Source organism: Watersipora subatra, chromosome 8, assembly GCF_963576615.1.
Source record: "Watersipora subatra chromosome 8, tzWatSuba1.1, whole genome shotgun sequence".
Taxonomy (NCBI): Eukaryota; Metazoa; Bryozoa; class Gymnolaemata; order Cheilostomatida; family Watersiporidae; genus Watersipora; species Watersipora subatra.
In genome coordinates, this window is record NC_088715.1 from 19,738,871 (window position 1) to 19,802,802 (window position 63,932).

General features: G+C 33.9%; 1 protein-coding gene across 1 annotated transcript; it reads left to right on the forward strand.

The window, feature by feature from the left end:
* Positions 1-1,673: 1,673 nt before the first annotated feature.
* Positions 1,674-55,747, forward strand: LOC137401493 (uncharacterized). Its single transcript, XM_068087870.1, has 25 exons — positions 1,674-1,799; positions 8,410-8,613; positions 10,572-10,772; positions 14,348-14,452; positions 18,931-18,963; positions 22,903-22,968; positions 23,425-23,457; positions 24,513-24,584; positions 26,005-26,100; positions 26,192-26,236; positions 27,253-27,285; positions 29,785-29,835; positions 30,334-30,435; positions 32,116-32,256; positions 33,701-33,814; positions 41,062-41,083; positions 41,234-41,258; positions 41,792-41,832; positions 42,422-42,460; positions 42,977-43,015; positions 44,068-44,102; positions 49,057-49,122; positions 49,344-49,445; positions 50,866-50,965; positions 53,747-55,747. The coding sequence occupies exons 4-25, from the start codon at positions 14,420-14,422 to the stop codon at positions 53,890-53,892; spliced, it is 1,434 nt and encodes a 477-aa protein (XP_067943971.1). The 5' UTR covers positions 1,674-1,799; positions 8,410-8,613; positions 10,572-10,772; positions 14,348-14,419; the 3' UTR covers positions 53,893-55,747.
* The last annotated feature ends 8,185 nt before the right edge of the window (positions 55,748-63,932 follow it).

The window sequence follows — 63,932 nt, forward strand, 5'->3', positions numbered from 1 at the left end:
CTCCATCTTGTCATGCTTATAGAGCTTGTGTAATAAAGAACTATACTCATTCACAAGTCACCTTGCTTGTAACAATTAGAGTTATGCATGAGAGCTATTACTCATTCAGTGTAAGACAACTTGTATGCAGAAGCCACTTTCAAGTGGCTAGTCATCGCTGTCTTTCACAACAATATACTATCATTCAATATAACGAATATGAGATTATTAATATAACGATATAACGCTGGTATAAAGTTACCAGTCAACTTTCTGGTTAATCTTGCGTATTATATTTTTTCATGTTACTTTACAAGCATTTTATTTGTTCAATTCGTCAAGTCAGCATGTGTGAATATGACTATTGACAATTTCTAATAGATTGTAAAGTGTTATTGGCTAGTTTTAATACATTTTGGACCAATTTTGACCCTCACACATTACCCTTGACCTCTCGTGACCCTTCACATATTTTTCTAGTTTGCTGTGGTTTTCTCAAACTAGAAAAATGTGTGAAGGGTCATGAGGGGTCAAGGGTAATGTGTGAGGGTCAAAATTGGTCCAAAATGTATTAAGCCTTGCTAAAATTCTCTGGAGTCATATTCACACCCCAGGGTTGATTACCCCCAAAAAGGCCCATTAGGCTCGACCCAAAATCCCGTTTTAGGGCGTTTTAAGACCATGGGGCACTGTCAGTAAATTTGCTACTTTAGGGGGTTTCCACAGCTAAGCCAGTGAAAGGGCCCATGCTTCTCATCGCTTTCTTCATACTGTTCAATAGTGATTTTTAGGTCAGAAACAAGCTAAATTCACCAGCAGGCTGATTTATGTGGATATGTCATCAACAGATAATTATAAGCATATTATAGATGGCTGTTATGACTGTTATGAACCCCAAATAAATTTTACTAAGTTTTACTGAACAATTTCACACATTGATTGGCCTGATTAGGCGTTCCCCTAGATACATAGGGGATACATACGCTATAAGCCTAGTGAAAATTATTTTTATAGCTTATGAATCATATTGGACGTTTAGCGGAGAGTGAAATCTGGCGCTCCTTAGGGAACTCTCATTGTTTAAGGGGTGTATTTCAAATTGACCAACCAGGTGATTGGAGGTACAATATCCAAGTCTGGGCCTAGCCAGGTGGGTGTTTCTTGCAGAGTATCCACACCGGGATTCACACCTGCTTGAAAAAAAAACTTCTACCATTTATTAGCTTGAAAATAATTTGAACTTGGAGAGAAAATCACTGGCTTGATGAGATATCCTACTTAAAATGCATTTGGTAAGTCATTGGGAGCAGACCTGCCAACCCAAGAGTGGGGCAATGCTCGAGATTTGGTTTTGGGACAATTGACGTATCAAGGATAGTGTATATGAAATTGTGGAAATTGGGGCAAAAATTTCCCGCATTTTCATTTTTTCTTTGGGGTGATTGCGTGAGTCTCACGCCCATTGCGTGAGAGTTGGCAGGTTTGATTGGGAGCAATTTTATGACGATCTGGCATGATTTGAGCCATCACGCAGCGTCACGCAATTTTACATGTGTCACGCGTTTTACTAAACTTGTGCTTAGGCGCGAAGGATTTTGTAAAATGGCGAAATGTGGCAAACGAGTGGTTTAGGCGACACGTGTTTGTCAAATTCCACCCGATGTCGATGACCGAAATATTGAAATACGTAAAAATGAAGTTTCATCATTACTAAGTTTCTCGACATTCTGGGAAAAATGTAGCGTTTGCTGCAAAGTATTAAAAGTGCTTAAATATTACTTTTGTCCAAATCTTTTACATTGAGACTCAGAAATAAACAGGTAATTTTTACTGTCTGTACATGCATTAGAGTTAATAATCAGTTTTTCGTACATAAAGAGGGATGCAGACGCATTTAGACTAAAATAGTTTGCATTGTGCCGAACTATAAATGAGATATGCTATCTCGTACATGTAATAATCGATAAACAATCTTTGCTTTTGAAACGATTCTCTGGAGCGTGGAGCAGAGGGCAGCTTACTTTTGAGCCCACTCTTTCACCACATAACTATGTTTTGCTCAAGCCAACGGTGTGCGTCAATCCAACGCGTTTTGTGATACAGCCTACTGCAACCAACAGAATGGAGTGGATACTAACTCATGATATTTTGTTGGAACCAACAGAATGCGCTGTATTCAATGCTCACTATACAATCATCTGCTAAACGAAACCGGAAGAGTCATACCTGCAAACTCTCACGCATTGGGCGTGAGACTCACGCACTCACCCCAAAAAGCAAATGGAAATGCGTTAGATATTTGCCCCAATTTCCACAAATTTATGTATACTATCATTGATGCATCAATTGCCCCAAAACTAAATCTCACGCATTGCCCCACTCTTGGGTTGGCAGGCCTGGGAAGAGTTAAAGACAACTTTCTGTTCATGAAGTGTATTTTGGGTAGCATGTTAAAGCACATAAATTTAATAATTTTTTATCATATATTTCAATACATCAGAGTCTTGGCTTTCGAATGAGCCATTGTTTGACATGGTGAGACAGACATTGTTGGTGTTTATAGGATTTCCCCAGAGCTCTACCGCAGAAATCTTCAATGGTATAGGCTAGGAAATTGTGACGTCACATTTTCATATTCGGCATTGTGTGCAGCTCTTACCACTTATATTTATTGCTTAGCGCTTATATTTATCAACTACGATAATTACGCTTGTGGCAGGCGAAGGTAGGGCAACTCCAGAGAACCAATGAAGATGGCAAAGGATTCAGTGTCATTAGCTTTCCATGTACAGATTATTTCTATGATAAATAGCTCAGATTTCAAGCACCATACTATGTTTTCCCGATGATATTATGCACTAACATTGTCTTTTTATTGTGATGTTGAGGGCACGACTGAGACTAATTAATTTCAAGCATTGCGTGATCTCCCGAAAATGCGATTGACATATAGTCCTAGGGCTACGCAACTGCAGGTCACAATTTAATCGATGTGATTTCATCCCACAACCAAATGAGCGGGAGCAAAGTTTGAGAGTTTTTATGATAAATGCATGTGCACACAACTTAGGAAAATTATTCATCAACAACGTCTCAAACACTCGTCTCGAAATCTCATCAACAAATTTAACCATCGTTTTGTAGAGTCATTAAAGTATAATAACGATACAAAACATATATAAGCCTATTTAAATATGTTACCAAGTCTTTGTAAATTGTCGACAGTCTCTTAAAACTTACCCATCTGAACGGATTATACACAAATAGACAGATTTATTTGGCCGAAAATCATTATTAAAACTTGCTAAGCCTCACTTTTATCAAAGTGAGGCTTTGAAAAGTGAGACTGAAAATTGAAACGCCGAGCGACGAAGAATAGAACGATTAAGTCATGCACATTTCACGAAAAAATAATGTGCACATTTCACCAGTCTATAGCATTGTCGAATTTCCGAAGGTAATTAACATAGGAGTACTAAAATCGTTTCATTTTTGCCGATTTCAAAGTAACTGACATTTTAGACACTTATGAGTACTTTGGTATTCTAACTGATGTCCAGCGCAGTGTAAGTAAAGGAAATGACGATGATATTTTTTTCTAACGATTCTTATGAGGTTATTACAATATTTAATTATAAGTTTGGATGACTACAGATCAATGACTACGCAGTACAGATTTTCTAAAAATCTATAATCTATATAAATATCACAACTTCTTGATATTGCTAGCTATGACGTTTTGAAATGTAAACAAAATTGTGCATTGGGTTTATATTATTACTATATTAATAATATTGGTTATTCTAATAATAATATCAGTGCATTTTACTTCTAATATTGGCCAATATTGCATTTCTCTTATTGCAGGGGAGAGATATGAACATACAATCGTTTCCTTTCATTATTGCTATTTGTTGTATATAATAACACCCACACCCAGTACATTACAGCTACCATTGCAGTTATCCTATTGCACTGCAGTGCCATTTGACTGCTAATATTGCATTTTTCAATCATCTGTACCCTTTTTTTCCAATATCACTTTGGTCGTGGGCTGTATGACAGTGGAATTTCTAGTTACCTTTATCAACGACAGTATATTTATTGAAGCATAATTAATTAACCCAGAACATGTGTTTGTATTGGTCGATCCCCGGGTATTGTTGATTATCAAGAATCCTAGTTTACTGTTAGCGCTCTCTGGGTTTAACGGCACCGGTTGTCACGGAAAAGCGCAGCCTCAATGGCAGCAAAAGGATCGACTACCTAAGGCTAAATAATAATTATGACATCACATGTGGAAACCGCAACCAAGGGTTTTTTATTGCAGAACATACCTTTGACACCGTTTTTCATAGTTCTTTCATTCTTTGTGTATTGAATATAGGCTCATTCGAAAGCCAAGACTCTGATATTTTGAACTATGTAATAAAAATGATGTAATTTATGTTCTTTAAGAGAGATGTGCCGCTTCTTCAACTTCTGTTCAAAGGAGACGTAACTCCAAACTTATTGCTGGTTTTAAAGAAAAAATACCACTTGTTTTTGGTCTTCACAAGTGGAAATGGCCAGAGGGACACAACTGTTTTGCTGCTGCAAGGTGGCAATCCAAACCTTTGGAGAGAACAAGCCAAGATGGTGTAGTCTAGAAGATTGTCAACTTTGTCACTTATTAAAGATGATGCATGCTGGTGCAATGAATGCTGGTTCACTGCAGACAATTGCTAGCTAGTCATAATAATATCCATAGAAGGTTGTAGTTTGTATTGTACTGAATTTTACACAAGAATGAGCTTAATCATATGTACAGAAGTCTTTGTACCTTAGCAGGCAGGTTTCGGCAAAATCAAAACGGTAAAGGAGATGTGTCAACTATCTCCAGTTGCTAGTTATATAAGGGTTACGATGATTTGTAGTTAGTAGAAAACAGGTCGACCCTCAACACATGATTATTCAAGAGGTAGTTTTATTATACACATCTAATGGTGGACACACGCACACACACAAAACAGAATAAATCTATATATATAAATCTCAAAGTTTTGTGTGTGTGTGTGTACTTCGGTTTGTCCAGCTATAACTATTAAACTATTAGAATGAAAGATCCGTATTGCGGAAGATTTGATCTCGGAGCTTCCCATTTAATAGGCAAATATCTTACCAATTAAGCTACGCATATTGATAGATTCATTGGGGATATATGTCGCCATCTGGGTGTAAATACGCTACCGTTCTCCGTTATGAGAATGATCCGTTCTCCGTTATGAGCATAATTTTATGCTTGCTCTCACGGCTCTTATTAGTAAGCTTACTCCAGTTAGCCATTGGTAATGTGCCAGGCTAATGACAAGTGGCAGGCAACTACATTACCTCTCATTGTATATAAGCTGATTTTCAATACCTGTGCGACGCCGAGCATTCTGCTAGTAAGGACATATTTTATTGTTTATATTAATCCATATCATTCTCTGCTAAAACCAGCAGAGTGTACTATAGTCAACACTTTCTGTAATGAAGCGGAGCACCAACCAGAAATGTGCATTTGAATGGAAATCTTCTATGAATTTTGATATAACATGCGGCTTGTTGTAGGTTGTATGGCATGAATTTGACTTAGCACCCTGCTAGCATGACACTGGGGTAAACATAAATAGGTAAACTGAACAACGAAGTCACGAAATGTCTTAATCTGTACATGAGCGTTAGCTAAGCTACATAAAAATATACCTAAACCTCTAATTGAACGCCTTGACGCTCTATTTTTCAACCCTTTTTATAGTGGCGGTCAACTAGAGGTGGTATTCAAATAAAGGCTATCATTGTATTTTTCAAATGGCTCATCAGAACATTGGGAAGATAAGATTTGCCCTTTTACAGGCAAAACGAATGTCGACTATATTTTGCCCTCTCTGTCCGGTAGAGCGATATTAACCTTTTTGGATGTAATAAATGTACTAATTTACCCCCAACTTGTCCAAGATCTCCTAATAATTATGCATTGAGGCGCCGAGAATTATCTCTTCCAGTTGATATCTATTGCTTGCAATTAATCTGCGATGGTATTATAGTCTGTGTCCTGATTTGTAATTTAGTGAAGCTTTCAATTTTTACTTTATTCTAAATTTGAAGAGATATTTTTAGTTTATATCAATATTTACCAATGTTGCATAAAAGCTGATTGCACTCATTGATATGTTTGCTACAGTTTGCAGCCAAAAGTAGTTTTTTATGCGCAATAGAAGAGTTACGAGCGTCGATCCATTTTTAGATCAGATTTCCGCAAAGGATGCTATAAAACAATGTAATATAAATTTGCAAATTTGTAAGTTATGTGATAATAATTGATCGAATGCTACATAAATGTATTCATGAACAAGTGACATAAACAAGGCATACTTTTAATACATGCAGAAACAAAAATTAACATTTTCAGATCAAAGATATTTGTATCGTTTGCTTGTCCAACTGCAATCGGATCGTTGTTTTTCATAGAACGAACATTCTCTGGCTGTCCACCCTCCACAGCGTCATTTGATCTCAACTCTTTTTCTGCACTGCATAACTTGTCGATACTAGAGTCGAAACAATTTTTTAGCAGAGTACTGCTTTTACACGCTGCGGCTTCTAAGCAAGTGGCACAAACATTCACTTGTTTGCTAAGGCTCTGCTGCTAACTTGGCCATTGTCGCCTTCTTTGGAGATGAACCAGCGGGCTGAAAAGAGCTTAGTCAGCCCTCTCTCTCTCTCAGCTACCATATGATGACAAGAAGGTTTTGTTCACATTTGTTTCACTACAAAATAATTCCTGCTGCTGAAGACAGTCACATTTTAGTCAGTATTCATGTATTAATCTTAAAAAAACTTATTTTTATTTATTTATTTTTTGTAATCACAATGTTATTATCACTAACACTTCATTTATAAATTAGGTTTCAACTGTTAGTAAGCATTACCATTAAGCCCGTCATTAAGGACCAATCAGAAAGCTAGCAGCACTTGTATAGATTTTAAGGCAAGTTGCTCCACGCCTTCATGAAAGTATAAATTCATTAATGGCAATTGGCATTAATGGATGACAAAGCCCATTTTTGAGTTTCTAATCGGATGGCTGTTTAGGAAGCTGATTCTCAGAAACCAGAGGGAACCTTGAAGACAAATCTTTTTGGCAATCTGACGGAAAGCACAGTTCATATGTATGCAAAGTCTGGATGAAATTGGCCAAAAATGTACAAACTTGGAACGTTTACAGTGACTAACCATCACGCATGCACAATGACAATGTGGGATTCATTTATGAACATACATGGTACATTAGAATTTTCATGGCAGCAAATGCAGTCTCTGGCGTCAGCAAGTTGAAAGAGTCATCCAATGATTGAGCTGCTTGTTGAAAATCTTTTAACTTCTCGTCTAACATGATTTATGTTTAGGGACCTCATTTCTGACCGGTAGCAAACCTGTGTGACATTGAATGCATGTGAAAAGTTGCTTCTTTACCAACCTTCGCGCAGTATCTGTCATCATTTGTTTAAAGGGTTCAAGTTTCTGTCAGGCTTCTTGTAGCCGATATTCAATGCAAACGTGAAGTTATTGTATGTAACAACTTCACTCACCAAAATTTGGTTTCAAGCTAAGCAGTTTACAAACAAACATTCACTTTTTATTTAGCAACCATTACTGACATTGATTAAAAGTATTACATTGGGCACGTAATATAATTAACGTAATTAAAATGTTGCTAACATTGGCTGTAACTACAAGCATATCAGATTTCATGTGTAAATGGTTGCTCTCTCCAGATACACCTTACAACTTTTTTTGGTACTCATCTCACGTGCTGATCATCAAAATATTATACAGCGAAATATTACGAAACAGCTATTGTCCTTGTTTTATGTTCTTATAGTGTTTCCCATAGTTTCTTATAGTGTTTCCTATAGTTTCTTATAGTGTCTCCTATAGTTTCTTATAGCGTTTGCCAATTCTTATAGTGCTTTTGCTTTGTTTTCACAGATTGTGCTATCTTTGTTCATGATCATTGCATGTAATATCACACATATCAGTTTTTACTGAACATTCACTGAACATGTCTTAGCACAGGCATTTACTTGGCGCTTTTTATAGTTTCATTTAAATTTTTAAGTAACAAAGCTAGAAAGCAAAACTTTATATGAAGCAGCATCAGTATTTGCGATACAATTACATTTATTGAAATGTTCCCTCGCTGTTGAGCCTTATTGGCATATGACTTACCGGATCATGCTGGACTTTCTTTCTGGAGCACTCCTGGAAAGCTTGGCTGCTCGACGTGCTTCTGCTTGCCATCAGCATCCTGCTTGCCTTCAATAATATATTATCTAGATGTTTATTCCATTTAAGGTGACTAGCAAGCTCTGTGCCCAAATATGGACAATGGTTTACATTTTTTAGTTTACTATTAAGAAAGAACTCCCATACAGAAGCCGTTTAACCAACTGGTAGGACAGAGCACTTGGAAGGGTAGAATGATAGCTGCCAGGTAAAGGCCAAAACTGAAGTTTGTCCAGATCTTCTTGCAAGATATGAGCATTTTTATTGTATGATGCAACGAAGCGGCATCAGCAAGCAAGGAACATTCTGAAGTGACATTTGAAGGTAAGTCATTCCCATTGATCCGGAAAAGTAACAGACCGAAAACTTAACATTTCTGAGGAAATCTGATATGCTGGAAAAGTCTGACACCAGGCTATCAACAAACTCTAGTCATACCTCGACAAATGTGCTTATTGTGTTTTACGACTGAGCTCGTATGTCAAAATTCTCTTTTCTCAAAGCACTGTTTCCCCTATAAAATAACTGAATATAAATAAATCCATTCCAATACGATGAAAAAATTGCCTAACACAGGATTTTGTTATGGAAAACATGTTTTTAATTGTTGTAATTCACTGCCTACATAAATTAATAAATACCTATTTAGTGGTTTTGATCTGTCATAAAATGTAGCATTACTATGTACAGTACTGTAAGAAGTTTGTGCCTTTTAGACTAATGGCTGTGTGAGAGGGACTTGATCGCAATGTATGAGGTATACTAGATTTTTGGGATGCTACATAACATAAACTTTGAATTTAATTAAATAAATTTATCCTACTAAACATGCACCTAAAGTTAAGTTCCAATCTTTCAGTAAACTCAACTCTAATTTTCTCTTCATTATAATTTTCTATGGTCTTTTCCGGCTTGGTGCTTTTTGCTTCACTTCCACTGTAGCTTTGAGCAAGCATATTTAAAAAAGTTTTCTCCAAACTGATTTGACGAGAAAGACAGAGGGGTGTTGCTATTCAAAGATGGTCTCTCAGATACTTGACCATTTAGTGGCTATCAAAAAATGGCTCATATCTCAAAGTTTTAATGTGTTTCAAAGTGGAAACTTGCTCAAAATTTCACTTGTGTCTCAATTTTTTCCTAGGTTGAGGCACTCATATGTCAAGGTATGACTGTATTTGTTTTTGGTTTAACAAAATGCTTTTAACTCAGAGTACAATCTGAGATTAATGCCAAGCCTGTCTAGTTCGAATAAAAGTTTTTTATGCTTAATAGAATCAAAAACTTAAAAAAAGTAAAAGATAATGTCAATTACTAAATCTATTTCTCTATTTACCACCAAATCGATGAAAGTATACAGTAGTTGAGTTTTGCAAGATCTTCACTCATGAAACTATGTTGAGAATCTGTTTAAATATTTTGCTGGTTGAGGAAGGAGTTAATGCGTCTGGCAGTTTTGTGTTCTAAAAGTTTGCATGGAATATGTGTTAAAGACACAGGCCTATCATTATTAGGTTGGCATCGATCACCTTATAGATTTGTTTTACTCTGGCCAACTTCAAGAATTGGGTCACCAATATATACAGCGTTTTGGAAAATCTCTGTTAAACTTCCAAAAATACATTTAGAAATGTCTTTAAAAGAATTCTAGATTTTTCATATGTTCCGAATGATCACATGATTCAGCAAGTTATTTTAAAGGAGTCATTCTTCAACAATTAAAGGTAAATAAAGCGTTTATGGAAGAATAAATCTTTGTGGTTTTACAGGCTTCCATGTGTGGTAAGGTGTAGCAAAAGACATATTCTCAAAGCATGATTAGCACTGATTCAATTAACATTGTCTCATATCATATTTACTCAAAATGTATTAAACCATTTCACATTTTTCTGTACCATATGTGCTCATCGTGCATTGTGTTACGCATTGTGTTCTATCATATTGACTTATCTCACTATTGTCTCTGATATGATGATAACTAACACACCGTTTTTGTCATCCAGTTTTGGCTATCTCTCCTGTTTCTGTATCCTATTGACCTATCCTACATCATTACTGATTACATTTATTCACACCCCCATCTTTTCGTTCTGCGCTGGCTCATCTCATATGGTCTCGGTGCTACCTTGACACATCTGAATTTGTCCTGCATCTTCTGCTCATTTGTCATTTTACCATCTTACGTATTGATTCAATTAATTTCATTTTTTAACTCGCTGAAGGGTGAGTTCGTTGTAGAGTAATCGCTTTTACATTTTTAATTTCATTTATGTCTCTGTTGATAGGTTATTCAGCGCATTGTTCTAGCGCTAGAACCTGAAGGAAATCCTCTTATTTTGGGAAACAAATCAAGTCACTGCATATGCTGCGGAGATTCTCCGCATATACAGACATTTGCAGAAAATTTTGACGGACTACTCAAGTTTTTTAGCTGATTGGATCTAGAGATTGGACTGAAGGATTCTTCTTGCAGCATAAGGCATCAGGTGATTCTTGTATATCATAATGATAAGCTAGAAATACTGTCTCAGATCATTCCTCTGAGTTGTTTGTGGAGAAGTGTTGGCCTTACGTACGTAGATAACATGCCACACTGAATAATTTCTCAGATATTAATAAATCTGGCAGGACCTGTAGTAAATGTTGTTTGTATCGGTTTTGGTAGAAGATGTTTCGCCATGGTAAAGTTTAAACAGTGGAGTGTTATGATCATTGACTAAAATATACTAATTGAGAGTGCGTTAACTTACATTCATCTGTCTTTCGCTTTTGTGTTTCCTGTCCTATTTTAGCTGATTATTGTATTAGTACTAGATGAATGCTGGCCTGATGGGCAGACAATACATATTTACAAACATGTATAATTATGATAGATTTGAATGATTTACCTGGTAAGCTATTAGTCTAAACCTTTACTGAAACAGTCGTGTTGAAACCAGCTTAATAATAGGTATGTTATGTAGTGATCAACCGTGCTAGTTAATAACCTCAATGCTTCACGATTGAGCATTTTGACCGATGTACTAAATGTCGTCACAATCATTCATCGTTACGGTATATTGGAAATTGTAGTGTAGTCGATTAGTTTCTGGTCTGCAGACCTGGAGGTACTGAGATTAAACCGTCTGCAAAGCAGATTTTTTGTTCATAAAACTTTACCGCTATAACTGGACACATGGAAAACAGACCAACAAACTTCGATCTACACATATACATGGTCAGTCTGCTATAGTTTGAAGCCGCCTCACATAATTTTGTAGTAATTACTCAGCAGGCAAAGACATGTTGCGGTGTCACCAATGTCTCACCTCGCTTATCCAGATATGCCTACAGCAGGCTCTTCTGCAAATACAAATGTTTATCTGCAAATGTTTATCTACCTATTATCTGCAAATATTCAACGTATTATCAGCAAATTTATATAATTATCTGCAAATGTTTATCTAGGTATGCAAATGCACGAGTAAAACCATCTTAACCACTCCTTTGTCTGAGCAGGCAACTCCTTATATCAACAAAAAACTTGTTCAAATGAAGAAAACGAAATGTTTCTAGAAATTAATTTGAAACTGGCATTAATGCTCAGTTAGCACAAAAAAATTATTCTTGCCAGGTTTTGTTCCCATGTAGCAGAGATAATAATTTCTCGTCATATGCATAACTAGTAGTTTAAAATAAATCCTATGTGTACTGTACAGTAGACGCTCCCACATCGTAAATAATAATTATGTTCCGAGAACGTTTACGTTATAGGGATTTTACATTATATGAACTGTCTAATAGAGGCGAATTGCATAATACATTCCAAGACCATCCCGAACTCAACATTTGGTCCTTCCAATGGGAAAAAGCTAAACATAATTTTAATGACTGCACAGTAATTGCGACGTTATTGGTTTGCATTGAAAACTTGTGTCTTATCGCTTTCACTTGGTTTATTGTTCATGATTCCGGTAATTTCACGTCAAGTTAAGATGAGCATACACCTTCAATGGTAACTTAAATTGATCTTTTTTCACTTTTTCTAGACAGCAATACCCATGATGGCAAGAAAAGGAAATTAAAAATATTATTTACGTCTAAAATAATGTAAAACAAAAAATATTCAATTTTCTCTGAGTGGTCTCTGTCTGTCCGTTTTTTCCGAAGCCATGATTAGAAGTTAGGATAAAAGATTGATTTCAATGAGACCCCAATCCGTGACATTCAGATTAACAGACACATACTCTAACACCTGCACCGATCAGCCACCTTTAAGTATTACAGAATAATTGTGTAACTACTCATTCTCTGTGCTTTATCGGCACTCATGACAATCTCTCACGGTACGCTATACTGTAAGGGTACTAGTATATGTAATAGAAATAGCCGTATACTTCGTTCTATGTTTCAAATGCGGCTAAAGAGAGAATGTTATTTTTGAGGCTAACTACAAGATTTCCGTTATTCAAATCAAATTTGAGAGCTTGCACCGACTTGACACTATAATTTTTTAGAATTTCTTACGCGTTATGAAGCAAGAACGTTACGTAAATTGTTTGCAGTATGTGGAATTTATGTAAAAGGCTGCTTATGCTATAGGAGCATCTACCATATGTATGCTGTTTTGACATCATTTTATGCAACATCAATATCAGTAAACAACTGCTGTTTTGACATCATTTTATGCAACATCAATATCAGTAAACAACACAAAAACTTTGATATGTATATTTGCTTTAACGTGTAACTCGTAATAGTTGTTAGCTTGCAGTTAAAACTTACATTCGTAACATTCTGTTCATACCTCATCGTACAGCAAATCATGTACGTCTATAATATTGTTTTCTTTGATTTCTTGCATCTTACATTTGAATATTCATTTCATCAAGTAGTGCTTACACTTGTACATTGTATGTGTTTTTGTATTGCCTTAATAACCTGTGACAGACTTCAATGTTGTGGAATAGTTTCAAGTCTGGGGACCAATAGATTATACGATATCAGTAGTAAACACTTGGTACAGTTTACAGACAATTTACGATTAGTAAATGATTAAGAATTGTAAATAGAAATTTAAATTGTTAAAAATTGTAAGTAGGTTTAAATATTTAAATTTTTTAATAAAACTGTTTTAATACTCATTTTTACACAAATAATGATGGGTTTCTGAATTTGTTATACTGTGCTTGTGTGTTTGCCGGGTTTCTTTTCATGTTATTTAAATATAATTTTATCTTCTCACTTGTGCCTACAAATTTATATCCAATACATTCTGTTAAAATTTTTCTACATGTAAATGAATGTAGCAACCTTTTTACACATTATATCAATATTCCATACCGTTAAAATTATTACGTTCTACATAGGAAAATATCAGGAGCTCTATTCTGTATGCAATCTAAATGGTTCCATGCACAATTCAGGGTATTCATTGCCGCTGTTGAAATCTGATGGCTGTTTTGGAATAAGATTGTTTTGTTTACATAACGTAATATAGTATAACATATTATCATATAGCTCATAATATAGTAATATTTAATTATATTGTGCTAATTGCAATATAGCTTAAGCTCAATCAGTACAATGTTTTGCAAGTCAGTAAATTGGATGTTTCTGCTTATTTTGCAACTAACTCATTCAAGTGTTTCACTAAGCAAAATCTTGAGGTTTTTGTGTTCAGTTCATCTAAAAGTAAGAAAATAACCAAATCTTTCAAAGTGTAGTATTATGTGAACAAAAAGCTGTAAAATCAACAACTTTGTTGCATGAATGCGACTGACTGGCTAAACGGAGGCAAATCTAACATTGCTTCAATCGTTAACCAACAGAGGAAATCATTGCGGAAAAATGTTGTCAAATTTCCTTGTTTAGTACTTCCGAAAACTATCAGGGGATTTAATAAGTACAAGGTTGATTCATATCTTTAAATGATAGTTGTCTGCCCATGAAGTTCCTATATTCGAACCAATTGTTGAATTTAAACATTTTTACCAACTGTAAGCTCATCTACAAAAATGATGATTTCTCTTTTTCACACATTGCATTTCTTATTTTATGTATGTCAATATCTTCCACACAGGTCTCTATCTCTGAGTGATAGCATTTTACTCATTCGAGCTTTAAGTCCTGAAAAACAGCTGTCAAATAGAACATGGACAGGTCTGAGGACAGTGACAGCTCTCAGGTATGTAGAGTTTTGTTTAGGACCACTTTTTATGAATACGCAACAACAATAAAGAAAATAGCAGTCATGTCTATGTTTATTCATCGATGTAAGATAATCAGATACCAGTCTCTAAAAGATGGGCTCTATTATTCTTACTAAGGAATGCTTGAACTATTTACAGCCGAGAATTTGTAAGGACGTTTATTATTATCAGTATGTATACAGTGATAATAAACAAATAATATAATTTAGTACCGCCCGTACACCTGAATAGGTTTGATAGCCCCCACATATTTATCAGCAATTAAGTTTCACTAGAATATATTATGACATCGGGATATAGCTAATATAGCTATATCCCGATGTTAGCTAATATATTTATGACATCAGGCCATGTTTTATAGAAACATCAGCTAGTGATACAGCTGTTAGCTGGGGTACATTTTTATCAGTTTGTTGAATAATATTCTATGCCGTAATTTTCAGAGTATTACATGTTACTGTTGTACCCCTATTAGAAAAAATCATTTATTTTTATACTAGCTGAATGCCCGGCGTTGCACAGATTTTAAAACAGCTTATAAACAGCGGTAGGTAATGTAGTTGCCTTCCACTTGCCTTTAGCCTGGCATATTACCAATAACTAATTTGAGTAAGTTAGTATCCATATTGCTAAACTTACTAGAAAGAGCTGTGAGAGTGAGCTTTAATGACATTGCGCCGTAACGCAGAGTCGCTATGCATATTTTAGTCCTGATAACGACTCGTATCACCAAATGAATTCATTGCACCTCGCGCAGCCCAATGGGTTAGGTAATTGCCTGGTGAACAGGAAGTTCCGAAATCAAATCTTCTGCAATACAGCTTTGTTGTTGCTAGATCCTAGTCGCTATAGATGGACAGGCCCAACGACAGACAAAAAACATTAATATTTATATATATATATACCCATGTGTCAGAATTTCCTCTTTCGGGAACAATCTTTACACAAATGGGTACATGTTTTTATATTTTCGGTGCATTAAACTTGAGTATAGTTTTCAAAAGATTTCACACGCTCGTAGAAATGTTTATTATTAATATTTGTGCTACCTGTCAATAGAGCAATGAAATGTTTGCTATAATTACTGGAGCTTTAGAGTGAATATTAAACGCTATTGATGAAATGGACAGTTTTGAGGGACTAAAAATATTTTGTCATACTAACTCTGGCAATTGAACATAGTTCGGAGAGTGTAAATGTGTGATGTTCTTGTAGCAAACTTATAAATAGTTCCAATAAAGTTGTTTTGGTGACAGTTGGGGTCATCATCAATGTAATGAGAGTTGAATCCTATTGATTTTTGAAATTGAAAATTTGAAAAAGATTGAAATTGATTTTTTTATCTCATGAAATCAAGTAGATAGGGTACTAGTGTTTAATCAGTGCTGCTTCTCTTTTCATATTGTTTTCCTTAACCTATTTATCATTTTGTTATTTTGTAAGCACATTTGGAACAGTAGAAAATGAAGAATAGCCAAACAATGGTTTATAATTTGTCTTGTGTCTCCCGGAAGGCTCGACAAGCTTATGCTTGTATGATATGAATAAGGAAGGGCGATCATTTTTAATTAGGCCTCGAATTATTCTGTAAATTCACTTAAATAATTGATGCTACTGTCCAACTGGAAAGCCTGGTATAGGGTATTCTATTCACTGTAATTATTATCCTAAAAATTTTGGTTTGGGGAAATCAGTTTCACTGTTTCACTCCACACACCTTAACACCCCTGAGTGGTTTGCTAGTGATCTATTTCAGTATCTTGACAAACTGTTCACTCCAAACAATTATATATTAAGGGACACAAATGTACAAAATGTTTGGTTTTTTTCTTGCTTTTGTATCGTTTTAATAATTTTTCCTTTCTTGCCGTAGATGTTAACATATCAAATATCAATTACTATATGTCCTTTCCTATTGCTAATTAAAAGACCAGTGATTGCTGGTTATTTTATTACTAGGTAATCAGGAACACCTTTTATACTTGGTTCGATCTTTTACTACTGTGGAGCCTCTACTTACGAAAGTAATTGTCCGTTCAGTAAAGTCGTTCATTTCATCAGTAGAAAACTTTTTAAATGGTGATGCCTATTCTACATAAATGCACTAATTCGTTCTGCACAAAACTCAGATAGTAAGTTTGTATAAATTATAAATACTGGTAATAGTTATAATCTAGTACAAATACATGTTACATTTTTATTATTATTACATAATAAAAAGAAAAAAAACACATGGCGAGACAAACAGAAAAATAATGAACAAAAACTAAAAACAGTGTGTTTGCTTACTTTTGGCATCTAGATTGGGCTAAGGGAAGACTGTGCTGAGTGGTAGGACGACGGTCAGAAGAGGTTGGTGTTGTATTGCTCTCTTGGTTTTGTTTCGCTCAGATAAGGTTCTTTATAAATCAAAATGGATATTATCGACATTATCGCAAACTGAAAAAAGCCATGTCATCATACAACAAACACAGAATTTTAATTTTTAGAAATTAAAGTTGTCTGACCCGTTAAATGGCATATGATAACTCCAAATTACACAGTGCATGTAAACAACCCTTATCATTTACTGAATTTCACTAGCAAATGAAACTGAGTCAGACGTACCGTCATTGTACCCACATGTAGCAAACTGGCCGAAATATAAAACAAACTAACAAATCAAAGTTTGACACAAAAAGCTAGATCATATTCATATCTAGAAAAATCGTTCATAAGTTGAGGCAACTTTGTTACCAAAATACGTTTCATAATTTCTAAATTTTTGTATGTAGAATTTTTTGTAAGTAGAGGTTCCACTGTATTTGTAAAAGTACTTGGGAACATCTATAAAACATTTTAATACTTTATAAAAAGGCTTTATAACTGACTTCAGCTTTTTCAAACAATATACATTAGATATTAGTAATTACGCAACGCTGTGACTGATGGAAGAACGAAATATTGCAGAAACAAAACCTAAGAAAATTTATATAACATAACACGTGGTATATTCATGACATATGACATATTCATGACATGTGATATTTTCATGACATGTGACATAGTCATGACATGTGACATTTTCATAACATGTTATATATCCATGACATGTTACATATCCATAGCATGTGACATAGCTAGAAGTTGTGACATATGCCGTATTTAAAATGTATCACATCGTTATTATATTCATCTTCACATCGTATCATATTTATCACATAAGACATATTTATAACGTATGGCATTTTAATAATTTATAGCATAGCTATAAGTTATAACATATTACATATTCATAATACGAGGGCGATTCGATAAGTAAAGATAATTTTACAATAAGTCAAGTTGTAGTTGAGTTAGATACTTTATTTTTTTTTTTTTCAACATAATTGCCAGACAAGTCAACACATTTCTGCCATCTTGGTACCAGTTTCTTGATCCCATCTGCATAAAATTCTGCAGATTGCCTTTATAACCATTCGCTCACAGTAGTTGAGTGTGTTCACTCACACCTTTGAGTACCCAAGATCTTCATGAAGAATGGAATGCACTGTTCCAATGGAGATGCTCAATGATTCAGCAATTTCCTCTACCTTTATCCTCCTGTCTGCTCTGACAAGCTTGTCCACAGCCTCCAAATTGGATGGTGTGGCTGCCTCTTTTGGCCTGCCTGACCTTGGTTCATTCTCAATAGAGGTCCTTCCTTCTATAAAACTGCTAGCCCATTTGAAAACTCTGTTTTGGTTTAAACAATTCTCACCATATTGAGCTTTCATTCTCCTATAAATGGAGAATGAAATTGGTCTGACTCCTTCACTTGACAAAAATCTTATTACAGCTCTCTGTTCAACATGTGAGCAAATTTCAAGAGGGGCAGCCATTTTGAAATAGTCTCCAAAAAAATTTATAACCTCAAAGTTATTGAAAATGATTACAGTGTGAAGACAACACCTAAAAGAATATAACTCAAAAAAATTATGCATGTATCACAATAATATTTTAACTTATAATGAAATTATCTTTACTTATCGAATCGCCCTCGTATATGACATATTCATGCCTTAACGTATTCATTACTTCTGGCATATTCATAGCATGCGACATCTTCATAACTTATAACATATTCATAACATATGGCATATACTTAACATAAAGCTTGTGAGAATCCTAGTAAGCTTTTTGGTCAGAGTTTTTTGCCATGTTTCATAATGTGAGTGTTGGACATCAATTCATCGTGTTGAAGTAAATGGTACAAAACAATCTGTAGCAGTTTACATGCTGTTGTTATTTTTTGACCTACTAACTCTGAGTTTACTCGCTAAATTATGAATCAAATTTGTTGACTTGTCACAATTATTAATACGGCTTCAAACACAGCTATTGTTTGAGTAAAGATTTAGACTACTAGTTTAAACTGTGTTAACCTTATGTAGAATACCTTTTGCAATCCATTATATCCTGTTTATGTTTTTAGAGTGGGGCTGTAGCGCATCCTTCCGCTACCAATGTAAGTAAAAGGACTGTAGTAGCCAAACTCCAGTTTAGTGTTGTTGAATCTCAGTCTATCATTATCTTAACTTATCAGTCTTTCTGGCCTTTTATGTACAAATATAGCAAATATTTTACTCAACATTCACAGTAAGTTCCAAAATGTGATGTCTAAAATTTATCAACATGTTGCAAATTCATAAATGAGTACATATTTCTATGATTCTCCTTAACATATACATGTATACATGCGGTTTAGTTGTAGGATATTCAAGTAATATGAAGCGGTGCAAACAATGAAAAAAGTTTATGGCAGCCTTACTCCATGTTTATATAGTCAAAATTTTTACCCAAGCATCATGTCTTTTCTTTAGCAGTAACTTAAAGTTGAAGTGAGAGGCTCTCGTTGTTTGTTTTAATATTTGACAGCTTTTAAGTGAATCCTAAAACAAAATAACTTTGTACACTGAGGTTCAGCTGTGTTTGCTGTCGTACTCATCATTGGTGTGACTAGAGATGAGATTAATCTATATTAATTTCCTTAAAGATGTAGTTGCGTCAAAATTTAAGTTGATCTTAAAAGAAAGCATTTTTTTTTCTCTATCAGTTGATATGTTGTTTGTTGTGTTACGCGAACGCATTGCCAAGATATTTGAAGATTAAAACCGAAAAAATCTGATCACCGTAAAAACGCTCAGGCCACAAAAACGTGCCCAGCCTCGCCAAAAATGATGTAACGCGTTTGGCAACCTCTCTCTATCTCTCGTATTCACATCGGCTATTTGCGATAAAAGTCTAGTCTTACGCGGCTCTATTGGCATATATCTTATTTTGTATTTGCTCGTGTTGGCTAGAATAAAATTTTAAATCCTGCTACAGATGCATTTTTATGAATGTTTAAAAGGCCTCAAATAACGAAAATTGAAAGTTTGTTCTACTCACTTTCTCCAAATGTTGTGTAAACATTTGGGTACCGACTACCAATTCTACCGGTCTACGGTAATTCTGTCTAGTCACTTTATGTAGAACGCGGTCTTTGTATCAGCACAGTTCTGCAGCTACCCATATAAACGATATACAGCCTCCCATAAGCCCCGCCCACATTATGTCGCCTTTTACCTATTGCCTACGTACTAGTTTCTTACTAGTTTCTTACAGTGTCGTATAGTTTCACAGAGTCCCGTGACCAAAAGCCGGAAACAAAAACGTCCGATTCCAAACAAACCCGATCGACATACTGATCTCTAATGGAATATTCTTACCTCGCTCTCAACATCTCACTCTTTTGCATTTACTTTATTTTATTACAAAAAATCATTTCTTGTAGGGTCGTTTCTTGTAGGGAATTTTGTCCTTTTTCAAATGGTGTATAATACAATAATCAATTTTAAAAGGACTGCCAATGGGAGTAATTTTTGTTGGTTAGTGTTGCGGCATCTCCATTATAACTTATATAAAACAATAGTGGGCGCGGTTTGTTTGCTTGGAGCCGTGCGAGATTCGATATGCGCATCCGTTAGCAGCAAAACTCTGTGAAGTTATACAGCTTTTTACTGTCAGAGTGATATAACTTTAAAAAGTCTCGCGACCAAAACCGGAAACAAAAACGTCCGATTCCAAACAAACCCGATCGACATACTGATCTATAATGAAATATTCATACCTCGCTCTCAATACCACTCTTTTTTGCATTTACTTTACGTTTTTACAAAAACGTTATTAACACCTTTTTGTAGGAAATTTTGTTTTCTTTCAAATGGTTTGTGATACAACAATCAATTTCAAAGTGACTGCTAATGGGAGTAGTTTTTGTTGATTAATGTTGCGGCCTCTCCATTATAACTTATATAAAAATGGTAGGCGTGGCCTGTTTGTTTGGAATCGAGCGAGCTCCCGTATACGCTTCTGTTGGTCGCGGGACTCTGTGAAACTATACGGCTCTGGTTTCTTACTACTAGCAAGCCACCTCTTTGAAAAGAATATAGACAGGGATAGAGTTTTAAGGATGAGAAGTCTGCTGCAAACTGGATTTGAACTCACATTCTCCAGTTCTGCGGACACCCATATACCATATCCAATTCACTACAATATTCTGCAAATCATGTTTTGCATTATCTTCAACAATATTATTTTATTATATAATTTTTACAAGCAAAAATATTTTCATCTCGGCATAAAGCTTTTATTAAAAATATTCATCAAGTCGTGGCCACTCACATAGTATTAGCTGATACAATAAGACAAATTCATCTACTGCAACAAACTCAAACAAAACATCATCCAGCATGCATTCAAGTCTTGCTTTCTCCTTTATAGCAGTTTCCACACTGACAAAGCTTCTTCGGCTGGTGGGACGACATAAACATTCTGTAATCAGTAAAACAAGTAAATGTAAACAAAGTAGATGCAATAAATATGTCATTCATAGATATGTCATTCTAAAGCGTATCTATTGACAGCTTCCAAATTGGGAGTTAAATAGATTGCGAGTGTAATTTTAAAAACGAATAAACATTTAATAAAGGCACAAGTACGCCAAGCCAACGATTCGAAGCTTTGGTTCTGGAAATTAAAGATTTGCAATGATCAATCGATTTTATCCACTTCCTACGTGTGAAAATAATTTGTAATCATGACTCTAATTTACCAAAGAAAATTCGAAAAAAAATATTATAGCTAGGTAAAACGGCAGATAAGCTATGAAACGATGATTGGAGATAGCAAAGAATTATCATTTTATTAATTAGTATATGTATTTATGACTATAAAAAATATTACATTTACTAAAGTATAGAAGACTCTATGTTAATTTACCTCCATTCTGTCTTCTTCTGCAGCAAAACGCTGCTGACGCCTGTCAGCTTTGGCCATAGGCTGTCTACTCTAATCTTTTACTAAACGTTGCTCAGATAACTCTGAGTAGCGGTCGCTCGAACTTGAAGCCATTTTAAAACTATGTATAACTTAGTAATTGTTGATACGCGTTGAATCAGTAACGATGAGCATGAATTCTCTAGCGATGAGAATCTTCGAGATCACAGACAACGCGTTTTACGAGTGATAACATTTATTACGGTCTATATAAAAATTTCGCGATCGTGATTGGCTAACGAAGCGACCTCATATTTATCGCTCGTGGTTTCGTTTCAGAAAACAAGCTAGTTACGTCACGAAATTGGCACCCGCTGGAACGTGAGCTTTTTAAAAGAGGGCCTCATTCAAACGCATATATCTTTGGACAGGGTTGGTCTACAAAGACAAAAATAGCATCAAATTGTAGCTGATGTTTTAGCCTTTTATGGGTCCTAATTTCATTTTTGACGCAACTACATCTTTAATATAGATAGGTGTGACTAGAGCTTGAGATTGATCTATACTCATCTCACAATATTTTTCTACTATTTGCTTGGTCAACAGGTATGCTTCTCGTCTGTGATTAGTCCGTTTTTAATGGGCAGGTTTACTTTTGGCAGTTTTCAGACGTGGCGTATGCAGTGTAATCCTCAATATTACATTACTCATATTGCATTTATGGCTTTACCACTTGTTTCCTTTAGTATTGGTCAATAAAAGTTAATTGAAAACAGGAATATAGTTACTAATACTTGACATACTTCCTTACTCTATTATTTACCAGCAAATTTGTTACCATTGCCTGTAGGTGCATTTTATTGAGTACTTCACTGTTCAGAAAATCCTGTATGATGGTAATTTATAATATGCTGTATTGTAACAGAGTTAGGATGGAGCTGATGCATGTTTTAGTAGTGATTCCATTCCTGAATTTTATCATCAACGTTCAATAGGATTCACTTTAATCAGGACATCCAGGAACGATTACTTTTAATTGATTGTCAAAATTTAACAGTTAGGTTACATCTGAATGAACTTGTATACTAATAGTCAACTGTATATTCACCAACTCTCATCTTTTTTAAGATCCACTGTGTTTTTTCAGGATTCGATGCAACAGGGTCCAACTTTGTCTCTCACCTATCCGCCTATTAGTGACGCACCTTGTCAGGTATTTTTTAAGAGCTAATATATTAACTTTTGTCAATATCTAAAAAAGGAGGGTATGAGTATTGATATTTAGTTCAAAATTATTCACTTTAGTATCAGCTTCTAAAGTTTTTGTTTGAATTTAAATATTTTCCAAGTTACAACAAACTGCTGAATGATCAGCTGCTAACTATGATGATGGAATCCTAGCTCTTATGTACTGATGTAAACTTGTATTTGATTGGTCAGTCTGTTGGGTTGAACATCATGCTTTTATGTTTGATAATGTCAGTTAAGGCTTTTTCAAATTTTACTTTTATTGCGGAAGACTTGTGAATGTTTGGCGTCCATATACTTGCTTGATATCCTGGCTACAGATGTTGTGTTTATAAATAGTTTCAAGTTTGGTGTGATGGATCTATTTTTATAGCCGATTTACCTATTTTTACACATTTCTGCATTGTGAGTTTTTTTGTAGATTCCGTCAGATAATCAGCCTGCATCAGCATTTGTAAGTATATTTATGCATTGTGTATATTTTATTCTGTTTGGATGCTTATATCGCAGTTATCTATAAAAATATTTTGTAATTCTCACTTTTCAGTTTATATTCACCATTCACCAAAAAAACATTGCAAAAGTTATGACAATGTTTAAATTTTAAAATCGTTGACTGAGCTGAAAAAAAGCTTATAAAATTTAAGTGAATACAGTGATACTACAACTAAGGTAAATAGAGATACTACAGGTAAGGTAGATAGAGATACTACAGCTAAGGTAGCTAGAGTTACCACAGGTAAGGTAGATAGAGATACTACAGGTAAGGTAGATAGAGATACTATAGGTAAGGTAGATAAATATACTACCAGTAAGGTAGATAGAGTTACCACAGCTAAGGTAGATAGAGATACTCTAGGTAAGATAGATAGAGATACCACAGGTAAGGTAGATAGAGATACCACAGGTAAGGTAGATAGAGATACTACAGGTAAGGTAGATAGAGATACCACAGCTAAGGTAGATAAAGATACTACAGCTAAGGTAGATAGAGATACCACAGCTAAGGTTGATAGATATACTACAGCTAAGGTAGATAGAGATACTACAGGTAAGGTAGATAGAGATACTACAGGTAAGGTAGATAGAGATACCACAGCTAAGGTAGATAGAGATACTACAGGTAAGGTAGATAGAGATACCACAGCTAAGGTAGATAGAGTTACTACAGCTAAGGTAGATAGAGATACCACAGGTAAGGTAGATAGAGATACCACAGCTAAGGTAGATAAAGATACTACAGCTAAGGTAGATAGAGATACCACAGCTAAGGTTGATAGATATACTACAGCTAAGGTAGATGGAGATACTACAGGTAAGGTAGATTGAGATACCACAGGTAAGGTAGATAGAGATACTACAGGTAAGGTAGATAAATATACTACCAGTAAGGTAGATAGAGTTACCACAACTAGTTTAAGCAAGGGTAAGTTAGCAAATTATTACCAAGTAAAGATAGACTATGCAACCAATATGTAAGTAATCTGAGCAGAGGATTGTTAATTGCAGGGTTATCCAACTCGTTCTATGGAATCTGTTGATGACCGATCAATTGCTATTAATTCTGCGCGAGAAAATGTGGTAAGTCAGTGTGTTATATTTTATTACCATAGTTTGTTTTTTTATATTTGGGCTTCAGCCGACTGTTGACTTTTATACTACATTCTGATATTATAAAGCTATGAAATGATTATCATTTTTCTATTACTGTATCTTCTACTTTGTTTCCAACAGAGCCACAGTTTTAACCATAATTCACTTTTATTTCATTGAATAAGCTGGACTTCAATACTTAACCCATCAACACAACAACTTTATTATTTTAACATTAATGAGTTGTTCATTTCCATCCGCGTGCCTCACTTCACATGAATACATTGTGCACTAGTATAGGAACATAATAATTTTTTATCTGTTTATCTCTTCTAGGTATTAAATTTGTATATTAAAGCTCACGATTCCTTTATTAAGTTGCTGTTTGTGCCCATTTCACCCATCTATGTAAACTATCACTGTTTATTTTCTTATGAAGCTTTAGAGTCTTTAAAAATTAATCTTCAGCCGTCAGATAGCACCTCTAGTGCTCAGTAACTGTGATAGAGCTTTATTTATTTCCAAAAAACAATTAACAGCTATGCATTTTGAGGAAATGAGATTTTACATCAGTATTGGTTGGTGTAGCATTTTGATGAGAAGTTCTTCCTGTCGTTGTTTGTTATTAGTGCTAATTTTTACGATGTTTTTGGCTGGTCGCTGTACGAATTATCACATAAAAATTGAGTAAACGGATTAAGGAAATTTTGCATTTTTGCTAAAATGGCGTTGTGCATAAACAGCTTAAATTGAACTTTTTTGAGTTTAATCTCCTAAGTTATAAGAAAAATGTTACAGCCAATTAACACCCTAGATGACCCGCATATAAACTATGGTATTCTCATGGTTTTTTTAGTCAGACTATTCGTGGAATTATTTTCGATTAATTGTGACTTATTTTTTATCCCAAAATGCCGAGAGCTTGTCTCATTGTTCGAGAAATGACGAATTCTGCGGACGGAGCATTAGTTTCTCGTGAAATACTGACTGAAATTCTTAGTAGAAAGGTTAAAACTAGACAAGCTGAAAAGCTTTTCCTCATCAACAACAACTTCATACTAAAACTATCTGTTTTTCCATTCATAACAAAAACACACTCTCTTTCAGACACAGTGTACTGCAATTGTAGTTTCTTCAAGTACCTCTCAAACATAATTTCTTTAAAAGAAAAAAAAACTATTTTCTCTACTTGGATTCTGTTTTTTATTCAGTGTTGCAAGCTTTTAGTTTCAAGGTGATATTCGGATAAAAAGGTGATTTGTTATTCTATAAGTTTTTACAGTAAATGGAAAGTAGTTAATCTAATCCAGGATTAGGAGAACACAACTCCTAAACTCAAGACTTCAAAGCGTTAACTGTCTACTTTCTTATGGCAGTAACTAATATATCTTATCTACATGTACTTTAGACTTGTCCTGAGCTGCAGGAGCAGGAAATGGGCCTACTAAAGTTTCAGTCGCTAAGTGTAGAGAGTCCTGATGCTGCTGCTCCCCCCGCTAACACGGTAAACTCACCCATCTTACATTGGCTAGCAACCAACTCAGTTTTGGCTCAGAGCAATTTACTAGTAAAAACTATCATTGTTACTTTTGTAGAATACGTCTCAGGAGGAATCTACGCACTCAATTGATGGAGAATTGGTAAGAAGCTGTCACAGATTTAGATTTAATAACTGTGAGCAGGGTTACAAAAGCCATTGTTCTTTGACAAAACAACTTGAATAAACCAGTCTTTTTTGTTTAAAACTGATTTTTATAGGGTAACCGGTTTTGACGGTTTATTGCTCTTGGTGAGGGTGTGAAGGTATTAGTTGGGCCCTGAGAGCTGCTCTGACACACTTATGATTAATTTAATGTTTACAGTTGTTTCTCTTCTTGTAATAATCATGTTAGAATTAGTGTACTTGACCGGTGTTTTTATTGGAAGGAGTTAACCATCTTCAGTATATATGTGGTTTTCTTCCGGTTAAAAAAAATCTTTTTGTGCTATTTTGTCTTGACAAGTAGGTAAGTTGTTTATAGTTTTGACGAGAGCAAAAGCATTTACTTTCTAACCTTTTGCGAATACTTACTGAGGGTGTTGTTTTGTATTTAGGTTGGTTCTAGTTTTTTTTTCCAATGTTTTTATTCATCAAATTTTTCAGAAAAGTTATGAGCAACAAATATTTGATAGCCTTTTAAAGACTCGATTAACGGTTAAATCCTGTCTTAGTTATAATATGTTGTTGAGTGAGCAATTGTTAACTATGAGGCTGGAATTCTAGCATTTGCAAACTGACATGAATATGAGTTTGATTGGTTTGTCATTTGGGTTCAACCCTGTATTTTTATGTGGAAATTTTATGAATGAGCTGTTTTCAAATTTCTGTGATATTGATATCATAGCTAAATGATTGGTTTTATAGTTTTTTCAAAATATTTGGGTTGAACACTTTATGTTGTACTTTTATGTTTTATGTCACTTGAGGCTTTTTTATTTTTTACTAGAATATAGTTTTATAAATGTGTTGCATTTTCATACTTTTGTGTTATAGATATCATAGCTAAAGAAGGTGTTTCTTGTAGATTGTGTCAACTAGGTTGGTGTTACAATTCTAATATTTATAGACAAATCAATCATATTTACATCCCTAAAAGTTGTAAGTTCCTTTTTGTAGATGACTTCATTCAACCAGTCTTCATCAGCATCTGTGAGTATATTTTATTTAGTTCAAAGCCTAATACCTTATATTATATTAGGTTCTATAAATGTTAGATTTAATTCTCAACTTTCATTTCATATTCATCAATAAAACTACAAGTCCTATTTTATCATATATTTCAATAATTCCGTTTTAAGAAATTGCTCCAATGAATTAAGACAATCTACAGAGCATGAATTGATATGTATAGCTCATCTCGGTTGCCACTAAATATACATTTACTTGCATAATAATCTAGTCCTGCCTTATTCCTGCCCGATTATTTGCTTAATTCTCTTAGGAAATAATTTAAACACGTTGCCCAAAAAACTAACAAGAGCTAACAAAAAACAGTTTTCAAACTTGTAGGTATATTGAATTATACTTAAGTATGACTTGATCATTGACAAGACCTTTGTGGCCTGGCAATAAACAAAGAGGCTGCCTATTAAGAAACCTTTGCTCCTTTCATATCTTAGATTTTCTTTTGTAACTGAGGAAGTTTCTTTTGAAGACAGGTTTCATCATTTGGAAAGTTTTAATGTTGTGTCTTTCGTGAGTAGAGAATATTTTTTTACATTACTTTTTCTGACTTATCTAACAGCTTCTCATGAGTTTTTTATTATCCAAATGTGCATATAAGATGGTAATTAAAATTTTACTGGCGGTATTTCTAAAAGGTTTTGGTTTTCATTATAAATCTGTTATATACCGCAGAACCTCTACTTGAACGCCATGGCACTCTATTTTTCAACTCTTCCTCTATGGTAGCGGTCAATTGGAGGCGGCGTTCAAATAGAGGCTGGCGGTCTATTTTTTAAATGACTCATCAGAATTTTCGGAAGATAAAGTTAGCCCTATTACAGGCGAAGTGGATGTCGCTTATATTTTGCCCTCTTTTTCCGGTGGTCCGATATTAAACATTTTGAATGCAATAAATATGCTAACTTACCTCTAACTTGTCAAAGATCTCTTAATTAATATGCATCAAGAAGCCGATAAATATCTCTACCAGTTGATATCTATCCATCGTTTTTTTGACGTCATCACCCTGTTTGCACATGCGCTCATCCACGAAAAAGCCGCTATCTTTGTAGAAAGCGATTGTCACTCTCTTGAGTAATAGTATTTTTCAGTGTTGTTTTGATTCTAAAATAAAAAATTTGCAAACAAAAGTATTGTTTGCAATAATTAATTGCAGAAGCTTCGTGTTTTAACGATAAAAGTTGTCCATAAAGATGGCAGACAACGATAAAATGACTTCACGAAAAAATGAAAAATTGCTTGCAATTAGCCTGCGATGATATAGCCTGTGTCCTTCTTTGCAATTGGTTGGCATTTTCAATTTTTATTTCATTCTAAAGTTGAAGACATATTTTTATTTTATATCTATATTTAACAATCTTGTATGAAAGCTCATTGCACTGATATGTTTGCTACAGTTTGCAGCCAAAACTAGCTTTTTATGTGCAATAGAAGTGGAGTTATGAGCATCGATCCATTGTAAGCCATGTAAAGATGGCCGCAAAATTCTATTAAAGACCATGCTATAAATCTGCATATTTATAAGCTATAAAACGATAATCTATCAAATGATACCAATATATTTATTCATGAACAAGTGACATAAACGAACCACACTTATATTACACGCAGAAACAAAAATTAACATTTTTAAAACAAAAAATATTTCCATCGTTTGCTCGGATAGCTGCGTTCTGATTGTTGCTTTCGATGGAACGAACATCTTCTAGTTGTCCAATACTTTCCACAATATTTTCTGGCTTCAAGTTTTTTCTGCACTGCTGAACCAGTCGATATTAACGTCCAAACAATTATTCGGCACAGCAAAACTTTCACATGTTGCATTTAGCACTGATGCAGTGCCAAAAGTTTGCTCGCTAAATGTATAAAATTTGGTCCAAAATTTGCAAACCGGTTTTTATATGCATGTCCTTCGAAGTATTAGCACTGCGTTAAACAAGAAACTACTATTAGCCTAAAATAGTTAGTAGTTGTTTCTATGGCGTTGCTTTCCAAGTTCCATCTACCATCGTAAGTTTAAACCGTTTTTATATACATGTATGTAGGCTACTTCGAAGTAGCAAGACCGAGTTAAACAGAGAGCTACTACTAGCCTGAGACCGTTATCGATTTTTGCTACGGTGTTGCTTTCAAAGTTTCAACGGAAAAAAAAACGAAAAGCTTTGGAATTGGACAACGATAGAATTAACTGTTATTTATATAAATGATTAATTATTAATACAATTTTTGGACACTTTTTACTGATCAGTTGATATTATGGGCTCGAAAAGATCAATTACATGTAATGTCAAAGTGGCGGTCAAATGGAGGTGGCGTTCAATGGGAGAGTGGGCTGTCTACTTTTCAACCCTTCTCTCAGGGTGGCGGTCAATTGGAGGTGGCGTTCAAAAAGAGGTGGCATTCGATTAGAGGTTTTATGGTAACTGTTGTACTGGCTGATCTGAAGTTTTATATTCGCTTTAGGAGCAAGTACCCGTTGAAGAAGAAATCCAAAGCTTGGCTAAGAAGCCTCAGGTAATTATATTATTACAAACTATTATATTTTACAGGCAAGGTATTATATTTCATACATGTTATTTATGGAGATGAATCTTATTTGATATGAATAACCAGAAATCTATATGCCCAGAAGAGAAGAATGTTAAAAAGGGAACATTAAGACCAATTAGTTTTCCAACAGTAATTGAGGTTTTTCCTGACTGAAAACTAATTTTTTCGTTGCTCAGACTGTGACCAAACAAAGTTCACTGTGACCAAACAAAGACTGTTGCAAACAAGTTCTTGACTGAGCAGGTAAATTCAAACTTGCATTCACTAGTTTGTCATACCAAGATTTAGATTAATGATTTCTGAACAGTGGTTGTTTGACAGCTATTACACTTTAGAATCTACTCATGTGACATGATTTAGGGTTACAATCATTTCTCATTGCACTTGCAACTGAATTCTAAAATTTAAAAGCATAATGCATACTGTTGAATCCTAATTGATGTCAAGGTCAAACAATTGCAGGCGGCGACAGCGAGTCCAATGCAAACACCTCGTGGAGCTGCAGCAATTGTCAAAGCTTTACAGTCAAGCGGTATAACCAGAGATGAGGGTCGACAAGTGAGGGTGAGTTTGAATTTTCCATTGTAAATAGCATCATGTAACAACTGTATAAATTATTACTTGGTAAAATATTTAAACATGTCAAAAATTATTTTTGTATTTCCGATCTTACGCATCATCCTGAACCTTCCTTTTTATTTTACCGAATTAACATTATGGTTAGAGACACTTGACCTGACAGAAAATATATTATGATTTTGGGTTTTTTAATCCATAAATCTTCAGTTCTTCGTCTGCTTTCTTTAATCCTAAAGTTGATTAATGGGTTTTCATGCTCACATAGACTTGGGATTTCGAACACTTTAAATAATAGAAAGGGTAAAATCCGAATGGACTTGACGCCATTTTGCTTCACAAAATTTGTGCAAAGGCATTCGCAGTGAGTCTACTATTTGACACAGAAATGCTCACTGCGGATGGATACCAGTTCAGCACATTACATCACACTACCACGTGGGTAAATTTTAACTATTATTGCCAACGATAGGTATTATTATAAGATAATTATGAGATAATTACCTTTTATTTATTTCATTTCCTAATTCATTAAATAACTGAACATATCGATTGTACAAATTCCCACAAAGTCTTCCTAGGCTTAACTCGTTCTAGCATAGAAAGAGTTTTTATTTTATTAAAAGTTTATTTTTTTAAGTTGAAAATTTTATTTGAAAATTTTTATTAATATTGTCATTCATGCGACCTTTGAAGTAATAACTGCATAGCAAGTAGCAAATTTTGTTGCTGTTTTATAATATGTAAATAAAAATAAAAAAATATCAATAAATAAAAAATACCAGGGATCATGGCTGAATTAGTGCATTTTTAGTCATTTCTGGTATGATCTAGAATAAAAGCAAATGAATATTCCCTAAATGCTAGTTAAAAGTTACTGTGAAGTTGCTAAACTCGTCAACTTTGTGTAACTAATTTCTAGTATGACTACCAGCTATGAATATTACAGCGAGAGGTGAGCGATTTATTTGTTTAGGGCCTACAAACATATTTAATGCTGTTGCAAATACTTTTGAGATTTAATTCTGTTGCAAACAAATTTCCACATTTTAGCATGAGTAAAAGTTTCTTTATTTTTCTTCTTTAACTGGCAGCAGAAAAAACCGAGTAAACACAGGGGAAAGTGCAAAATGAATAAATGAATGAATGAATAACTACCAACAATTAGTTGAAAGTTCTAAGTAACTCACTGAATTCATTTAACTAGTTTGTAGCATCTATGGAGAGGTTAGTGAGTGTGAGTGAATAACCTGTTTGTATCAAATTTTTCAGTGATGTTAAGAATGTTGTAAAAGGATGTAAATGAAAGAGCTTAGTACAGGTTTGTCTAATAGACTGCAAATGTGTCAGCATATATCATTAAATTGTCAAAGTGATAATTTAAAATATTTTCACGCAAAATGAAAACAACCAATAACAGTTCATGTTGGCATCATCTAACTTCATCAACTTAAATAATCAATGAATCTTAATTTAATATCAGAAGCACTCTTTTTAATAAATTGTTCAACATTTTTTGTTTTGATTGATCTAAGTTTTCAAAACAGAAATTTGAAAAACTAATAGGATGAGTTTTTATATTGAATACAGAAGTGCTAAGTTCGAGTAATTGTATTTTCTATAAGGAAGTTGAAGTCCGTAATTATGTACGTTGATATATATTGTTAGAATGAACAGCACGTTAATCCTGAGGCACAAAGCGCATTGGGTGTAGCACATGGAGGTAAGGAGAATGAGGAGCTTCCTTCTTCGCCTTCTGCTGTTCAAAGAAGATCCCAAGTGCCAAAACCGTCAGTTCGCCGATCTGTAGTATGTATTTATGTATCGACAGTGTATATACATACACACTGTGTATGTATGTATATACAGCTATTACATTAACTTCATGTGTTCATCAGTTATTGCAATGATATGTATAAAATATTTTTTCATTACTTTTCATTGAAGTAAAATGATAATATTTAAATTGAATTTTATGCTATCCAACTTTGGACAATTAAACGTGTTGAAGTTTGAGTGTCTGCAGATCTGCTTATGCCCATGATAGATTTGCTTATGATCTCCATGGTATCTTTCTTACGGTAAATTACGTCCAACTTTTGTTTCTTAGATCACAATTCTTTGGGAGAACTTCAAATCTAGTTCAGAGATTGGGGGGCTGATTCATTAACTTCTGTTGTGAAACCAAAATATCGATCAAAATCACCAATAAGGCGCACCCTCGAGTTGCAATGATCCTGTTGTACAATTGTTTTCGCTCTACAATATAGAACACATTGATTTTCCACCCTTTCCATTTGAAATATTTTTCACCGTATGACATCAACTAAAGTTTTTTCGAAGTTCCAATTTGGCAGTCGATGTGCCGATAACATCAAAATAAAAAATACGATGATATGCTATTCACCGAAATCGATCTAACCACGAATGAAAGAGAAATGATGCTCGATCTCTTTTAGTTCGGGGTTATTAGTTATTGTGAAAACGAATTTGGAAATAGATACGAGATAAAATTTTAGCGATAGAAAAGTTGAAATCTAGTAAAATAATTAAAATTACATACTAAAACTTAGCTTTAAGTATGTGTTTTGTGTTTAACTAAATTTATCTAAGTTAAAGTAAACGTTTATGTTATACGTCTGCTTCGAAGATAAGACCTATCTACGGTACGTACTGCGCATAGTACATTGTAATGTTACATTTTATTGCAGGTCATAATAACTAAATACACTAAAGTTACTGTAAGTTACTATAGTTATTAAAGTTGACTTATTATTTTACTAATTTTTGGTATTTACAGTACGTATATAAATTTTTGATGATTTGTACCAGGGGTGTTTGCTTTAGATGTTTACTATGGGTTTCTATATCCCTCTATCTGAAATTTTCGCCATAGAATGCCAACACCAATGAATTAAAATCATAAAATTGAATTAAATCATACTTTATGAATTAAAATCGTATTTTTTAAAATTGCAAAATTTTAATTCGTTTGAATTAAAATCATTCACCGTAATGTTGTTATGAAGTTTCAAATTCTATTTAGATGTTCAATAAACCTGTGTACATTTTGGTAGACTGTCTATAAACATACATCAGCATCAATAAAAATCACTTTGCTATGTACTTTAAGAGTTTCTCTTTATTAGAGTTGGTTTTTTGGCTTTCCAACAATTCTTTTGAAAATATAAAATTCAGGAGCATAGTGCGTTCTATTGAATCCAATATAGATGTCTATGTTAAACAATTTTAGAAAAGAAGTGCTAGCGCAGCGGCAGATCTGATGAGTATTCATAGAGGAGCAAATGATGATGTTGAAGCTTTGCAGCCAAGCAGCGTACTCAGGGATAGTGCTCCTCGCCCAAAGGTACGTTTTTATTTGCGATTGTGTATAGCATTGATTTGTCATCATGCAAGTTTTTTTTTGCATTATATTGATGAGTAACATATTTAAACAGGTCAGAAATTATTTTTCGGCTTTTCATTTTTTAAATTGTCTTATAATTGACTGGCAATAATAATAATAAATAACGATTGAATTGGCAAAGCTTTACTTAACAGCATCACCTTTGTTTTTGGCCAGGAGTATTTTACTTGACAGAAAATATTTTATGGCCTCAAGTTTATTTAATCCCTAAATAATTAATTCTTTGGCTGCTTTTTTAACCCTAAAGTAAATATTCTGGTCTCCTCCAGGATTACTTCCATTAATACTTTTTTGTCGATTTTTTATGCTTACAAACAAATATTGAGAGGAATTTTTATAAAGTATATTTGTCACAAAAATCATGTAAACTTGGAGGAAGTGGCACAACTTGAAGAAATGTTTTAATTTTTTGGCTTTTATTTTTTATCTCTCCTAGTATATTGTGTTCCATAATGTATTTTGGGACAACTGCTATTTGCTTTAGGCTGAATTTCGGCTTTTGTTTTCGTTTTATAACACAATGCAAAGCTCACCTACTGTATTGAATATTACGACAATGTAAATGATAAATTGATAATATTACTTTAACACAAGAAAAAGCTATTTAATTACCTCAAGTCACGTCATGCTCGTCCTTCACTACTCACCGCGTAGCCTTAATTCTCATAATACATAGCCAAAGTTCTGATGCTGACTAGCCTCAGTTTCTATGGTTCTTACATTCACCTTTCTCAACTGCACTAAAATCTTCTTTGGGGTCATGCGAACTTTTTAACTGTATTCTACCCTGTTGTTCTATCTCTCCTAGTAGATATGCGAATAAGTAGTAATACAGAATGACACCTCTACCATCAGATGAGCTAGTAGAGACTCTCTCTCTGCCCATCACAAAAAATGACAGTCTAATTAATGATGAATGAATGATGATGATGAATTAATGACACTTTACACTCTGTCATCATACACTTTACACTCTGTCATCATACACTTTACACTCTGTCATCATACACTTTACACTCTGTCATCTTACACTGTACACTCTGTCATCATACACTTTACACTCTGTCATCATACACTTTAAACTATGTCATCATCCACTTTACACTCTGTCATCATACACTTTACACTCTGTCATCATACAATTTACACTCTGTCATCATACACTTTACACTCCGTCATCATACACTTTACACTCTGTCATCATACACTTTACACTCTGTCATCACACACTTTACATTCTGTCATCATACACTTTACACTCTTTCATCATACACTTTACACTCTGTCATCATACACTTTACACTCTGTCATTATACACTTTACACTCTGCCATCATACACTTTACACTCTGTCATCACACACTTTACATTCTGTCATCATACACTTTACACTCTTTCATCATACACTTTACACTCTGTCATCACACACTTTACACTCTGTCATCACACACTTTACATTCTGTCATCATACACTTTACACTCTGTCATCATACACTTTACACTCTGTCATCACACACTTTACATTCTGTCATCATACACTTTACACTCTTTCATCATACACTTTACACTCTGTCATCATACACTTTACACTCTGTCATCACACACTTTACATTCTGTCATCATACACTTTACACTCTGTCATCATACACTTTACACTCTGTCATCACACACTTTACACTCTGTCATCATACACCTTACACTCTGTCATACACTTTACACTCTGCCATCATACACTTTACACTCTGTCATCACACACTTTACATTCTGTCATCATACACTTTACACTCTTTCATCATACACTTTACACTCTGTCATCATACACTTTACACTCTGTCATCACACACTTTACATTCTGTCATCATACACTTTACACTCTGTCATCATACACTTTACACTCTGTCATCACACACTTTACATTCTGTCATCATACACTTTACACTCTTTCATCATACACTTTACACTCTGTCATCATACACTTTACACTCTGTCATCATACACTGTACACTCTGTCATCACACACTTTACACTCTGTCATCATACACCTTACACTCTGTCATACACTTTACACTCTGTCATCATACACTTTGTCATCATACACTTTACATTCTGTCATCATACACTTTACACTCTGTTATCATATACTTTACACTCTGTCATCATACACTTTACACTCTGTCATCATACACTTTACACTCGGTCATCATACACTTTACACTCTGTCATCATACACTGTACACTCTGTCATCATACACTTTACACTCTGTCATCATACACTTTACACTCTGTCACCATACATTTTATACTCTGTCATCATACATTTTATACTCTGTCATCATACACTTTACACTCTGTCATACACTTTACACTCTGTCATCATACACTTTGTCATCATACACTTTACATTCTGTCATCATACACTTTACACTCTGTTATCATATACTTTACACTCTGTCATCATACACTTTACACTCTGTCATCATACACTTTACACTCGGTCATCATACACTTTACACTCTGTCATCATACACTGTACACTCTGTCATCATACACTTTACACTCTGTCATCATACACTTTACACTCTTTCATCATACACTTTATACTCTGTCATCATACACTTTACACTCTGTCATCATACACTTTACACTCTGTCATCACACACTTTACACTCTGTCATCATACACTTTACACTCTGTCATCATACACTGTACACTCTGTCATCATACACTTTACACTCTGTCATCATACACTTTACACTCTGTCATCATACAATTTACACTTTGTCATCATACACTGTACACTCTGTCATCATATACTTTACACTCTGCCATCATACACTTTATACTCTGTCATCATATACTTTACACTCTGTCATCATACACCTTACACTCTGTCATCATACACTTTACACTCTGTCATCATACACTGTACACTCTGTCATCATACACTTTACACTCTGTCATCATACACTGTACACTCTGTCATCATACACTTTACATTCTGTCATCATATACTTTACACTCTGTCATCATACACTGTACACTCTGTCATCATACACTTTACACTCTGTCATCATACACTTTACACTCTGTCATCATACAATTTACACTTTGTCATCATACACTGTACACTCTGTCATCATATACTTTACACTCTGCCATCATACACTTTATACTCTGTCATCATATACTTTACACTCTGTCATCATACACTTTACACTCTGTCATCATACACTTTACACTCTGTCATCATACAATTTACACTCTGTCATCATACACTTTACACTCGGTCATCATACACTTTACACTCTTTCATCATACACTTTACACTCTGTCATCATACACTTTACACTCTGTCATCATACACTTTACACTCTGTCATCATATACTTTACACTCTGTCATCATACACTTTACACTCTGTCATCACACACTTTACATTCTGTCATCATACACTTTACACTCTTTCATCATACACTTTACACTCTGTCATCATACACCTTACACTCTGTCATCATACACTTTACACTCTGTCATCACACACTTTACACTCTGTCATCATACACTTTACACTCTGTCATCATACACTGTACACTCTGTCATCATACACTTTACACTCTGTCATCATACACTTTACACTCTGTCATCATACAATTTACACTTTGTCATCATACACTTTACACTCTTTCATCATACACTTTACACTCTGTCATCATACACCTTACACTCTGTCATCATACACTTTACACTCTGTCATCACACACTTTACACTCTGTCATCACACACTTTACACTCTGTCATCATACACTGTACACTCTGTCATCATACACTTTACACTCTGTCATCATACACTTTACACTCTGTCATCATACAATTTACACTTTGTCATCATACACTTTACACTCTTTCATCATACACTTTACACTCTGTCATCATACACCTTACACTCTGTCATCATACACTTTACACTCTGTCATCACACACTTTACACTCTGTCATCATACACTTTACACTCTGTCATCATACACTGTACACTCTGTCATCATACACTTTACACTCTGTCATCATACACTTTACACTCTGTCATCACACACTTTACATTCTGTCATCATACACTTTACACTCTTTCATCATACACTTTACACTCTGTCATCATACACTTTACACTCTGTCATCATACACTTTACACTTTGTCATCATACACTTTACACTCTGTCATCATACACTTTACACTCTGTCATCATACACTTTACACTTTGTCATCATACACTTTACACTCTGTCATCATACACCTTACACTCTGTCATCATACACTTTACACTCTGTCATCACACACTTTACACTCTGTCATCATACACTTTACACTCTGTCATCATACACCTTACACTCTGTCATCATACACTTTACACTCTGTCATCACACACTTTACACTCTGTCATCATACACTTTACACTCTGTCATCATACACTGTACACTCTGTCATCATACACTTTACACTCTGTCATCATACACTTTACACTCTGTCATCATACACTTTACACTCTGTCATCATACACTTTACACTCTGTCATCACACACTTTACATTCTGTCATCATACACTTTACACTCTTTCATCATACAATTTACACTCTGTCATCATACACTTTACACTCTGTCATCATACACTTTACACTCTGTCATCATACACTTTACACTCTGTCATCACACACTTTACATTCTGTCATCATACACTTTACACTCTGTCATCATACACTTTACACTCTGTCATCATACACTGTACACTCTGTCATCATACACTTTACACTCTGTCATCATACACTTTACACTCTGTCATCATACACTTTACACTCTGTCATCATACACTTTACACTCTGTCATCACACACTTTACATTCTGTCATCATACACTTTACACTCTTTCATCATACAATTTACACTCTGTCATCATACACTTTACATTCTGTCATCATACACTTTACACTCTTTCATCATACAATTTACACTCTGTCATCATACACTTTACACTCTGTCATCATACACTTTACACTCTGTCATCATACACTGTACACTCTGTCATCACACACTTTACATTCTGTCATCATACACCTTACACTCTGTCATCATACACTTTACACTCTGTCATCACACACTTTACACTCTGTCATCATACACTTTACACTCTGTCATCATACACTGTACACTCTGTCATCATACACTTTACACTCTGTCATCATACACTTTACACTCTGTCATCATACAATTTACACTTTGTCATCATACACTGTACACTCTGTCATCATATACTTTACACTCTGCCATCATACACTTTATACTCTGTCATCATATACTTTACACTCTGTCATCATACACCTTACACTCTGTCATCATACACTTTACACTCTGTCATCATACACTGTACACTCTGTCATCATACACTTTACACTCTGTCATCATACACTGTACACTCTGTCATCATACACTTTACATTCTGTCATCATATACTTTACACTCTGTCATCATACACTGTACACTCTGTCATCATACACTTTACACTCTGTCATCATACACTTTACACTCTGTCATCATACAATTTACACTTTGTCATCATACACTGTACACTCTGTCATCATATACTTTACACTCTGCCATCATACACTTTATACTCTGTCATCATATACTTTACACTCTGTCATCATACACCTTACACTCTGTCATCATACACTTTACACTCTGTCATCATACACTTTACACTCTGTCATCATACAATTTACACTTTGTCATCATACACTGTACACTCTGTCATCATATACTTTACACTCTGCCATCATACACTTTATACTCTGTCATCATATACTTTACACTCTGTCATCATACACTTCACACTCTGTCATCATACACTTTACACTGTGTCATCATACACTTTATACTCTGTCATCATACACTTTACACTCTGTCATCATACACTTTACACTCTGTCATCATACACTTTACACTCTGTCATCATACACTTTATACTCTGTCATCATACACTTTACACTCTGTCATCATACACTTTACACTCTGTCATCATACAATTTACACTCTGTCATCATACACTTTACACTCGGTCATCATACACTTTACACTCTGTCATCATACACTTTACACTCTGTCATCATACACCTTACACTCTGTCATCATACACTTTACACTCTGTCATCATACACTGTACACTCTGTCATCATACACTTTACACTCTGTCATCATACACTGTACACTCTGTCATCATACACTTTACATTCTGTCATCATATACTTTACACTCGCAAAAGGTACGATGACAGAGTTGTAAAAACACCTTACAACCCTAAATACAAATCTCACATTATTTTGTTTTGGTACTGTTTCAAATATCAATTTTTAACCACAGTGCCAAGCTATCGTTGGTGCTGACGTTGTGTGGTTAAAAATTATATTGTTTTTCCTGGTGTCATTGGAGTGTTCTTTGCTGAGTTTTAACATAATAATTATTAGTATTTTAAACACTATTTGGGCAAAATGCAACGGGAAATTTAATTGTGACTTGAAAACATAATCACTTCGTTATATAGACAGTTTTATGAAACTAAAGAGTCAGTATTATGTATAAATACTGAATGAGTAATGCATGAAAAAATCAATTGTCATGGCTACTTTAGGTTTATTCTGGTGTTACCACTTGAAGTGCCAATTTTAGACCACATTTTTAGAGTTTTCTCGGCACTGAAATTGCATTGCCGACTTGGTTATCGATTAATTTATTTCTGTGGTGTCATTAGACTGTTCCTTCTTAAATTTTAATATATTCATGATCACTATATTCAGGCGCCCTATGTACAAAATACAAGTTCTGATAAGTTAATTAATTCATTAGTTGAATTAATTGTGATTTAATAACATACATGTAAGCGCATAAATGTTTTGTTTAAACAGATTAAAGATTAAATATATATTACTAGGCCTTGTCAGATACCATTAGTTGGAAATATAGTATTGATTGAAGAGTTGATATTAAATCAATTGTGTGGGAGTTTTTTACTCGTAACTTGTAATACAAGCAGTTTCAAATTTAAAAATAAATTTAAGTTTCTTTATTGATTCTAATGCTAGATTTTGGTATTTTGGTATGCTATTATGAGCATTATGCATTACTTTATAGGCAATTTTTATTACAGAAACCAGAGAGGAGACCAGCTGGTAAGTCTTTTACAAAACATATTTAGGAACATTTAGATATCTGATACAATATGATTTTATTGATCAATATTTAACCGTAGTATAACATGCTAAACATAATATCAGTGTGATGTTAAACATGTTTTGATTGTATTTATTTTCATGTTTTAGCTGCTCCAAGGCTGGGTTCGAGCAGGTATGCGTTCTCATATACAATATTCATGGAGACAATATTTTATAGCTCATGAATTGTTCAATAATTTTGATACATGTTTTATGTTTGGTAAATATATTTCATAGTGACCTCAATATGTCAATAGTGCATTGCGAGGTCTGTCTTAAGAATTCATATAATTCATGACAACTAATAATATAATTCATAACCCACATTTATTATATTTTGTTTCTTAATTTATTTGACCTGCACAAAACATTTTTCTCATGGTATGAAATTTGAAAGCTACAGTTGCTTAAAAAATTTTGAAAGCCTTCACAGTTGTTTTATTTTGTTTCTAAATTTATTTAAACTGCACAAAACACCTTTCTCACGATATGAAGTCTGAAAGTTTGAACGGAAACTGTTCTATATGTTAAATGAAAATAAATTTTATGTGCAAAGACTTTTTTATTACCCGGGCAACGCCGGCAGTCTTTTAGTTAATAATCTATAGTTGCTAACTACATGCCTTCTTTTAAGATTATTGACCTTCAGATGCTTCTTTTATATAGGCTCTCTGACTCTTCAATTCTACAGATGCAACAATCACCGGGTAAGTTCTTAATGAAAATCATTTCAACAAATCATTTATACTCTCTGTGTAGACAGTAGTGAGAGTTTAGCTTATAATCTTTCATGTCTACAAAATATTTATTTGTGAAAAGTTATGTTGAAAACTATAAATTTCTACTTAAAAAGCTGTCTAATCAGTCATTAAATCATCAGGTAAAAATGGTTGGCCTTCTGCTACAAATAGACTCCTTTCATAAGCAGCACTTTTTACAGAGCTCCTTCAATCATTTTGGAAATTTGTAAAGTAACTTAATTTTAGCTAAGAAATCATTTGATTTTTTAGCTAAAATTATCAATGTAATTATCAATCATACAGGTAACACAAAGTTTATTAAAATTACAATGAGAACAAACTGGACTCGCTAATGCTAAACCTCCCATGAATGGTTTTGTTTACTGAAAAAATTTGTTAACTTTCTGATTATATCTGCGGTAGCACAATGTTGTCAGTTGTTTTTGCAGTAAAAGACAACAATATCTCATAGTTGCAGTGACTTTATGCCATTCTGATCATGTGTGCAATCAGGAGACTTTGCCACGGCATGTGATTATTAATGTTTGATTTCTAGGTGCAGCTGCTGGTGCCACCAGGGCTCAAGAGTCAGCAGGTGAGCACAATCCTCAACTTCATGTAAAAATAATCATCTAAGTGAAAGTTGGTGAAGGTTTTTGTTTTAGCATAAAAAGGTTTGTGGTTTGTAGACAGATTGATCATGAGTATATTCATTCTTTTGTGTAATTTTAGCACATCATTAGAATGTAAACAAGCCTAGATATATAATCTTACCTTGTAGGCTATCACCCCAAACAGGTTTGAAATCATTTGTAAATGAGCTGAAACTAAACATTTAGTGGAAAAAAATGATAGACAGACAACTTTGTTTTTGTAAGTGTTTGTAAAACTTTGCTAATCATTTACAAAAATGTCTGTAACTTGGAAATGTTACACTGAACCAAATATTCGCAGACTTTTTGTTGCAAATTATGTTACGATGCTATGAGAACAGCTCAAAATATTTGAAAATTCACCAAATTTTATGATTATTTTATGATATTATTAGGATGTTTTAAAATGTTATATGCTTTTCAAAAGGTTATTAAACAAGTCCAATATATCTTTTTAGGTGCAGTGAGCAGTGCCTATGGGACTCAAACGTCAACAAGTAAGTATCAACTTTAATCAGTGGCACATGATATATTTTACTTCAGTTTTTAATACTGTAACCTCTTGTAGTATATTGCTATTAGAGGTGACACAGCAGACTCATCTGTAATGTTACTTAGAGGTAGAAGTAGCAGCTAGGAGTCATTTTTTGGTCTTTTTCAGGAAAATAATTCAAACCTGTTGTTACCTGTTGGTGCTTTAGTTCACCATCGCTTATTTTCTGTTTCAACTGTTCATATTAGTTACACATTATATATACAAATTATACATTCCATGCTTCTGGTAAAGGACCTTTGGGTAGTGAGTCTTTTAATAATAGGTCAAATTTTATCTGAGATGATAAGCGTATGGTGATAACAGAAGAGGTCTAAAAATTATAGCTATACAAATATCTTTATAATTATCTCTATAAAAATCTTTATATAGAGATCAGAAATGATCTGACCTAGGAATAGCAGTTTTGTGTATAATTCCTAAAAAGCTACTGCTGATGACGATTCATTCAATCTTAATTCAGTTTTGCAGCTTTTGTTGTTAAAAGTTAACAGGTAGTTTTGGAACTGTACACTTTCTGTTTACACGTAAATACTTGATGCAGTTCAGTTTCATGGATTGATTACATGACTTGCTTCTATGTGTTTTATTTACAAAATCATCCTTTCTTCATTTGACCTCATGCTTAATTTTACTGAGTTTAAAGAAACATCGGTCAATTCTTTTACTCAGTATTCTTAAAATCATTATAATATAGAGTTTTTCTATGATTAGTTCATGTAAGTTCTTGAAAAGCAACTGTGTTTTTAATATTTTATCATGTATAGTCATATCGAGCATTGTATTTTGTAAGACTGCGTCATCACAGCTAAGACAAGACATTAAACGAGTTTTACAATTTATGAGATTTTAGATGTTTTGCTTTTTACACTGTCCAGCAGAATTTTTTTCTGTATTAAAATTTTGCATTTTTTTAATTCATATATTTTGTTTCTTTCAGCATTCTGTTTGTATGGATGGCTTAGCTTTGAGTTATCATGTTATCTTTGTTGGTAGGTTCTGGACTGAGTTCATATTCTACTCTATCAAGGGTGAGTCATTTATAACGGGTCAATGTAAATGAGTAAATCATGACTTTTACAAATTTTAAAATATATCTCCTGTGCTGGAAAAGATTGTCAACGAGTTAGTCAAACATTTTCTATTTTTAAAAGATTACAGACAGCCAAATGAAAATCTCATGGAAACTTCTGGTTGCTATTAGTTAGTAATTTGTACTTTTTGGTAGTTTAACCGAGAGAACATACATTATCTACAGGAAACACTGTATGAAAGCAGCCACATTGTTGATTTGTTGGTTACAAGGATTTATGATGTACAGTCATTATGAATAAGGTTTATTCACTTTCACTTCTGATTTCATTGCTGCCGTATGTTGAAGCAAACTTTTATATAGATACATCGTAAATCGTTTTATTAATTTCTAAGTTTATAAACACTAATAAACACCAAGAGGACAGTCAACATTCATTGTGGTTTGATAAAATTGTGAGGTGATCTTTGTGCAGATCCCAAAGACTAAAAGCATTGGCTGTAAATTATGTTATCTGAAAACTTACACTAATTTGCTTTCAAAAACATTCAGACATACAAAGTTGTATAAAAATAAAAATTGATATGAAATATTGAATACTTAAAAAGTAATTTTCAAATCGACTGAATTCAAGAAAACCTGGGGTGATGTCGGGGGCCAGTGCTCTAGAGTGTGCTGTGTGTAGGTATTGTGCTGATGCTTTACCAGTTACAGAGGCTGAATTTGTATGCCAATATTTAACCCTTTGGTAAGCTCGAAGTTTCCCTTCTAAAGTTTCTCAGGTTTTTTCTTAAAACTTTCAAAGCAATATGATCAAAATAAATAATAATTCTTATCAGTTTAATAGGTTTAACTAGAGGTAGTGCCTTGTTTAATTTGATCTGGTAGTTTAATGTATATGAAAACCCGTTAAAACATTCTGATGCCATCGACATTAATGCATAATTTACATAATTAATACATTAATGCATAAACCTTAATTTAATAGAAAAAATCACGTCGTTTTTTGCTTGTTTTAAGTATTTGAAACATCGCATTTGGTGAAGCCATGTGTGAAATTTAACTAAACGATAACTAAGAGATAGTAGAAGTTTGTTCTAACTTTTAGAATTTCTGAATTGAGTATACTATAAGCTACTAAACCTAAATATTGCAAAAAAATTAGGCACACTCACTGAACAGATTTTTCTACATGGATCAGTCTAACCGGACGGTTCGAAACTAGGTACATATCAGTGTTTCAATGTTTGGTAAACTTTCTGTCTTCATATTGTTCCAACTATTCTAATACGAGCAATTGTAACTAATCAGAAATTGGGTCATGATCACAGAAACCATGGTTAAGTCGGGATTGTAAGATTTGGAGTTATCTACATTAGCAGAAGGAGAAAATTCTTTCAGTTATTTTGCAAAAAGATTTTGATTCTAGCTTAATTACAGCGGATCTTATGGTCAATAAACTGAATGCACGTTTACCATCAGTGCGAAAACATTGTTCTGAGAAAACTGGTGTTAAAGTTTGAGAAACGAAAACCAATGCACAATTTTGTTTACGTTTCAAAACGTCATAGCAACCAATATCAAAAAGTTGTGATATTTTTCTAGATGTCTGTATTTATATCCAAAAATTATGCTGAATTTAAAAATTTAAACAGATTTTAGCTGGTTGTCATAGAAATACCTGTATATTTATAAGAAAATGTATTACTCAATTTTGCTGATATTAAAAACGGCTTGGCAGTACCGCGATATCGGACACAGCCAAATCATCAACAGAATCTTTAGAAAAATAACAACAGTAACATATTGCACACCATCGGTCTCTATATACTCCAATCTTGAAAATTTGAATAATTATTCTTATAATTAAATCTGATAGTAATCCTATAAAATCGAATAATTATTCTTATAATTAAATATTGTAATAATCTTGCAACAATCGTTAGGAAAATATCATCGTAATTCCCTTTACTTTCACTGCTTTTGACATCAGTTGGAATACCAAAGTACTCATTACATGTGTCCAAAATGTCAGTGTTATCTTTAAAATCGACAAAAAAAAACGATTATATTTATCAGACGCAATTTTTCAGTACTTCCTGTTTAGCATAGCATATACCATATACCAATAGGTATACATATTGCAGTTATATTTTATAGTATACCTATGGGTATATATATTGCAGTTATATTTTATAGTGTACCTATGGGTATACATATTGCAGTTATACTTTATAGTATACCTATGGGTATACATATTGCAGTTATATTTTATAGTGTACCTATGGGTATACATATTGCAGTTATACTTTATAGTATACCTATGGGTATACATATTGCAGTTATATTTTATAGTATACCAATGGATATACATATTGCAGTTATACTTTATAGTATACCTATGGGTATACATATTGCAGTTATATTTTATAGTATACCTATGGGTATACATATTGCAGTTATATTTTATAGTGTACCTATGGGTATACATATTGCAGTTATACTTTATAGTATACCTATGGGTATACATATTGCAGTTATATTTTATAGTATACCAATGGATATACATATTGCAGTTATACTTTATAGTATACCTATGGGTATACATATTGCAGTTATATTTTATAGTATACCTATGGATATACATATTGCAGTTATATTTTATAGTATACCTATGGGTATGCATATTGCAGTTATATTTTATAGTATACCTATGGGTATACATATTGCAGTTATACTTTATAGTATACCTATGGGTATACATATTGCAGTTATATTTTACAGTATACCTATGGATATACATATTGCAGTTATATTTTATAGTGTACCAATGGATATACATATTGCAGTTATATTTTATAGTATACCTATGGGTATACATATTGCAGTTATATTTTATAGTATACCTATGGGTATATATATTGCAGTTATATTTTTTAGTACAGTCATACTTCGACTTACGAGCTTAATGCGTTCCGAGACTGAGCTCGTATGTTAATTTACTCGCATGTTAGTGCAATTTATTTATATATAGAACCATTAAACATATATTGTTTGGTTTCCATACTCTAAAAATGCAAATAAAACACTCAAAACAAAATATTTTAACAGAAAGAACATGTTGGTTATTGTCCTAATTTACCAAATGCTTTCAAAAAGCAACAATTAAAAAATAATGCAAGGAAATGTGATTAACTAAAATGTAAAATTAAATACATACAATAGCAGCTAACGCTAGCATTTGCCAGAGAGGGAGATATAAGTTATCCTTCATTACAACAATTGACTTTGATAAATTTAGATTTTATCAATGTCTTAAAAGACAAACGTAAAAGCAAACCTAAAAGCAAACTTTCATTTTTAACTTAACGTATTTAAAATTTCTTCGGCGTTCGTAGTTTGAAGTTTCTCGCTGGTTAGCTAATTTTTCCTTTGTTTCGCTTTCACGACTAGCCGGCCGTTTTAAGATAATCCTATCTAAAGACGTTTGCCTTTGTCGCCCTTTCAACATGTTGAAATTAGGGCGAACGCCGGTGTCGTCACAAAAAGTTAATGCACGACCACTAGCCAACTCATCCGAATGTCTATTTTTATAGTTTTGCTAGATAGCACCGGCCTTTTCGTATAGCATCGTTTTAGTTACGCTGTCACCGGCCAATTGTTTATCCAATGCCTGAGCGGTCTCTCCATCAACGGTCGTGAAGGTCGCTGCGCTGTTTAGAAACTATGGCCAGTCCTTTCGTGAACTAAATGCCCTGAATATATTCCTTCGGTTTGATAATTGTGGATGTATTTCTGTCATATTGTTGAGCTAGTTCAATCACGCATACACACTTTGCATATTTTTCAATAATTTTCCGTTTAATATCAACTGTTATCATTCGCTTTTTCTTTGCATTATCTTTCATTTTACTGGCAAACTTTCGGTCAACGCAGAGTACTTTTAATTCACATAATTCTGCACTGAAAATCGCACAAAAAAACACGGTACAAAAGTATAACCTGAGCAGTTGAAAAATACAGAGTGATGCTGTTCTCATAAAACACCTCCGGCATACTTGGCAACTGACTCACGTGCTCGTATCTCAAACATGGCTCGTATGTTAGTGCTAAAACTTGCTTAAAAGCTGGCTCGTATCAAGTTTCTCGTACGTTGGAGCACTCGTAAGTTGAAGTATTACTGTATACCTATGGGTATACATATTGCAGTTATATTTTATAGTATACCTATGGATATACATATTGCAGTTATATTTTATAGTATACCTATGGATATACATATTGCAGTTATATTTTATAGTATACCTATGGGTATACATATTGAAGTTATATTTTATAGCATACCTATGGGTATACATATTAGTTTTGGTGTTAGTTTGGAAAGATTTGGGATTGGATTAGGCAATACACATGTATTTTACTGTTCTTATAACGTAAAATCCCTATAACGCAAATGTTGCTGGAATGGATTATTACGTTGTAGGAACGCGTATTGTACATATATTATTGGATACTATTATATATTATATTAGTATATAATATACTATACTTTGTACTATTGTTAAAAGTTCTAATGTTAGTTAAAGAGATGTGGCAGCCTTACAATCTTAAAGCTTTGAAGGGCAATTTCTAGAATATATCAATTTCATCAATATCTAGAATTTCTGTACGCAGTTTTCAAAACTAAAGAAGTGTCAAAGTGCATTAAATGTCTAAGTGGTAACAAGCTTGTCTTTTTCGTATATACGAACCATTTCGCTAAGTTATCTTACCTGTTTTAGGAAAGTTTTGACATGTTGATTAACAGAATAATTTGAGTCATTTCTAAGGTTTTTTAATGTATCTAGATTTTGAATACATCATTTGTTATGCGCATGAAAATGTGGAAAAATATCTTTTTATTACTATTACATACAACACACAACGCTGGTTGACATGCTGGTTCATTTTAGCCTAATCGATTCTCGGAAGATGAGGTGAAATCGCTTACAAGTATGACAGATGCTGATCTTGCAATAGTAAGTTCCCTTCTCAATATTTAATTTATGGCTAATTTACAAATTAATTTTAAAGAAAACAAAGATGATACCCCTCCTTCCTTTCAAGTCTGATGGCTTGTACAGCAACTGTATTTTACCAAAGCTTAATGCAATGTCAGCTCATACAGCCAAAGGCATAGTCCATTCCATTACTGTCTCTGATGTTACATGATTTAATAGAGCATTTATATGTTTTCTAGTATGCTGATCAGCATGCAAAGTGGGCCAGTGACCAAGTCGAGAAGGGACAATTCAGCATGGCTCAAAAAAACTATGATTATTTTTTCCAGTATTCTGCTAAGGTAAGTAGGAAGTCTGCCGCTATCATATTACTTAAAGAAGTCCAGACGTATTAGCTGACAAATAATTATATGAAACGTATGTGGCGTTGTTGAGCTTTTTGGAAAATAACTTTTGTGATGAATTACAGCAATTTTTAATAAAAAAAATGAAGACAATGTTTTATTCAATTAATTAACAGTTAACCAATTATTGCAAAGCTGTTAAAGTTTACAATGTCCACAAAAAGAAAAAATTTTGTAAGTATGGATCATCAACATAAGTAGACGTTAGTGTAATAGAGTCTAAAATGAAATGATCTAACAATTCATTTATGCTCTTTTTTATCTCTTTTTTAGCAAAAGATAAGTTTTATGTATAATCTGTTATGGGGTACAATTGAGAAACAATTATACAGATTATAAACACAAATATTGTTTATAATTTGTTTATATATATATATATAAATTATATTATATATATAAATTGTTTATAATTGTTTTTTAACAAAAAAACAAATTATTAAACAAAAATGTTTAATCTGTTATGTTTTTGATAAGGTACAATTGAGAAACAATTGTATGTGTCTTTCTAAACTCGTTTCTCAATTGCACCCCATAACGGATTATCCTAAGCTAATTCTGTTATTCACCTTTACTTTTATCCCGTGCTAGGTCAATGTATTATTCTGGTTGATCTTTACCAGACTGCAGATTTACTCTTGTGAGATTTTTAGTGAAATTTCAGTTTTTTTCATTCTGTCAAGAGCTGGTTTGTTGTCATTAGTTGATGCAGTTTATATAATTCGCTACAGATGAACTTCACAAAAAAACATAGAGTATCAATATTTTTTATTCTAGATTGTTTTTGAAGTTTTTGGTGTTCTGATTGTCAGGAAGTTTCAAGATTAAAATTGACAAAACTTGATCACGATTAAAATAATCAGAAGAAAAATATGTGCAAAATGACATCATTAGTTGTTATCATTGCTATAGTTGATATCAACTATTGCGTTCAAGTTGCAGTGTTATGCATCTCTTTTCATCTACAAACACCATAATTGCAATTTCGCTTGAGCTGTTATCAGCTGTAGCATTCAAGTTGAAAGGTTACACGCCTCTATTCTGTCTGTGTCTTTTGCTATTATAGACGCCATAATCGCACTTTCGTTTGATGTTAGCGTTTTAATCGCAATCAAGTTTCATCAATTTTAACCTTGAAATATGTTAGCAATCAGATCATCTCAAGCAACAAAAACAACGCAAATGACCGGAAAATGCTGATACTTTCTGATAACATTTACTGAAAACTTCAAGTGCATCTTTAATGTGGACTTGATAGTGTATGTTGGAGTTAAAGTATCTCGATGGCCAATTTTCGACTCTTTCAACGATCAACTAATTAACACACATCAACATATGCTATGAGTTCTTTTGTTATCAGCTGAACCCAGATTGTCCTGAAGCCACACGATCCATGACTGAGCATTTTCTGGGACTAGGAAGGGCCCTCCACTATGGAAATGAACATGAGCAAGCTTTGGGTATGTAATTGGCTATGTAATTTTACTAATTTGTTTATACGTTTGTATTAGATACATACAATAGATACATTAAATACATCGGAACATGCTGTAAACAAATGATGTATATTAGAAATAGTGTATCAGATGGTTTAGCGACATATCTCATAGTTAATATTAATCTTTGTCCCACGATCAAGCACGAGCGAAGCTAGTGTGTGGGAGCTTTATGATAAATGCATATGTGCACACAACTTTCGAAAAGTATTGATCAACGGCCGTACCCAAACCCTTGTACCGAAATCCTATCAAAAAATTTAACCAATTTAGTGTGGAGTCGTTTAAGTATAATAATGATACAAAACACATATAAACCTATTTAAATATGTTACCAAGTCTTTGAAAAGTGTCGACAATATCCTAAAACTTACCCATCTTATCGGATTATACATAAATAAAAAGGTTAATTTGGCCTAAAATTGCCATTAAAACCTGCCGGCCTTTTTTAATCAAAATTAAGACCGGCCAAAAAAACGGCCGTAAAGCCGTGCGCATTTCACGAGAAAAATGTGCACATTTCTTCAGTCTATGGCATTGTCCAATCGCCCAAAGGTTTCTGTAATAAAGGTAGAAGTACTGAAAATTATTCGTTTCTGTTTTGCCGATTTTACAGATAATTCTGATATTTTTGACACTTGTAATGAGTACTTTGGTATTCCAACTGATGTCCAAAGCAGTGAAAGTAAAGGAAATGACGATGATATTTTTCTAACGATTTTTATAAGATTATTACAATATTTAATTGTGAAAATAATTATTCGTTTTTATACGATCATTATAAGATTTAGTTATAAGAATAATCATTCGAATTTACAAGATCGAAGTATATAGTGACCGATGGTGTGCAATATGTTACTGTTATTATTTTTCTAAAGATCTTGTTGATTATACTACGGCTGTGCCCAATATCACGGTACTGCCAAGCCGTTTTAATATCTGCAAAATTAAGTAATATGCCTATATTTTTATAGATATACAGCTATTTCTGTGACAACCAGCTAAAATCTGTTTGGATTTTTAAGTTCAGCGTACTTTTTTGGATATAAACACAGAAATCTAGATAAATATCACAACTTTTTGATATTGGTTGCTATGACGTTTTGAAATGTAAACAAAACTGTGCATTGGTTTTCGTTTCTCAAACTTTAACACCAGTTTTCTCAAAACTATGTTTTCGCACTAATGGTAAACATGCATTCAGTTTATTGACCATTAAATCTGCTGCAATTAAGCTGGAATCAACGTTTTTTCAACATAACTGAGAAATTTCTCCTTCTGCTAGTGTAGATAACTCTAAATCTCACAACCCCCCCCGACATAAAGGTTGCCTTGCAACAAAATTCTCATTACAGTTATTTGGTATCAAAATATTCACCATATCTTACTCTGTTGTGTTGTAGGTGTCAAATATGTGGAAATGTGATTACAAGCTCTTAAAAGCTCAAAAACGAAAAGCCGCCATAGATTGGAATCTCTTTATTTCTCTGACGTAGTCATGATAGTTTGGTTATTGTCTTGTCACGTGATGTTTTCATGTGAATTAAAAGGCCAATAAAAAGCTCAATATAAACTTCTCGTAGCACTAGTTTATGACAAACACTTTGGGTTTTACCAAAGACCCCGTACCAAATATAGATGCTCGCTACTTTACAGTTTGGTTTTGGCTTGAACTAATCGTCAAGTCGTAATCTGATCATGTGACCCAATACTTCGAAAATAATTTTTGCAGCACTTTTCGATTATCACAGGTGACCAACATGCTCATCACGATTATCAGACAATGATATGCACTCCTTCGAGCTAAGGTTAAAAAGTGTAACGAATTTTTACGGTAAATTATAAGATATCAGTGCTAAAAGTGACAGCATTACAATGACGAGAAAATAGACGCTTAAAAACAATAGACATGGTTTTATTGAACGCGTGAAGTATATTTGTGGAAATATTTCGACGAATAAGGTTGCATGAAAGTGTAAACAGAAACCATCTACCACAACTACATTACATTTGAGCCGTTTTGGAAAGAGAATCCAAGCTACGGCGGTCTCATGTGGCTGCGATTAACTGTTCGTTTTTGAGCTTTTAAGAGCTTGTAATCACATTCCCAAATATTTTGCACCTACAACACAACAGAGTAAGACATGGTGAATCTTTTGATTTCAAATAACTGTAATGTGAATTTTGTTGCAAGTCAACCTTTAACCATGGTTTCTGGGACATGATCCATTTCTTTATTTTGCTCCAGTTTGCGAAAAATCTCCAGACATACGTGAATGCTAATGCTTGCTTTCTGTTACAGATACTGTCAAAACCATTCTACATTCAACACAACCAACTTTCAAACTGTGTATATTACACAGCAGCTTGCCATTTTACTTCTAATATTGCATTTCTCCTATTGCAGGAGAGAGATATAAACATATAATCTTTTCCTTTCATTATTGCGGTTTGTTGTGCATAATAACACCCAGTACATTACAGCTACCATTGCAGCTACCATTGCAGTTCTCCTATTGCACTGCAGTGCCATTTGACTGCTAATATTGCATTTCTCAACCAGCAGTACTCTTTCTTTTTTCTGGAAAGACACTAGGAGAGTTCCAAGGTTGATCCCAGCGGTTTATGTAGCACATTAATATACCTAAATGTGTATTTAGTCACAGTAGTTTGATGCACTAGTAGGTAATAAATTTCAACAGGTTGTTGTTGAAGCTTCTGATAGGCTGACATTCTATGTTTTAGCGGTTCTTGATATTGCTTTTAACGAGCCACAAGTTTCCCCAGTCGAGAGAGATTCTATCTTAGAGTACAAGGCTAGATCATGCGAGTCTTTGGGAAGGCGTAAGGATGCACGAGCATGGATGTCTATGAGAAAGTCGCCGCGTTAGGATACTATTATCGTTCAGCCCTATTAAGTCATCGCCATATAAATGGAGTCATTGAGAATTTCAATTTTTCTGAATATTGACACTTTGTAGTCGACTCAAACTAAACATTTTGTATGGCCATATTTAGAGACACAGTTGCTTCGTGCTTTGTTACAATTCTGCGTTTTCCTTAAACATGAACAAAAGGAAATTTATCCTTTTTATGATTGCTTAAGACTTAATTTTTCAAGTCTGTATTAGCAGATGGTTTCAAGCAATTTGGTCCTTTAAGTTGGTTGGTTCAACTGCAAATCATTATAGTGTAATTTTAAGCTGTGGACATGTGGTAATTGTTTTAGCTGTGTTATCTGAAAGCTCAAAGTTCTGTTTGAAAAGTGCCAATGAATTTCCCTTAGTTATAAACATTCTGTCAATTATATTTTTACCATTCCTTAACAAAATTACAGCCCAAATAGTTGCAGCAGATTTGTTTCATGAAAATCCTCTGATGCTTTCAAAAAATATAGGGGTATATGTTGATTATTGGCTCTCAGCCTATTCACGGTCCATAAAGCGGTGTTAAAAAGTCTCCAACTCCATGTCATCTGACCATCAGCTGACTTGAAGTATTGACTTAATTTAATCCACACTGCCAAAAAATTATTTTTGCATGTATAAAACTATCTTAAAATAATATCTTGGCCTAATAAGATAAAATGATAAACATCACCATTTCGTTTAACTAAGTAATTCTTATTTGGTGGCGCCATGCACCATTTTGCATTTTAACATACTAAACTTAGAACGTTCCGTCAATAGAATAGTGTGTGCAGTTACTAGTGGATAGCTTGCTGGTCTTAACACTGGTATAAACAACGACTGCAAAATAACTTTCTATGTAAAAACTCGAAGTTTGCCAATTTCTTTGTAGTAATTTCTAGCAATTAACTAACCGTGGTTCAGTTGAAATCGTGGTTCAGTTGAAATTGTGGTTTTAACCGTGAAAGTATTTGCTCATGTTTCTATTTTAATTACTAAAAACTGAAACATTCATGTTCTGTTACCTTCATTAAACTTTTATGGAGCGTCCAACAGTTTTCCATTGATATCTTATCACCATTGATATCTTATCACCATTGATATCTTATCACCATTGATATCTTATCACCATTGATATCTTATCACCATTGATATCTTATCACCATTGATATCTTATCACCATTGATATCTTATCACCATTGATATCTTATCACCATTGATATCTTCCATTGAGCTTCTATTCAAGATTAAGCTGTAAACCAATCATTTATTTGCAGTTTTCTGATGAATTCAAACAATTAGCCCTTAAAAAGTTAACAAGTCTTATATAAATAGGTCAATTTTTTGCCTATTTAATTTTTTTTATGAAAATTGGCACCAAAATTCGCATCTTCAAATCGCTTAGTTTAAATCTTAAGTCATCAATATTGTTGAGAGTTTTAGTGAGCCCAACGGAGTGGCATGTAAATTGATGTGACTTAACATATTGGCATTTTTCTCAGTGAGGCTTTTAAAGTATCGCAATGTGATTATCACAAATGATTTATACGCTCATCTTAGTATGTGTCGAGTTGTTCCGAGTTCTGACTGCACACAAATGTTAGCTACCTTCACCAATATTGTGTTGTTTATACAGTTAACTATGGCTTTGTAATGATGGATTCCTAAATGTTTTTCATTTTTCAACATGCTGATATATTAAAGCTTTATGGTTCAGATTACTCATGAAATGACTATATATTTTATTAGATAAAATCAAATATTATATAAAGACAGTATTTTTCTAATTTCTTAATAAATTTTTGAATATATTACGTCAGTAGAAATACAGCGAGAAATAAACCAACGCAGGAGTTCAATAAGCTCATTGGGTCAATTGGCTCACCAGATCAAGATATGCACAATGCTCAGAAATATACATACATATATTGAAATGTTTTATGCACTTATTAAACTTTGAATCAAATAACAATAGACATACGTACTTGTTTGACAGACGTTAGGTTTTTGAATAGACCCTAATAAATACATAACATGGCAAATGAGTTTTGTCTGTTAGCAAATCTACTTATTCAGTAGATTTCTGATCACTCCCATCTAGCGGAATCTTTGATGGCGGTTTGAGTGTTTACTCCAGTTTTAAAAAATAGTTAAAGACCGTAACTTATCTAACTATATAGCTTGCTATATCTGGGATGCCATGTAATTACAGGCTTGAACTAAAGCTAGTAAAATGGTAATGGAAAACTGAAAGACAAAGATTGTATATCAGTTCTGATTGGTTCATTTCTAGCTAACTGAAATTGCTTCCTTGTGTTGAAGGCATTCTGAAGTGGATTAGTTCAGTGTAGAATTTTTGCAATAGAGTTCTCATATTGGCATGAGTGTGAGACAAGAAAATTATTGTAACTTCTGTGTGGTGGGCTTAGCCTGGAGCGTACTGAAATCGCATGGTAATTCCTTGAGCCTTCACCGACATGATCATTCCACAATTGTCTTGAATAGAACATTCATATCATTATTTTGATGTGATGAACGAAACCTCAATGACATCATATAGCAGTTTATGACACAGAGCATATGACTTTGTGACATGGGGCATATGACTGTAGCTGTAAGTGCTTTGAATGTATGTAAATAAAATGAAATTAATGAAATGAAATTAACTGACTTGGCAAACAGCAGATTTGATTTCGGTTATGCTTTTTAAGATATATATATATATATGGCCATATATGGTTGGAGTCTCATATGCCTTTTACTAAAAGGCTTTTAGTAAAAAATGTTATTTTTATAGTTTGGGATTTTCTCTAATATTTTGCTAGAAAGAATATTTTTAGCTCAGTTACCAATATGACTAGTACGCAGTGGTAAGGTGTCTGAGTAGTGTAGTGGTAGCTTGCCTGCCTTGGAGTTTATTTAACACATTGGGTTCGATTCCTGTGTGAGACAATCTTTTTTCCTAACAATCTTAGCGTGACTTTGGACAGACAGATGAATGTACATTACGGTACTATTATTATATTAATGGCTATTACCATCCAAAATATTTTAGCAAAAAGCTTAGACTCATATTAACAAGAAGTCACATGACTTGCTTCCCTAAAACCAGAGTTGTTGTCATGGAGGTACAAGAGAATATAACTTCTCGAAATGAATTCTGAATGATTTATGAAAGATCCAAATTTCTTTCCTAAATATGCCTGAAAAAGAACTGCTATTGCTACTACTGGCGTACTGACTACTACTACTAGGTTAGTGCTGACACATTCATTGAGAAGCCCCTACAACTAAAACATAAAATAAACTGTAAATAAAACTTCTCAATTTCTTCCTCTTAAAACCCATGACTTCTGTGCACACCTGCGTGAGTGCTTTACTTGTGAGATAGTTGGTCAAGAGGGATAGACATAACTGTAGACTGCACAGTTTTATCCCTTTCAGATTGTATAGAACAGTTTTGTCTTATTTGCTTTTTATTGTTGTGCATGTAGTTACATGTAGTAGTACAGTTACCATGTAGTACATTGTTCAATTATGCCAAATATGAGTTCACATCCTGTTTTGCAGTTATGGTTGGCGGTGAAGAGCATTGCAAGTTTCCTTTTCTCCACATTTGTAAATTTTGATGTTTTGATAACGCTTTTAATATTTTATGCCAATATTTGCATAAGTGACATATTTTACCATTTTTCTGACAACTTGAGGCATTATTGGCCATTAGGCAGCTTGCTTAAACCGCTCCATTTAATTAGCAATTCTTATGTCTCTAATAAACCCCATAAAATACAAAATTATCTAAAATATTTGAGAATTAATTCTGTTATGTATAGCTTGAGAAATATTATATATTAAGTATCATTTGGTTAAACATGGTCATATGACTCATATCTCCTTCCAAATGAAATAGAGAGGAGCTTCATGTCCTCAGAGAGCGATGGGGATATATGCACTGTACATCATATAGCTATATATATACACTATCTTTACATATCGGTATAGTCATAATTTGTACATATATTGTGTAGATATGTCTATCAATTCACATTTATCATTTAACGAGTGCTATTATGAAACGGAATATAGAAATCTCATCACCAAAAAATTATATGTACACATTTTTCATATGTTCAACATTTTCCTAACATCCTAACTTTACAGAATATTAGAAACTTTTAATATTAAAATTTGTTGTTCAAGGTATTGTGATGCACTAGATGCTTACCATGTGTAGTTTGCCTCGTACTCCCCATTATCCTGTTTAAAAAGACTGTATTGTAGAGTTTTCGATTTAAGCTCGTAATTTTATTTAACATATAGAATTATTCATGAGATGAGTTCAATGGTTATTATGCAGGTCGCAATGTTTATTGAGTACCGCAAAACCTGAAATAACATTTCAGTACTATTTTTATACAAATTTGTTAAGCACAATAATTATGAATGCAATAAACTATGAAAAATTACAGTATGATAGCAAATAAAATTGCTGAACATCAACTGAAGTGTGACAAGAAACAATAAAACATGGTATAATAAAATAAAACAGCATATGAAACTAACCTGTAATCTTTAGTAAATAATCCCTTAGCAATTGACAACTTCATAATTAAGAGTAGTAATTCAAATCTGGCTGCTTTCTACAGAAGCTCGAGAAACGTCACGCTATGAGTTAAGCAAAACCTTAGCTTATGACTCAACGCCGGCAGCTATCATTGGTCAGCACGGATTAGGCCATTCTGACTCAGCATGAACTCCAGGGACGCTGATAAACTGGTAAACTTTTACTACATGTATCATACCTGTTTTGTAAACATTTTTTATTACTCTGTATGCTATGGTCACAACTAACAGCAGCAACAAATACAGTATCAACAAAAAGCCTTCAGTACTAAAGGTCATGCATAAGGTCGAACATGCCGTTATGCTACTTATTCAATTTAAAAACTTAAATCAGTTTAGAAGTTTCAGATGCTCACATTCTCAAGCCATTTATCATTCATTAATGATTTACTCATAGGTCCAGAGTCTACAAAACTAAAGGGGTAAGTTTATGCAAGGCTTTTATGTCAAAGATGAATTTGTAAGGTGGTCAATTTGTATGCAGACATTCTCGCATCACCTGATCCTATTGTCATCTTGTTTGCAATCGTATGTAGCTCACTAGTTTCTCATTTTAGTTTTAACCAGCATTGACAGCATTTGTCAATATAAATGCACCTGTACTCCTTACTAGTGGTCTAATCCTTGCTGCATTTAAAAACTCTCGTCATGCAGTGACTGCTACAACTACAGTATGTATGGTAGATGCTTCTACAACAGAAACAAATAAAAATAAAAGCAGTCTGTTCCGGGAATGCTTTTTGTATGTTTTTGATTGTTGTCTGTACAATAAAATACATACAAACTTTGTCCATTCCAAGATCTTTACAAACTCACTTTTTAAATACAAAAAAACTAAACATAACATTTTAATGACTACAAAAACTGTTGTATTATAAGCTTGTATTGACAACTATACGCCATTTTCTTATCATTTTCACTTGAGTTCGTGATCGCAGCAATTTTACATCAAATTAAGGCCAGCTCACACCGCCAATTACATCAACCTTTCTCACTTTTTGCTTTTTGCCAACCAGGTCTGTGCTGTAAAGAAAAAGTATAGATATTGTATATGTTTAAAATTAAATAAAACAAAATATATCTTTACTATTATAAGAGTATTATTTATTACTATCTTTACTATTATTATATTTATTATTATACCATTACTAATTATATTTATTATTATTGTCTGTCTGTCTATTTGTTTGAAGCCAGGGTTAAAGGTTAAATGTTAAGATAAAACATAGTTTTCAATGAGACCTAAACCCACTTGCACCAATCGACCACCTTAGAGTATTTCTGAGTGTATCTGCAGCTATAGCTGCAAACAACACTAACGTTTATTGTCTGCGCCTTATCAGCACACCTCGTGGTCTTTCACAATAGACTGACGGGGTACCGGTATATGCTGTATATGTAATAGATCTACCTTTATACGCAATTTTCTCTCCCAAATAAGACAAAGATGGTGTAAAAGCAATGGAATTCTTGTAATTTAAATCAAACCTGATAACTTGTTCCAACTTGGCTCGTTACATAGTATAGAATTTTTTATGTAATACGGAGCAAAGACTACGTAAATCCGTTACGTTAATTGGATTTTATGTTACAGAAAGATGTATGGGAGTATCTACTATGTTTTGAAACTATTTAAAATATCAAATATCTCTAAACAAATGATATTGGATTTGTAAGTTACATCTTTGCCGCAGTCAGTAAGCTATGAAGGGAAACATTGTTCATCAAGTTTTACTGATTGAACGTTGTGCTTCAATTCTATGAAATATATGAAATTCTAAAATAAACTACAGAAATCAGTATATCTAAACAAGTGTCATTAAAACTTTTGGTTATCATCATATAGCAGTTAAACTATAAAGTATAGCATTTTTAAACAAATATTATCAGATTTCATTATGGCTCCAAACAACAGGTAAATCGATTTATTCTTAGTACTTCTAAACGACTGTCATTAGGTTTTGTACTCAGCTTCAAACAGCATGTTAACTATAATCTAGTTTTTCTAACAACAGGTACACCATAGAGTCTAGCATTCGTAATGGTAAACACTTTCTTCAGCTCGCTCTATTAACAGTACAGCAACAACAACTCCGATAGATATGAACTCAAATTACAGCGGTATTCTTTGAGCTCATATTAAGTTGAATTGACACAAACAGGTTAGGCATTGTAATAACATCTTTGATTATTTTTTAATGTTATACCAATTAAGCCACTACTAAAAAGTAAATAACACATTGCATAGCCTTTTATGACAAAGAATTGGCAAGTTTTAATCAATAAAACCAGATATTCATCTTCTTTCCAATCATTTGAATATAATTAATATATTAATTATATTAATTATATATTAATTGAATATATATAATTTTTTATTATCAGCAATTTTAACTGTGTTAGCTTACGATACCAATTTATTTACAGACAAGCAAGCATAGATTCAAATATTGTTTTTTCACCTGTTTCCTTGAATGCTTTTTGATAAGATTTTAGTAAACATTCTAATAAATGTCACTTGCATGACTTGAGCTCCGTGGCTCACTAATAAATCTTCTTCATTATACAGTACGAGAGTTAATCAAAACGTTCCAAGGCAATTTTGATATTTTGGCAAATCTTTCACTCGCCACCATTTAGTGTTAGCCTTCTTCAAAATATTCTATTTGAATATCAATATAGGATTCAAAGATTGCATACACTGGTGGAACTCATTTTATGGTATACTGTCAGAGTCTGGCAAACATGCAACCTTCCCAGCCTCTAGTTTCTCAAATCATTGTCTTGCAACACGCGTGTGAGTCGGTGAACAAGAAAAAGTCATTTAGCAGTAGGTCTGGCGAATGTGATGTAGCTCCTTGTAAAAAATATTCAGTAGCCAGTGCGTTGCCGTATTGCAAAAAAAAAATTTTTTTTCTCATTGTTCAGGCCATTTTAGAATTATTATTATTGTAAAAGTTGTTATTCACAGTCGTGTGATGGTAGGTGACTGGTTTTAGCCTGTGTTGAGTCCGGGTCTTAACAAAAGGCCAAAGGATCCAACATCTTCCTCAACTCCACTAAGAGAGGACCTTCCTCAAAATGTGAGCTGTTCCTAAGATGGCTGTCTTCTGTATAGTCTCAAAAGACATGTTCACTCCCACCTCCGCCAAGTATGCTACATGCCTCATTGATATTGTTCCAAGTGCACCAATTACTATTGGTATCACTTCGGTCTTCACCTTCCACAGTCTGTTTATCTCGAACCCAAGCTCTTTGTATTTACCAATCATCTCATCTTCCTTCTGTACTACCCTTGTGTCTCCAGGTATTGCTATGTCTATGACCTGGCACAATTTGGTTTCTTTATTTATTAGTATAAGGTCTGGTCTTCTAGCTTCAATAACCTTGTCTGTTTGCACATTGAAGTCCCATAGCAGCTTGACGTTCTCGTTCTCCAATACAGCTTCTGTACGGTGGTCGTACCATTTTGCTGTGTGGGGCAACTCATGTTTCTTACATATGCTCCAGTGCACTGCACTTGTCACTTTGTCATGCCGCCCTTTATATTCTGTCTGTGCGATCTTACTGCATTCGCTGACTATGTGGGACACTGTTTCATCTTTCTGCTTGCACAATCTGCATTTCGGATCGTTTGTTGATTTTTCTATCTTGGCCTTCCTATAATTGGTTCTTAATGCTTGATCCTGGGCAGCAATGATCAGGCTTTCAGTCTCTCGTTTGAGACATCCCCTCTTCATCCATTGCCATGTTTCCTTTGCAGCTTGATCTTCTGTCTGTCTTAGATGTTGTCCGTTCATTGCTTTATCATGCCAGTTTTGCCTTCATTCATTTTTCTGATGATTTCTATACTCTTGTCGTCCATCTTCACTGTTGGTATTTATGATCTTACCTGCTGTTCTTATAAATTCGACTGGGATGCCTTCTGTGTACTTTTTCAGACTGTGACTTTTGTAATTCACAGTTTCCTCAACACTCATTAATTCCCTACCTTCTCGGTCTCTTTCAACATATACTCTATCTACATCAGATCTTGGATGAAGACCTTTATGCATTGTCAGCAGTTTCCGCGTCCTTCTGTCCAGTTGCTGTAACTCGGTCTTCGTCCACTGAATAATCCCTGCTCCGTATCTGTACAAGGACACAGCCCATGTATTGATAGCGGTAATGAGATTTCCAGCAGTCAGCTTTGATTTCAGCACTTTCATAAGCCTGTGAATGTATTCCTTCTTGATCTTAGCTTTCATTTCAGATTGTTTTATGTCATCTGCCTCCATAACTCCTAAATATTTGTAGCTTTCATTATCTTTTAGTTCATAGATTTCTGTTTCATTTGGTAGCATGATATTTCCTCTGCCAGTTAATTTCCCTCTTATCATGGTGATGGTAGCGCACTTATCTAATCCAAACTCCATACCAACGTCATCACTGAAGATTCTCACTGTGTGTATCAGTGTCTCAATCTCATTCTTGTTCTTCCCATACAGTTTCAGGTCGTCCATATACAGTAGATGGTTAACTGCACATTTGTTTTTGAGATGGTACGCTGGTTTAACTTTGCGCAGTACAGTTGTGAGGGGTATCATTGACATCACAAATATCAAAGGAGAAGGACTGTCCCCCTGAAAGATACCTCGGTTGATCGATACTTTCCCTAGTTCTTTCCCTCCACTTTCCAGCTCTGTTTTCCATTGTTTCATACCTGCTGTCATGAACCTCTTGATGTTTTCTGAGATCCCTAACATATCCATTACTTTGATTATCCATGAGTGGGGAACCATATCATACGCTTTTCTGTAGTCGATCCATCCCATCACCAAGTTGGTTTTTCTTGCCTTACTGTCTTTCATAACACCCTTGTCTATTATCAATTGATCTTTAGTTCCACGACTTTTTCTACCACAGCCCTTCTGTTCCTATGGTAGTAGTTCATTTCTCTCCAGGTGTTCATAAATGCTGTCTGAGATCATTGCAGTCAGTACTTTGTACATTATTGGCAGGCAGGTAATCGGTCTATAGTTTGATGGTATGTTGCCTTTGCTTGCATCTTTAGGTATTAGCACCGTTCTTCCTGTTGTCATCCATGACGTCGGAGTGCCTTTCTTGATAATCTCATTCATCTGATTCACAATTCTTGTGTGAAGAGCTGTGAAGTTCTTGACCCAGTAGCTCTGTACTCTATCCGGTCCAGCGGCTTTCCATGGTGACAATCTTCCAAGGGTTCTTTTTAGTCCCACAACATTGATCTCCATATCAGTTTGTTTCTCTAAATCTTTGTAGTCATGTTCAGCCTCCTTGATCCATTTGGCATCTTCTTTATGAGTGTGCGGCTGTGCCCATATGTTACTCCAGAACTCCAGAGCAGCATTGGGCTCAGGCGGTGGTATCTGTTTCTGTTG

Bases quoted from the DNA above. Each gene is read 5' to 3' on its own strand.
- LOC137401493 (XM_068087870.1), top strand. From the start codon at position 14,420: ATGGACAGGTCTGAGGACAGTGACAGCTCTCAG. The intron at 14,453-18,930 runs GTATGTAGAGTT...TTATGTTTTTAG, and splicing joins AGGACAGTGACAGCTCTCAG to AGTGGGGCTGTAGCGCATCC. The intron at 49,446-50,865 runs GTAAGTAGGAAG...TTTTGTTATCAG, and splicing joins TTTTCCAGTATTCTGCTAAG to CTGAACCCAGATTGTCCTGA.